Source organism: Coturnix japonica, chromosome 1 (assembly GCF_054131305.1).
Source record: "Coturnix japonica strain WE chromosome 1, WE-NBRP24, whole genome shotgun sequence".
NCBI classification, from domain to species: Eukaryota; Metazoa; Chordata; class Aves; order Galliformes; family Phasianidae; genus Coturnix; species Coturnix japonica.
In genome coordinates, this window is record NC_140663.1 from 140,124,697 (window position 1) to 140,196,785 (window position 72,089).

The 72,089-nt window shown below is 36.9% G+C and overlaps 1 protein-coding gene and 1 long non-coding RNA gene across 10 annotated transcripts; both read left to right on the forward strand.

Moving 5' to 3' along the window:
• The first annotated feature begins 4,400 nt into the window (after positions 1-4,400).
• RBM26 (RNA binding motif protein 26) lies at positions 4,401-49,842 on the forward strand. Of its 8 annotated transcripts, none has more exons than XM_085553240.1 (22): positions 4,401-4,500; positions 15,582-15,700; positions 16,239-16,375; positions 17,232-17,320; positions 17,881-18,119; positions 20,002-20,262; positions 21,385-21,624; positions 22,144-22,311; positions 22,658-22,798; positions 23,702-23,813; positions 24,788-24,947; positions 26,357-26,521; positions 28,457-28,588; positions 29,461-29,532; positions 32,397-32,525; positions 34,550-34,624; positions 36,253-36,423; positions 41,365-41,469; positions 42,797-43,006; positions 43,970-44,056; positions 47,787-47,900; positions 48,996-49,842. In XM_085553240.1, exons 1-22 carry the CDS (start codon positions 4,430-4,432, stop codon positions 49,083-49,085), a joined length of 3,087 nt encoding a protein of 1,028 aa, XP_085409366.1. In that variant the 5' UTR covers positions 4,401-4,429; the 3' UTR covers positions 49,086-49,842. The 8 variants fall into 8 exon arrangements, with proteins under 8 accessions (XP_085409366.1, XP_085409381.1, XP_085409371.1 ...); XM_085553255.1 differs by having other exon boundaries at positions 22,144-22,284; XM_085553245.1 differs by having other exon boundaries at positions 17,881-18,092.
• A 1,458-nt stretch (positions 49,843-51,300) lies between these two features.
• LOC146762750 (uncharacterized) lies at positions 51,301-56,318 on the forward strand. Of its 2 annotated transcripts, none has more exons than XR_014948303.1 (5): positions 51,301-51,434; positions 51,817-51,908; positions 54,666-54,757; positions 55,134-55,238; positions 56,183-56,318. It is a non-coding gene; the product is annotated as an uncharacterized LOC146762750 (long non-coding RNA). The 2 variants fall into 2 exon arrangements; XR_014948301.1 differs by having other exon boundaries at positions 55,134-55,192.
• The last annotated feature ends 15,771 nt before the right edge of the window (positions 56,319-72,089 follow it).

The following is a 72,089-nucleotide window of genomic DNA, read 5'->3' on the forward strand; positions in this document are numbered from 1 at the left end:
AAGTGAAACCTTCTACCTCCAGATCATCTGCTCAGATACTTGTAAGGCCCGTAGTGCTTACGTGCTTTCATTGGTTTGGATTGCAGGAAGATACTAGAAGCTTCATGTCTGGAGCTGGTGGGTCCAACATGCCAAACCAGAATCACATTAGTGGAAAACCTACAATATAGTTACATGTGATAGCAAATGCTACCTCACTTCCCTATTAAAAAGAAAACAAAGTGAAGCATTAGCTGGGTAGATTGAAGAATTTAGTAATGCTGTAGATCAGTCTGGTAGCTTAAAAAATAAACTCATATGAGAGAAAAACAAAACAAAAACCCCAAATTAATATTCTATTATGACAAAGACACATCTGGAAAAAGGGAGACAGGCCTAGCAAGAAGAAAAATGTTCTTCAACAATTATTCTGAACTATTAACTATTTTTTGTTTCAAAAAACTCTGAAGAATAAATGTAAGTTAAAAAAAGATTAATGAACATTCAAGAAAATGTCAACTTTCAGAAAAAGGTCTTTAATTCTTAAAAATCCAACCATTACACATTGACAAAGATTACGTATGATCAAAATACCCATAGCTTTGGAGAGAATCTGATTAAGAACTGGGGGGAACAAAGAAAAAAAAATCTCTGTCTTGGCTGGCAATATTCATCTCTAACATAAGTGGCCGAACCAGTGAAAATGTGCATTTTAATTTTAGTTGTAAAAAAAATGAAGGAGATGAGGCTACTGCAAACTAGGCACACAATAAAGTTATGAACCTGGGAGTTACATGAAAACATCTGTACTACTCTAAAGAACTTTAAATAATGTCTTTATAAACTAAAAGTGCTAGCAGGAATCAGAGATATAATAGAATAAGATTTGTACTTGTTCCAATTAAGTGCTTGGTCTCAATAGATCATATCCATGACACAGTAAATCACTATCATTTCGCATAAGGGTCTGTTTTTCTAAATGAAGTTGTTACAGTTGTTGAAACCTAAGGAGAGTACTTTAAATTTAAAAATATTAAAAATTTTTAAAAAGTCTTTAAAAAAATCCATTCTCTCTCTTGGTATCTTCTTTCTGACTTTTGTTTTTTTCCTCTCTTGGGCAGTTTATGAACTTTACACTGAACAGGTACAGAAGAAACAGCAGGTTATTTGTCTCACAGAAAGGTGACAAGTTAATAATTACTTTGACCCTCTGCATGGATTCTCTGTTATATTGCATTAAATGAAATATGATTTTCAATATGTTTTTAAATTAAAGTGCTGATTTCCTGTGCAACCACAGTTTAAGCCAAGACTACTTCTTACTTTGTGAACTATTAAGACTCTTACAATGTTGTGCCTTACATAGAAGCCATCTTATGTAAAGAACCCACCTTACATATCAGAGGAAATTTTATTCTCAGATCCAATGAATACTTCTTCACTTTGGTTTCCTCTAATTCCTGCCATGAAACTAAATGAAAATTGCTTTAAAAGCGCTACAGAACATTGTGGCAACTTCTGAAGATGTTGGTTCTAAAAGTATAAATCATAAAGTTTACTCCGCAAACACTGAAAGAAGAAACGGCAGCAGCTACAAATGCATTTATTATAGCTAATATTGTCACAGAAGGGTGACGGTGCATGCTTCTATCAGTATTGTAGTGTTCATAAATTACACGCAGACAAAGTACATAAAACATTCTTGTGAAATACATTTGCAGATCACCAATTTTATTTACTTACAGCCTCGAGCTTTTGAATAGTTTGATAGCAGTTTAGAAAATGAGGCGTCAGACACAGTAAAGTTGCTACCACCATTGTATCCAAACATTTTATGAGGGGAGGAAGCGGAGGCAATGTTTTTTTGCTGGCTTGTGTATTTAAGGATCAAAGGTAGTTATATAAGTAGATGATAGTGAAGCAGACCGACACAGTGTTTTCCTGAATTATTTCTACTAGACGCTGTTTTTTGCAAAGGATTAAGAGCCAGATTCTTATCACAATGCCTGATTTTTATGTGCCAGTCCCTTCAGAGATAGATCACACCCAAGCTTAATAACCCTTTTACACATCCAAGGGGAATTAACTTACATCTTGGTGACTGTACAGGCTGGGAGGAGTTGTCCTTGAGAGCAGCTCGGCAGAAAAAGACCTAGGGGTCCTGATAGATGAGAAACTTAACATGAGCCAGCAGTGCGCTCTGGCAGCCCGGAAAGCAAATGGGATCCTGGGCTCCATCAGGAGAGGGGTGGTCAGCAGGGATAGGGAGGTGATTGTCCCTCTCTACTCTGCTCTTGTGAGGCCCCATCTGGAGTACGGTGTCCAGGTGTGGAGCCCTCAGTACAAAAAAGATATGGAGATTTTGGAAAGGGTCCAGAGGAGGGCCACAAAGATGATCAGGGGGCTGGAGCACCTCCCCTATGAGGACAGGCTGAGGGAGTTGGGTTTGTTCAGCCTGGAGAAGAGAAGGTTGCGGGGTGACCTCATTGCAGCCTTTCAGTACCTGAAGGGAACTTACTCCCAGGAGGGGAGTAAACTCTTCGAAAGGGCTGATAATAGCAGGACTAGGAGAAATGGTTTTAAGTTGAAGGAGGGAAGATTTAGTTTGGATGTTAGGGGAAAGTTCTTTACTAGAAGGGTGGTTAGGTCCTGGAACAGGCTGCCCAGTGAGGTTGTGGATGCCCCGTCCTTGGAGGTGTTCAAGACCAGGTTGGATGGGGCCCTGGGCAACCTGATCTAGTAAATGTGTATGTTTGGTGGCCCTGCTAGGCAGGGGGGTTGGAACTACATGATCCTTGAGGTCCCTTCCAACCCGGGTAATTCTGTGATTCTGTGATTCTGTGTGACTGCAAGCCAAGGACTTTTTTTTTTTTTTTTTATGTGTACAAAATGGCCTCCAAAGAATTTCACATGCTGGTGACTTTTTGTCTACTGACTGGATCTGCTGCTCACTCTCCAGTATGCAGAGAAATCAAAATATATCCTGAAATTGAAAAGACCTCACAGTAGTTTTACGGGTTGGCTTATTTAGCTATGTTGGATACTTGACACCTTCTCTGTCAAATTCTACTCACAGTTCTATAGCTGTGAGAAACAGGAAGGCAACTCTGAGGCAACATCCGCCATTCCAAGGTTAGCAGAGGCGATATGGGCTCTTCCTGGGGTCTTAAATCTAAGGGCAACATTATCCCATGCTGGGACGGTGACTCTATGCATTACATGGTTCCTCTACTGCTGTTTTAACCCAGATTTACACACTGTTGGGTGTAAAATACCTCACTCCTCGCTGCAGGGCTACATTTAACAACAGTCTTCATGAACATGAGCTGGGATGAATTGATTGGGAGAATGCTGAAAACTTATATATATATATACACACATACACATACACACACATATGTATATACACACATACATATACATAACATAGAACCCATATATATGGGGTTGGAACTACATGATCCTTGAGGTCCCTTCCAACCTGGGTCATTTTGTGCTATAATATATATTATTATTATATATATGTATTTAATATAAATTATATATAATATATATTATATACATAAGTATATATATATATATATATATATATATATATATATATATATATATATATATATCTCACAGAATGTCCCGGGTTGGAAGAGAAATAATAATTTTATATATATATATATATATATATATATATATATATATATATATAATAATTATATATATATATACTATATATATATAACTTTTTTTTAGTGATTTTAAGCAACTTTCCAGCTGTTGACATTTATGATACTTCGCATCACAGAGGAAGGAGAAACGCTTTCTCACATTTCTGTTTCTCGGAGGCGGGTTTCGTTATGACAGCATCCCCTCCAATCCCCAGAAGACTCTCTTCCCTGCCAAGAGCCGCCTCCACCCGCTCTGGGCAGAACCAACTAGAACAGCCAACCCCACAGCCGCCATAGCTTCCATCACCTCCCCTATTACCGCCACACAGCGTGGCCTGGCTCCTCCTCTTCTCGCGAGACTCCTTATGCTCGCGACAGCGGCGCGCCGCCATCTTACCTGCTCGCTCGCTCGCTCGCCCGTTCGTTCTGCCTCGCTCTGCGGCTGAGGGGGGGGCGGTGCGTTTCGGGGCCGCGCTCGGTGCTCGCCGGCCGCTGCCGAGGAGCAGGAAGAGGGAAACCTCGGGGCGGCCGGGCCGCGTTACCCGGAGAAGGAGAAGCGAGAGCGGGGCCCGCGAGGAGCAGCCGCCGCTCGGTTGGTTCCGCCCCCTTCGTGGCGCTGGGCCTCCTGCCCCTGCCGAGCGGCCTCCGCCGAACCGAGAGGCGGCCTCGGGGGGCAGGGGGAGGCGCGGCGGGAGCCGAGGTGTGTGCCGGCGGGGCGGCACGGAGCCCGCCGCCGTCGTTGGTGGTGCTGCTGTTGCCGGGGAGGCGCGGGGTCCGGGCCGCTCTGGATGGTGGTTAAAATGATCATAGAAAACTTCGAGGCGCTGAAATCCTGGCTCAGCAAAACGTTGGAGCCCATGTGAGTAGCCGCGACCCCGCCTCTCTCCCTCCTGAATAACCTCTCCCTTGGAAAAGACGGGGCGGTTAGGGCAGGTGAGCGCTGCGAGGCAGAGCTCTGGCGTTACTACCCGGCAGGTGCCCTCGGCTCGCCCTTCTTCCCCGCCTCCGTCGGGCACCGCGGGGCTGTGCCGTGCCCCCGCTTCTCGGCACGGTCCTCAGCGGGGAGGTAGCGCCGTCCTTCTCGTGAGGATGCAGCTTCTCCCCCTAGCGACCGCGTTCACCGCTACCGCTCGTGTTCCCTCCCTTTGTAGTGAGCGGAGATAATGTCTGCGAGCGCGGCCCGCTCAGCTCGCCCCGTGGAGGCCGGGGAAGTGGGCTTCGGCTGCCAACCTGGTGTTCTCAGGGCTCCCGTGTGGGGGTGACGTGTTTCCTACATCGTTCGCAGTTGTTTGGCACACTGATGTTCCCCCCCCCCCCCGCCCCCCACAGCTAAAAATTGCATCAGTTACACAGAGCTCTGGGGAGTAGGAGCCCCAGAGAGTAATTTGCTTATTTGTGAATACCTGCTTGGCTTCTGAGCATAGCATTCATGCTAGTAGTAAGGACTAGTCAGCAAATAGTCAGCCCACATAGCACAGATCATCCCTCACTGGATAATATTCTGGTAGCATTAATATGGGAACTTGGTTTTAAATGTTTTGTGTTCTGGAAGTATGGTGCCTATTGACATTTCAGATCAGTGCAAGCTCTTGTCTTGGCATTATGAAATACCACTCTAACATGTCTGTATTAAGTTATTGGAGCATGATTTGAGTCAATATAACCAGAACTTATAAATGAACTTCGGTGTTAACTTTTCTTTTGAGTTACTTGTCCATGATGGGCTTTGACAGTGTTGAATTGAGCCAGAGAGGGGGATCAGCTCTATGTTTTCCACTGACGTTAGTTAAGTGTATGTAGATACACACACAGTTTGTATTGCCCACGTTGAAATAGCCTGAATAAGACTCAAGACCTGGGTAGTGGTTATTCTTTTTTATGTAAGACAATGCTGAAGTAAGTGACTCTTGAACTTCATTCCTGTGGGCTTTGAATTAGGCCTGCACCAAATTTCTCTGAGCGCACTTACACAAAAGGTTTAATCCTTAATGCCGTGACAGGATTTTATTTTAAGTTTTATTTGGAAAAAGAGAAGCCTTTCTTATGAAGGATGTGAAGTAATCTTCCTCTTGTGTAAATATAAGGTGTTACTGAAATAACAAAGCATACTCTGTTTTGTGCTAATACATCTAGCTGACCTATTACTAGCAATAGTCTTCTGACACAGAATGTTGATTTGAACGTTTTCTTCAGTGTTAGTGTTCAGTTTGATATGTCTTTAGAGAATGTTGAACAGGAGATTTGTAACAGGTAATGCTTTGGAAAGACTTGTAGCTTCCTACATAAATGCTGGTGATTTGAAATGATAGGTCACGCACAGTTATTCTCAGGCAGCTACTGGGGGTTGATACATTGGCTTCAAACAATTTAGGAGTATTGTCAGATTCTGGAAGTTCTCAGACTGGAATCCTGCTGGTGACAATTGCAGTAAAGCTTCAGTAGGCTTCAAAATGACTTTCGTTATTGAGTGTATATGCTGGATTATTTTGATTTTACAGGTCCGTATCCAAAGGCTGTTCTGCTTTTGAGTATTTATTCTGCTTCTCTGCATTTGATTATTGCACATCAGAAGTTTGTCTTCACTGGTTTACTTTAGATTTCTTATGAGTGATCTAAAAAGCATCAAAAAATTTGCCAGATAAGATTTAGCTTGAGGTCAATATGGTTCCTAAGGCTCTCCCCAGGCTTCATTCATCAGTGACAAATAGTGGTAACTTACCACAGAATCACAGAATTGTAGGGGTTGGAAGGGACCTCTAGAGGTCATCGAGTCCAACCCTCCTGCCAAAGCAGGTTCCCTACACCAGGTCACACAGGAAGGCATCCAGGTGGGTCTTGAATATCTCCAGAGAAGGAGACTCCACCACCTCCCTGGGCAGCCTGTTCCAGTGCTCCGTCACCCTCTCTGTAAAGAAGTTCTTGTGCACATTCGTGCGGAACCTCCTGCGCTGTAGTTTCATCCCGTTACCCCTTGTCCTGTCCCCACACACTACTGAAAAGAGACCAGCCTCGTCACTATGCCCCCCACACCTCGGGTATTTATAAACCTGGATCAAGTCCCCTCTCAGCCTTCTTTTTTCAAGGCTAAACAGACCCAGTTCCCTAAGTCTCTCCTCACAAGGGAGATGCTCCAGGCCCTTCACCATTTTACTGGCCCTCCGCTGGAGTCTTTCCAAGAGATCCCTGTCTTTTTTGTACTGGGGAGCCCAGAACTGGACACAGTTATCATCATAAGAAGCCTAGGATATCCAGTGTTCCTCTGTTTGTCTGCTGTCTGCTAGCGATACTCAACAGTTAAAGGCTGCAGTTGGAAATTTCAGGGTTTTGAGTATCAGTAATCACTTAAGGCACCACAGTGTTTTTATTAAGATAAATGAAACGTGTGAACAGTTCATATGTGCTTCTGGTGCTTGAAAAGTATGTTGTGGGGTAGTTAATTGCTAACCCGGAAGATGTTGAGGTTTTTGAATTGTTTGGGAGGAAAAAAGCCAGCAGGAACTCTTAAACTCAGTTATCACTGTGTTTTGTGTTGTGGCTGCCCAGGGAGGTGGTGGAGTCTCCTCTGGAGATATTTAAGACCTGCCTGGACGCCTGCCTGTGTGACATGGTGTAGGGGACCTGCTTTGGCAGGGGGGTTGGACTCGATGATCTCTAGAGGTCCCTTCCAACCCCTGTGATTCTGTGATTGTGTTCTATACAGATGTATCATCCCATTACACAGTTAGCGTAGAGGTGTTGTCATTTCCCACCAGTCAAGTACCTTGGAGATGCTTCTGATCTCAGGTACCTGAAATGCACGCCCATAGCCAGAGCTTCTGACTGTATGGAAATTTTAGTATACAGTTACTTCTTTAGGACTGCAGGTGTTATACTAGCACGTAAAGACAGTAAGTGCTGGTCACAGGTTACTTTAGGCTGAAAGTAACTTTTTACTTGTCTTTTGCTTTGCATTAAACAAAAGCATGTGGAGTCTGTGCATCTCAGGGCTTCTTCTAAATCTTTAGCTGCAAGATAGGCAGGTGAATTTCCCAATTAGATGAAGAAACATATAATCATATCCTTACGGTGCTGTTGTCTCGTAGTTGCAAAGTATGAAATGTTTTATAAGTAAAGAAATATCCTACACACCTCTATGGATCTGTATTTACCTAATAGATATCTGGAGCTTGGTAGTTAGCTGCTGTTTTCCAAGCTGTCCACTTCAAAGTATCCAGGGCTTTTTAATCTTGGTGTGTAATTTGTTGCAAAGGCTGTGGAGTGTATAATCCTGAAACATTTGTTTCAGAACTAGAAAGCAGTAATGTCTGTAAAGGTTGCTTCTTTTAACTAGAAAATTTTCTCTTTAAAATATTGTAAAGTGTAAGCAAGAATATGAACTTTATAATTTTCCTCAGCACAGGAAAGACATGGAGGTACTGGAGCAGGTCCAGAGAAGGGCAACGAGGCTCGTGAAGGGCTTGGAGAATCAACCCTCTGAGGAGAGGCTAAGGAAGCTGGGGCTGTTTAGTCTGGGGAAAATGAGGCTGAGGGGAGACCTTATCGCCTTCTTCCAGTACCTGGAAGGTTCTTACAAGTGAGAGCGGGGCAGGTCTCTTCTCGCTGGTGACAAGTGACAGGACGAGGGGAAATGGCCTCAAGTTGTGCCAGGGCAAGTTTAGGTTGGATATTAGGAAGAACTTCTTCACAGAAAGGGTAGTTAGGTACTGGAACAGGCTCCCCAGGGAGGTGGTTGAATCGCCATCCCTGGATGTGTTTAAGAGCCGTTTGGATGTGGTGCTCAGGGATATGATTTAGTGGAGGGTTTTTAGAGTTAGGGTACTGGTTAGGCTGTGGTTGGACTTGATGATCTTCAAGGTCTTTTCCAGCCTTGGTAATTCTATGATTCTATAATGAAACAAGTGTTGTGTATATGTTTGCATAGACTAGATGCGGTTGGGTTACATGCACATAGTGCCTCTCTCTGGGAAGTACTGTTCATAGATAAGAACCTTTGGAGAGGGTAGGAGGGGAGGGAGGGAGGGAATGTCAGCATATAAGTTTCAGAGTTTATTTATTCACTTCCTGGACTGTTCTAATGCCTTTGTCAAAGCCTTGGTGATTCTCCATGCAAATGCTTTATCTGAGATGGGTTGCGTTGTAGAAAGGCAGAAATGGCAAGTGCTGCTAAGCTGGAGCTTATGTACATTCCTACTCTGCTTGAAGGGTGGTACTTCTTCAGTGACTTTCTGCAGTCCTCCAAAGTATAGGCCTTTTATTCCTTTTTTAAAAAAAATATAAATATAAATATATATATATATATAAATTTGTGTGTGTGTGTGTGATTTTGGAAATAACCTTGGTTCACAGAGAATTACATAACATGCACACAACCATTAATGATACCTGTATGTGAATGTAGTAGCAGTGTAAACAAAGTACGAGTACTTTTCTGCTGCGGCTGCTTTGTATTTGACTAGAACTATCTTGTATGTTTAACTCAAGCTATCTCTGTGTTGAATATACATGTGTCAGTGGTTGTCTTCACTGCTTGCAGACTGCGGTGTGCTTACTTTCTAGTATTACATAACTTTTTCTCATCCATGCTGTGGCAACACTGAACTTGAAATATAACCTCGTGTCTATCACCTCTAAGTTTTGTACTAACAGAGACCTTGCTATGCCGTTTCTGTTGTGATGGATTTCTTTTCTGCAAGTCTGTTCTAGATCCCGTATAAACTGTGTCTATATGCTTGTTAGCATGGCAGGATCTGGCTTGGCAGATTGGTAAGGGGACAGGTCTTTTTCATTTTATTGCTAGCTGTGTTGTATAAATGCTGCACACAAACACTTCGCCTTTATAAGATGCTGTAATATTCCACCACATTGTCCTAATTCTTTGCAGTGGAAAATTATCTTGTCTTTAATTACTTTGTGTAAAATAAGTGTAATTAAACTCTTCTGCTGGCCTGCTGAATTTTTACTTACAAGTTGAGTAAGCTTCCTGTGTCTATTTTTTCTCTCTTTGCTGTATTTAGGTTTCAGAAAACATTTGTGCAGTCACAAAGTCAGACTTGCAAAGAGGAAAAAAGAAATATTGAAACAATGTTTGTTCAATATTTAGGCACCCCTCATTGAAAGTGAAAGGCTTTTTTGCATCATTTATTTCTGTAAATGATAACGGCATTCAAACTATTTTGACAGAATAAAGTCCATATTGAGGAATATTGTGTGTTATTGTATAAGAGTGTGTTTGTCATTGGAATGTTCTATGGGAAACAGAACGTGCGGGTGTTCACTTATTCCTTCACTCTTCTCCTGGTTGCTGTGCTTTTCAATCTTTCGTTGTTAAATCTCAATACGTTCCTTACGTGGATGAACGATCTTGCTTAATTATTTTGGATCTTGCTTAATTATTAATAGGATGCTGGTTAAGTTATCTTCTCCCACTAGCTTGTGAATAAAAGGTACTTAGGTACTGGAATAGGCTCCCCAGGGAGCTGGTTGAATCACCATCCCTGGTTGTGTTTAAGAGCCGCTTGGATGTGGTACTCAGGGATATGATTTAGTGGAGGGTTTTTAGAGTTAGGGTTCTGGTTAGGCTGTGGTTGGACTTGATGATCTTCAAGGTCTTTTCCAACCTGGGTAATTCTATGATTCTAAAGGAATTTTAACAGTGGTGTAAAGAATATGCTAGTGACACAAGATACTGAAAGAGTAGAAATTGAATGAAAATCTTTGTCATTTCTTTGTATGTTCATGGTGTCCGCTGTCCTCCCAGAAAGACTTAACATCCGACCTGGAGGCTTCACTTTAACTTCCCAGAAGCTTCCTAAGATGTTCTAAAGCATAACAAGAAAAAAAGGAGTTTATTTAATTTTCTGTTAACACTTTACATTAGAGTATGACCAATATAAATGAGGCATGGATGCATGTAATTGTATCACTTCTGATGTCACTCGTCTGCATCTATTAAACTTGGGAAGTCTGGAAAAGGTTCTGTGACAGAATTGCAGTATTGGGATTATAAGAAGGGATACATGAAATCAGGAAATAAAATATGAGAAAGTTTTTCTTATTTTGCTATACCTTCTTCATTCTTACTCTGAACACTGCCAGGGGTGAAATGAACTCCTTAGTTGCATCACAAGGTGCAGAGAAAACAGTGATTTTTGCTTTCTGCATTGAACGTGTGCTGAGCAGACAGCAAGCTAACAGCAATTCTGCCCCTTGGGAGCTCTTCTGAGTCTAGAAGGTGGCATTGTAAGCTGTTGGTTGTTGGTTGCAGCTGTATGAGCCTGTCAGATTGGGATATCATATCTTAGAACTACACTAATGACATCAGTATTTTGGATAAGAGCATTGGCGGCTGCTGCGTTCCTCAGCGGATGTCTGTGCTTATAAAGAGCCATCAAAAATGTCTCAAGATGGGTCAGACCTTGCTGAGTGAATCTGTCGCTCATTGAATTTCTGAGCGCTGGAGCTTTTTACAGATGTTTGAGTGCAGAATCTTGCAGCAACACAATCAAATACCTACTTTAGACCAAGTGCTCTGCTCAGTGAGCAACAAGCTTTTTCTGCACACAGTCACGCCTGCAAATGCAAAGCACTCAAAGATAGCCACATCCACTGTGGTTAATGTCCGGAAAGCAAATGGGATCCTGGGCTCCATCAGGAGAGGGGTGGTTAGCAGGGATAGGGAGGTGATTGTCCCTCTCTACTTGGCTCTTGTGAGGTCCCATCTGGAGTACTGTGTCCAGGTGTGGAGCCCTCAGTACAAAAAAGATATGGAGATTTTGGAAAGGGTCACAAAGATGATCAGGGGGCTGGAGCACCTCCCCTATGAGGACAGGCGGAGGGAGTTGGGTTTGTTCAGCCTAGAGAAGAGAAGGTTGCGGGGTGACCTCATTGCAGCCTTTCAATACCTGAAGGCAACTTAAACCCAGGAGGGGAGTAAGCTCTTCGAAAGGGCTGACAATAGCAGGACACGGGGAAATGGTTTTAAGTTAAAAGAGGGAAGATTTAGGTTGGATGTTAGGGGGAAGTTCTTTACTAGGAGAGTGGTTAGGCCCTGGAACAGGCTGCCCAGGGAGGCTGTGGATGCCCCGTCCTTGGAGGTGTTCAAGACCAGGTTGGACGGGGCCCTGGGCAACCTGATCTAGTAAAGGTGTATGTTTGGTAACCCTGCTAGGCAGGGGGGTTGGAACTATGTGATCCTTGAGGTCCCTTCCAACCCGGGTGATTCTGTGATTCTGTAATGTCAAGCACTGAGCAGCGTGCTAGAGAAGTATAAATATGAATCTGTAGGCAACAAAACCGGACTGTGAAAGTTAAAGTTGTGATTTCTGAGGATCAAGGTGAGACACATAACATGTACCTACACGTTACTTCCTTTACAGAATGATAGTTCCCTGCCTGGAGGTTTTCAGGCGTGCTTTTGTGGTTTCAGTCTATTGTGGTAGTTTAAATTTGTCAAGAAACTAGTTTCAGGACTTCCAGGTCATTTCCCACTCCCCTCCTCCCCCTTCCCTTTGTAACAGGTAACAGCTTTCAGATTATAGTTGGAGAGCTGCAGTTTGGGAGGTCGTTGTTTTTTCTCTTTTCTCAGTGGTTAAAATGGTTAGGTACCCTATAGTTAAACACCACTTAGGGATTGTTCCCTTTGGAATTTGAGTAGAAGAGCCAGCTGTTGTTACCAGAAAGTAGACTTTGCTTAAACACACTAACCTAGCAAAATACATCTTTAGTGTAGTCAACATTACTCAGTGAATTGAGGTGTGAGGGGCAAAGTGGCGAGGCCAGGCTCTTTTCAGCAGTGTGTGGAAACAGGACAAGGGAAACAGCCAGAAGCTGGAGCATAGGAAGTTCCACATGAATGCGCGCAAGAACTTCTTTACAGTGAGGGTGACGGAGCACTGGAACAGGCTGCCCAGGGTGGTTGTGGAGTCTCCTTCTCTGGAGATATTCAAGACCTGCCTGGATGCCTACCTGTGTGACGTGGTGTAGGGAGCCTGCTTTGGCAGGGGGGTTGGACTCGATCTCTAGAGGTCCCTTCCAACCCCTACAATTCTGTGATTCTGTAATTAGTACTGAAAACTGGTAGGTTGATTGTTGATTAAAGAACTGCAAAGAATTAAGTTTAATCATAATTTGGAGTTTATAGTTTTAAATTAAAACTAAATTAGAGGGGAAAAAAAGACTACAGAGAAAAGGAACTCCTTCAGCCAGAGTTACTCATGCATTTTCAAATATCCAGTGCTTGAATCTTTTTATGGCTTAGACTTGCTTTTACATGTTTAGTTTTCTTGAGCTGCTTTTTCTTTATTTCCAATGGTCATTTGGAATAACTTCAACAAAACTGAATGAGATTGGAAATAGTTTTTCCTTGAGTTTTGTTGTAGCTGTGAAGTCTTGCTTCTGCAATGGAGCAGAGTATTTGATTGGACATAACATTGCTTTTCCAGTGATTAGAGGTATCCAGACCATTCCTTGAAGAACACGTGGAATTCTAGCAAGGGTTTTTGTCCATATAAGCCTGTGTGCTGGGCAGTGCTTACTAAAGCAGGATTTCTAGAGCAGTCTCCCTTGTCTAGTGTAGAGTATTCGATACAGTGTGTTTGACTAACGCATGAGTCTCTGCTAAAAAGCATTGCCAGGGGTAAAAACATTTAGCGATTCCAAACATTATCATGAACCTAGAAAGTGGGGTGTAATAAAACGCTCTGCATTGTTTAATTGTAGCAGACACTGGGATATACATCCCTGCACTGGCAGTTGGCTCAGATTACTTGTACCAAATTCATTTTGCTTGCTCATTTTAGAAAAACAATAAGAGACAAGGAGAAAATGTATGTGATTATTGTTGTGTGCAGCATAGGCCTGTGAAAACTTGAGGGAACACGTGTAAAAGATTTGGGAAATGTTATTTTACTTGTTTAAATGCATGGGCATGTTTTTCGAGTAACCAAATAATAGCATAAGAATAAAGTTAAATCTAAACTTGTCAGAGTTTTACTGCATGTATTTGATTTTTGCTGAGGTCATGTTTTTTTGGGATGTTTTCTTGAGAGTGTCTTGGAGTCATTTCAGTGTATGAAATGATATTCTGAGGTTAATGTGCGGGATGACAAGAAAAAAGCGCTGAATGTATGTGTGCAGTATGTGTTAGTGTTCAACCTTTTGGAATCTAGATGGCTTTCCAGACAAGAGTTTGTGTTTTCTATCCTGCTTTTAGAAAAGGAATTATTTTAAGCTGAGTGTGAGGCTGTCTTACCATCGCTACTCTAGCAGCTGGAGGTTTAATAAACTGCAGGGGCTTTTTCCTTTTTTGACTAAGTCCTTTTTTCTGTTGTTGTTGTTCACTGAGTAGTTATGGAGGCACGCACGTGTCATGACATGTTAATGACTTCTGACTTTGTGTTACAAAAAAATGGTGGGAACTCAAATAAAAAGTGAGCTCTCTTGGCTGGGACCTCTCTCTGCCAGCTACCTCATTGCACAGACAGCCTTAAGGCGTGGGCTTCCAGATGGTCTGGGTGGGTGATGTGCAGTTCTGCTGTTCTTGATATATAGAGTCACGTTCCTGTTTCTGAGGTGACTTGATGTTTGAGCAGCAGTCTTGTTGTAGGTAGACAATTATTGAATCTGAACTGGAGTAAACCAGATGTGATGCTCAGAAGACAAATTTTCTGAAGAATTCTCAGTCATTGTGCAGCCTGTTACTCAATTGGCAGCATATATTTGTGTTTTGTTGGTTTTGTGTGTGCAGATTCTTTTGGGGTTGAAACTGGTTGTAAACTCCCATCTCCTATATCTATGAATAATGCAGGCTAACACAGAAGATTGTGCTCTGTCCCTTAGCAGCTCATGTTGCTTCTGCAGCATGAAATACTGCTGTTGCCTGTTTTCTTCAGGGTACTGGGTTATGTTTGAAGTTTTGACCTCTAACTTTAGAGAGCACAATTGTGAGCCCAAGGTATCCTCAGGGCCTGCTTAAGACAGATGCTGACAGATCTGCTTCCTTTGCTTAATGGATATGTTTGTGTGGAGAATGTGGTGCTGGAGATAGCTTCTTTGAGGAAAGGAATTATGTAGTGTGATATCTAGCATGATATTGTGAAGGATGTGCTTTCAGGGCCTGAAACACATTAGTTATCAACAGTTAGACTTTTCATTAAGCCTCAGTGCTGAAATTTCATATGTTTTAATATAGAAGAGATTGGGAGTAGCTGTTCTATTCTGTTCAGCTATCGTGGACGTATTCACTGGAAATGTATTTATATAACACCGAAATTCAGTGCAACAACCTGAGTATATTTTAATTTCCCTCATTTCACAGTTGTTTTTGATGCAGAGAATATACAGTTAGGATGCATCAGTGTGATCGTCTTTCCTCATTGGTTTCTTAAAACTATTGCTTAAGTAGTAGTATTAAGTAGTATTAACTTTGGTCATCACCCAGACAGCTGGCTGTCTCTAACACATCATCAATGTGCATATGGTAATGGAAATCTTCATTTCAGTAGCCTAGTTTCTGCTATATTATTGCTTTCATTTCTATTCACATAGGCTAACTTTACACTATTAAGAGTTACCCAGTACTACAGATCTATCTTCACTGATTTCATAACGGAGAAATTATGGAAGTACTTATTGTAGCTCTTATTATTCTTCAGGACTATTAGGCAGTTGAAGCCCTAAGTAGTTTGTTCTAGTTTGCTTTGAAGTGATGTGTGGAGTATTGTTTGGAAAATCTCACTTCTAAGAAATTACTTTTCTGAAGAAAAATGTGATGCTTAGTGATCTTTCATCTCTGGACTCACTCTTAGAAAATACCCCCAGATGTTTTTCGATTACTTTACAAGTAAAGATTTTGATCCTCTATATGGAATTGGTGATACTAGTTTTAGACATTCAGTTTTATAATTTAATCTCTTCTGTGTGTTTTTGTTAATCTGTTTGCAGATGTGATGCAGATCCATCTGCCCTAGCTAAATATGTTCTGGCTTTGGTAAAGAAGGATAAAAGTGAAAAGGAGCTGAAGGCATTGTGTGTTGATCAGCTGGATGTATTTCTTCAGAAAGGTATGTCGTGACTCTTAAGCTTGATTGAAAAGTTTAATTCAAACAGACTTTTAATGTAGACTTCTTTGTCCATTTCTTCATCAGCTTTATTACTTGGAAGTATGTATTTCAATTTGCATGAAGGAATAAAAAAGAAAAAAGGACAAAAGCCACAGGTTTTGCATAATTTATAGATTTAATTTCTTTGTTTTATTTCTTAAGTGTGTATTTTTTTTTGTCTGTTTTTATTCCGGGAAGAAAACTAAGAATGTTAGGAATTACTACCTGAATTAGAAGCCCTGAATCTTTCTGTATGTTAAAAAATGTTCTTCTAGGTGGTTGATAAGAAGATAGCAAAAATATGAATGCCTATATGAAACACTGTAATTATTGACATGTTTCTTGACCTTGTAAAAGTCCTTTTGAAATATGAAGTATAAAAGCAAAGTTGGGGGTGGGGGGGAAATGTGCAAATAATTGTTTGAATTTTTTTGAACTTTTTTAGTTTTTAAGAGCAAATATTAGGTTTGAAGACTGAATATTTATTCTTTATTTTTAGAAACTCAGATATTTGTGGAAAAACTGTTTGATGCTGTGAATACAAAAAGCTATCTACCTCCACCAGAACAGCCATCATCAGGAAGCCTAAAAGTAGAGTTCTTTCAACACCAGGAGAAGGAGACGAAAAAAGAAGAGGTAAACACTGACATCATTTTATCTGTGTACCTTTTTTTATTCCTTCCCATGGCTTACTTATTTGGTTCAACTGCATCATGTGTGTTTATTAATAGCCCCAAGTTTAGTATCAAAATTTGCACTGCAACTTTAAGATGTCTGGTGGTTTGTGTCTCATATGTTAAGCACAGCATTTCTGAACATAAGAACATAGGTAATAGAATTTCCTGAGTAAATCAAAATGGTTCTTACTGTGCAAATGGAAACAGAGTTCCTGGGTATTGCAGAATGTGTGGCACAATCCAATCTGCATTAGTTTTTTTGCTCAGGAGACTGCTCTAATTAATGCTGCCCTTTTAATTTGCCATTTCAAATGACAGTACTCATTCATTAAGCTGTTTGATCCTGGAAATGTTCTGGCACTGGTGTTTACATGGTTCTATGACCCAGAGAAGAGTAGGTTAGCCCTTTTTCAATAGCTGCTTAGGTTTGGTTGCATGAGTGTTTAACCATTATGTCAACAATGTAACCTGCTGAAAAGATGTTATTATGCCATTCATGGAACATTCCTGTGTACCCAGGTCTTTCACTGTAGCTCAATATGGATTTCTCCACCTGTATGAAAAGTAGTTGTATTTCCAGTGCAGCATAATAAACATTTCTTATACTACTTAATCTTCTCCCAAACAGTGCTCTGAGTATCCTCAGAAATGAGAAATTTAGTATCTTATTATATTAGAAGTAAAAATCTTATTCTGTTTCAATTGTTGCTGCAGATTCTGTTCAGTACTTGAGATTTTTGTTTTTATTTGGTTGTACAGAATTCTTTGGTATAGTGTACTGATGTGTTGATCTAATATATATAATTAAAATTCAGATAGTTAAAGAGGAAGAGCGAGAGAAGAAGTTCTCCAGAAGACTAAATCACAGCCCTCCTCAGTCAAGTTCACGCTATAGAGACACCAGGTAATAAACTTTTCTGAATCTCTTGTATTGTATCTTTAATCAGATAGATTTGGATTTTTATGACATTACAAATATTTCCTTTACATACTGTCACCTATTAAGTCTAAAATAAAACAGTTGCAACTCTTATGCAAATGTGTGCAAACTGAGAGTATGTGTTATAAGGAACTGTGTAAACTGTCTGTAAGTTTATAACTAATACTTTGGACTTTCTGGATTTTTAATATTAGATTTGTAATTTAAATTACAGCACATTACTCTGCTCACTGTTGAGTTTGACTAGCAGTAGTTTTATTTTAGAAGCTTTCCCTTCAGTTGATCTTTTTGATATTTTCTCTTTACAGGAGGTGCATTTTAGGGCAGAACCAATATTTTACATTTAAAAATGTTCAGGATGATGAAAATGAGATGCATAAACCAGATAAAAGTAACTTGATGAGAAAGGAAGGACCATGTTTTTTTGTCTTTTATGTTATTTACCATTGCCATGTTTTCGGATCTTTAATTCTTGTAAGTAATAATCAGCAAAATTACATGATATTACGTTTATTACCATTTAGAAGCCGCGATGAAAGGAAAAAAGATGAACGTTCTCGGAAGAGAGATTATGACCGAAATCCTCCCAGAAGAGATTCCTACAGGGATCGATACAACAGAAGAAGAGGGAGAAGTCGAAGCTATAGCAGGAGTCGAAGTAGGAGCTGGAGCAAAGAGAGACTGCGGGACAGAGATCGAGACCGGAGCAGAAGCCGAAGTAGAACACGAAGCAGAGGTACCAAGAGTTGGTCTCTAAAATACGGTGAATGCTGCTTACAAAATTTAGACACTAGACTAAAACACTGTGTTCAAGATGTACCAAAATTGCTATCGATGTTCTTGTTTTATTGTTAGCTTTTATCTTTGTTTATTGTGGATATAAATCTTAAGTGATTATGTTCTTAGTTCCTATTTTCCCTTCTTTCCCGCAGTTCTTCTCTGTTACCTCTGATTGTGTGGGCCAGTTCTGAATGTTGTGAGACAGGCAGAAGAGACAGAAAAACCCAAGTTAATTGCATTTTGTTAAGATCTAGGGAAACTCAGAATCTGATATCAGAATATGCAAAAATTAATGCTCACCTACAGAGGTAGGACTGGCAGAAACTACGAGTTTGCCAGCAGATTGTTAAACAGATCAGTACAGGTCTGTTGTTTTTGTGTTGTTCCCTCTTTGGTGCCTTCATAAGAGGCTGAAATTACTCGAAATTAATCATAAGTATGTGCATTAGCACACATAGCAGTAGGACTTAAGGCCTCTTTCAGTACAGTAGTTTTGCTCTTTAAATTAAGCTTCTTTTTAAAACTTATTCATCTGAAATGAATGCTTTTCCCTTATAGTTGTTACTGATTAATTAAAAAAAACCTCACTAGGAGTTGTATAATCTCTTTATCCTGACTTAAAGAATTAAAATTTAAAGAAGTTAAAATATTATAGCATAGATCTCCTATTCATTATTTTATGGGTTTTGTTAACATGGTTTTAGAAGCAAAATGTAGAGTTCCTGAAAATTAGCAAGTGTAAGTTTTTCAATCATCTTATTCATAAGTTCTATAGCTATATTGCAATGTGATTAAATCTTAATTTAAGGAATGTATTATTTTTACTAAAATTTTAATTTCTCAAAGATAGTATATTACAGTAAAACCTTTGTTCCTCTTTCTAAGAACATAAAGAAGTGCCTGTTTTACCCATATTTGTCTGTCAGTTTTAAGACATTTTTATTAATATTTCTTCAGTGTTCTGTCGTTTGAGTCTGCTAGCTTACATCATGACAGGATTCTACTGTCTTCATCTGTTTGCTTGTTGCTTAATTGATGGTAATGTTAGAAAATGAAGAATTTAGTATATATTTAGTGTAAAAAAGTCATGCTGCCACTATATATGTTCAGGAGTTTTCCACACCTGTCAAGTATTACTATTTTTCCTGTCATGATGAGGCTTTGTATTTGATTCAGTGCATGCAGTTGGGTGCAGACAAAATGAATATTAACAACGTGAAGCTACAGTAGTAATATAATGTTTCAAGGCACTAAAGATATATCACCTTTATGATGTTTTCAAGTAGTAATTACTGTTTATGGTTGTTTCCCTTTATTGAGGATAGCTTTTCAAATGAAGTTCTTAGAATATATGGATTGCTACAGATGATTTACTATGCTTGAAGTTAAAATATGCTTTGTTTTTATATGGGTATAGTGTACCCTGGTGGTTGACTATGTAATTTTAAGATTATTATTATTATTAATATTTTTCTGATTAAAAATTCTGCACATGGCAGAGAGGTTGGAAGTAGATGATCTTTGAGATCCTTTTCAACCCAGGCTATTCTGTGATTCTATGAAAACTTGGGAATGTAGAATCATGGTATAGTTGAGGTTGGAAGAGGCTTCTGAAAAACATCTAGTTCTGTACCTGTTTTCAAAGCAGACAAACTGGAATGTGTTGCTCAGGATTCCATTCAGTTAAGTTCTAAACAGCTCCAAGTATGGAGGCTCAGCTCTGGGCAATGAGTGAAACATTCCAGTTACTGTTTTTATGATTTGAGATAAATTGACTTTGAGTAAATAATCTTAATGGTTTCACTGTATCTGGTGAAAATGTACACAATCATCCAATTAACTTTTTTCCCCCTTCTTCTTTTCAGAAAGGGATTTGGGAAAGACAAAATATGATATGGATAGGACAGATCCATTAGAAAACAATTATACTCCAGTTTCTTCTGTAACAAATATTTCATCTGGCCACTATCCTGTACCTACACTGAGCAGCACTATTACTGTTATTGCTCCTGCTCATCATGGAAATAACACTACTGAAAGCTGGTCGGAATTCCATGAAGAGCAGCTGGACCACAACTCCTATGGAAGACCTCCACTGCCAAAGAAACGCTGTAGAGATTATGATGGTAAGTCTAGATTTTCTTAATTGCTTGCTGCAGCTGTGATAGGCTCCTTTCTCAAAATAGAGGTCATTATTTCTTTTCACGTTCTTCATTAATACAGTTGTTTGTTTGTTTTTCTGTAACAATTTTTGAATGCATATTTATCCCACTCTTTAAGGACATACATCGTAAATATTTTTATTAGTGCTTCTATGTTTGCTTTTTTTTTTTTTTTTTTTTTGTTACATTTATTTTATATGGATAACGGATATTGTTTTGATTTTTATATAAATACTAGTGGACTTTTACCCAGTTTTCATGTTTTATCTTATGTTTAAGCCAAATATTATACTTGATTGTTTGGGGGATAATTAGAAACTCACCGATGTCATCAATTTTTGATTTTACTCCATCCTGTCTAAGAGGGATTAATTTACTAGAAGACTCAGGAGTTGTAGCTTCTTAGACTTACATTAAACTGTTTTTTACAGATTAGATATTTCTTAAAATTGAGTATTTTTAATAAGATTTCCCAATAATGTATTTTTCTGAGGCTTTTTTTTTTTTTTTCTGTTGTATATCGCAAGTCTAAGGTCTAGGTGAGTTTGTATCAAGAACTCTGATTAGAATAATAACAGTTTTTAAAAAGAAAAATATGTGGCTAAACTCTCAGGTTTGCAGGTCTAACTGTTGGAAACACCTAGTTGTAAACTTAGTTGTTTTGAAGTTTTCTTCTAATTTAAGCTGAGCTGCAAAGTGTTGTGGTATAGTCTACAGCTCTACAGGATTCTGGGAAAGGGTCAGAATGTGCAGACAGATATACCTCTAAAGTAACACCTCCAAGCATGACTGAAACATTGTGTCTTTAAAAGATCATCTATATAGCAGCTTGATATTTCCAGTTTTTGTGTGTGAAGCAAATAATACTTTGTTGGGAAGCTGTGATATAGCCACCCTCTAATATTTACTGGCTAGCTAATTACAGTGTGCTTCTTCTCCTGTCTTCAGTTTTACGTTTTGCAGTTGGCCCTATGTGGGATGAATATTTTTCTTATAACTTCTCGATTTCTGTGTTCTGTTACTTTTTCTGAAGCTGAACATAAAGCTCTTAAATGCTAAAAATTATTTTTGTTTTTGATGTTTCAGAAAAGGGTTTCTGTATGAGAGGAGATATGTGCCCTTTTGATCATGGAAGCGATCCAGTAGTGGTAGAAGATGTGAATCTTCCTGGCATTCTGCCTTTTCCAGCACAACCCCCTGTTGTCGAAGGACCACCTCCTCCTGGACTTCCTCCCCCTCCACCAATTCTGAGTCCTCCTCCTGTTAACCTTAGACCTCCAGTACCACCACCAGGCCCTTTACCACCTAGCCTTCCACCTGTAACAGGTAGTTCAGGAAAAAAAAAATAAAATCAAAAGCATGCAGTGCTAAAAGTTGTTTTAAGAATGTTAGTTATGTTTTTAATAAACTGTACCGTGTTCCCAGTATTGCTTCTTTATGGCAGTCATTGCAGTGTCAGTTGTATAATTTGCATATAAAGTGTGAATCTTGAATAAGAAACAATATTTCAGTTGTGTCTAAGCAAAAGGATGGCATGGCATAGCAAAACTCAACTCCTTGAGTTTACTTGGTGGAATTGTATAAAAAAAACAGGTATTAGAGAAGAAGAGAAAATCCTGGAAACAAACAGCTGCTAGATTGGAAATATTTTGAGTGTTGAGATGCTTTTGTCTGTGATCTGAGTTACGAGCCTTCTGCCAGTGAAAATGGTTTCATAGGAATTAATGGTGTTTGTTTGTTTGTTTTAATAATCTAAAGAACATTTCAGATCAATTTCCATGTGAGTTTGAGTGTAAAATAAGTCTAGCGAATAATACACTAATACATTGTTTTTCTTTTCCTCAGGACCACCCCCTCCTCTTCCTCCTCTGCAGCCTGCTGGCATGGATGCTCCCCCAAATTCAGCAACTAGCTCAGTTCCTACTGTTGTTACAACGGGTATTCATCACCAGCCGCCTCCTGCTCCACCCTCTCTTTTTACAGCAGGTGTAGTACTGAGGCTTTGCCCACAAGGTTTGCTAAATAGAATAACATTGATTCATATTGTAGTGCGTTTAGAGATAATTTTATAGTTTGAGATCATTGTATCATTTTAAGACTGTGATGGTTATTTAACACTTTTTTTCCCCTACTTTAGTCCAAGACAGAAATGGAAAAAAAATGCATGTAAAATGTAAATCTTGTCTATGGAATAGTGTTTTCATTGTGATAACTTGGCATGGTATTTTTTTTAAGATAGTTGTTATACAACAGACTTTCCATTTTAACTGTTTCTTGTAATTAGTTGAAATATAATATTTGCAATCTTTTTTTTTTTAAACTGCAATTTATTTTAATTAGACAATTTATTTGTTACCAGAAACGTATGACACAGATGGCTATAATCCAGAAGCTCCAAGTATAACAAACACTTCCAGACCTATGTATAGACATAGAGTACATGCTCAAAGACCAAATTTGATAGGACTTACATCAGGTGATATGGATCTACCACCCAGAGGTATGCTCTCAAAGCTATAATTGTTTAGCTAGATTTCTTACATTAATGTAAATTGAAGAACTTTTCAGAGAATCTAGTACTGGAAAATGGTTCATTTTTAACTATCTTTTATAGGTAAGAGGAGTTTCATTAGACAAGGAATTTTGCTTATTGTTTTTTGGCAGATAAAATGAAATCTATTACTATAATATCCTACATATATACACTTAGGCATAATAACGAGTCTCTTCCCACATCTTTCATATAGAAAATGTTTTTGTAATAGAATCTTCCTTTTTTTTTCTGTGGAAGCAAGGTAGTCATTTTTATCTTGTAGAGGACAGTCAGTCATCTTAAACTAATAGTTCCCATGGCCCTGGGAAAGAAGTAGCAGCATACAAAATGAGAAAGGAAGATAATGAAAATGAAAACAGTTGTTTTGAATGTGGGTTTAATCACATCAGTATGTATTTGTATTTAATCTTCGTTTTTTATTGATACACTTTCAGTAAGGATCGCCTCTTTGTATGGTTCCTGTTCTTCAGAAAGAGACACATCCTTCCCTACCCCATGGTCTTGTTCCTAGTTGTCAGGGTTCTGGAGTGTCCTATGTTTTCTATCAAAAACATTTTTGTGCGTGCCATTTAATAGAAGAATGGAGATGTTAGCAAAAATGGTGCATACCTCAGGATCCTGTATGGGACATTGTGAATGGAGGCAGATGTCACCCTTCTTTTATTTTCTGTTTATATGATGTTAATGTGACAAAGTGAAAGCTGTTAGATGTTTTTAGCATCTATTAATAGTTAAGATTAAGAAGATTAGACTGCAGTCATGATTTTATGCAATTTTTGAACAAGGATCAGTTGTGTTTTTTCAATGCAAACAGAAAATAGAAAGATTAACGTTTTTATCTGTTTACAGAAAAACCTCCTAATAAAAGCAGTATGAGAATAGTGGTAGATGCTGAATCCAGGAAAAGAACAATTGGTGCAGGAGATGGTGGGGTTCCTACAAAGAAGACTTGGTTTGACAAGTAAGTGGTCATTAACACAAGGTTGGCTTAATAGTTGCAGTTCAGTGGAGATCCTTTCTGCATTCTGAAATGTTATATAGATTATACGTATATATAATTATATAGTTGTATTATGATATATATTATATATATATTATACATATAAATTACATAAATTGCAAGCAAGTTAAAGTGTGAGTAGGCTGGCTATATTAAAATAAATCATACAATAGAGGACAGTAATTGGCTGTCATCTCTCAGAGAAGCTACAGAGATAGCTAGGTTTGCTTTGAATTAAATTTGCTCTCTGAAAGCTGAATTGATGTAAGATATGGAGCCTTGCAGTGCTATACTTACTGGAGATGTCTGGATTTAGTTTTTAGTTTTATTTTTTGCTATTTTGGATTGAGTTGCCAGGTATGTTACTGACATAAAATGTGGAATGTGGTGCTCAGTGTCCAGATACACCTGGGATAAAATGTCTGAAGAGATTTTAAGACATTATTGTGTTTGAGGAGAGCCTGGAAATATTAGGAATTTGTGATGAGTTTCAGGGGGAATGACTTGAGAAGCAGCAGCATTTGGAGAGAGTTACCGTGGCATAGTTAATAGCTACTGGCTCAATCAAAATATAATGAATTATCTTAGAGATTTTTGTGGTGAGGTATGGTGAGAGTATGAGTGAGCAAAAATGCAAGTAGAATAGAATCACAAGGTTGGAAAGAACCTACAAGATCATCTAATCCAATCGTCCTCCCTTTACCATACCTACAGAAAACCACTAAACCATATCTCCTAGCTCCCTATCCAGATGCTTAGTATAGAGGCCTGTGTACTGTACCCTTCTACACTTTTCTAAAATTGTATGGGATTTGATTTTTATGCATCTGCCAAACTGTTTGTGTGACACATGCAATCCAGTGTAAGCATGTAACATTTTACATTGTATTCAGTAGCTTACTGTGAATTTCTGGCTTGTTTCTTATTTGTTGCAGGCAAAATTTTAACAGAACAAATAGCCCAGGTTTCCAGAAGAAGGTACAGTTTGGAAATGAAAACACAAAACTTGAATTGAGGAAAGTTCCTCCAGAACTTAACAATATCAGCAAACTTAATGAGCACTTCAGTAAATTTGGAAACTTGGTCAACTTGCAGGTAGGAGTCAACAAAGAGAAGACATGTCTGCTTTGGCTTAATGCTGGCAGTAATTACTAAAAGAAGAATGCCAAGTGTTTTGTAACTAATTTCCTGAAACTGCTCTTTTTATTTTCCTAACATGTTTCTTAAATCGAATCTCCCTGTTTTAATGAAATTATTATTGATGAGTTTGAAGTGAAATGTTCTAGTTCTTATTTAGGTTTTAACAAGGTTTCGTTCTCTCCTCACTGATGAGACTTCTAATATAATTTATATAAAACATTTAAAATTTTTGGAATGTTTTTTCCTTCATCCTTTTCCGTAAGTATGGATGTAGTGTAAACTTCATTTTTTGAGGTTAATTTTAACTATAGGGAACCTGTATTTCTCATCGAGATAACAATCCCCTTGTTACAATTGGTTTCTAGTCTCATAATTGTGGTGTTTTATCCGTGATGGTTACTTTCCAATGTATCTGAGTGACTCACATTTTGTTTCTTTTTTTAAGCTGACATTTATTAACATAAATAAGAAAAAATTAGAGAAGGATGCAGAGGAGATGGAAAGAACTTTGATGTTACATATTGTAGGCTGTGTGTAATGTCAGTATTTCATGCCTAATCTCTAAACTACTCAGCCTGATCTTTCATCATGTTTCTTTATCAACAAGAAGTTTCAGACACTAATGCTTTCATGTATGCTTCCCTGCTTGCAGTGAAAGATTAAATGAAGACCTGTAATGCAGTATTTTTGTGTACACTGATACAATAGAGGGTGAACTTCCTGTGCCCATCTGAACATGTAGGGAACTGAAATCTCTCTTAATTGCTCTTAAACTATTGAATGACTAAATAAATATTTATCAGCAAATAAGTGTGTAGTGGCAGGTATTACGGTTCTGTAAGGAAAGGAATGAGAGGAAAAGGGAGGGAAAGAGAATGTGAAAAAGCGGGGGTGGAGAGACAGGTATTGTGAGCTGTGCTTGTCTTCTGGAAGTTGTAATTTTGTTCTTTGAAGGTATCTGAGATAATATGTTCATTTCCAAAAGAGGAAAACTAAATTGAACTTTGTTTAGCTCTGATATTAACAATGACACTGTGTTTGTTCACATCAGTAATCTGGATTCCAGTGACTCTTCCTCATCTTTCAAACAGTTACATATATTTGCATTTAGAAATTCTGTTTGAGTGCTGAAATTTGTTACTTAACTGTATTAAAGTTTATTAGGGTAATCTAAAGGTTTCTTCTCAACACCAGAAGTTTCGAACAGAATCCTGAATGGAAAATGCTCATCTGGTGACCTTTATTAGGTTTAAATTGTAAACTTCTGTGGAGTTTCTGTAACTATGGATTTTGTAGTAATTGTGACAGCAACCAAAATTCTGTGTGCTGTAAGTTTTTTGTTCTTCTATTCTTTTAATGCTTAGGTTGCATATCAGGGTGATCCAGAAGGTGCCCTTATTCAGTTTGCCACACATGAGGAAGCCAAGAAAGCAATATCAAGTACAGAAGCAGTATTAAATAATCGTTTTATCAAAGTTTACTGGCATCGAGAAGGAAGTGCACCACAAATCCAAACTACTGCACAGAAGGTAGAGGATCTAAGTGTGTTCTGTCTAAAATTTTATCTAAAATAATTACTTCTAAACATTATTTTAAAATACTCTTAGAAAGAGTAAGGCAAATACTTTTAAAATACAGAATACTTGGTGTCTCATTCATTTCCAAAATCACTCTTTAATTATTTCTTTGAATTCAGACAGAATGTTCAGGGATATGACTGGAAAGTACTGAAAGAAAACCCTTGTCTTACTGAAGGAGAACACTGCTATGGTATCATCTTATGCAAATAAGGCTTGATGTCTGAATAATGTTTTGACTTTAGCTAATGTAGGCTTTTCTTTATTTTTTCTTCCGGTGAGTCTAAGACAGGTGGTAGAAGTTAGATTTTTAGATTCCTTCTTTTTTTCTTGATGGCATATGTCATCATCATCATCATCCAGTTTTCCAGAGCAGTCCCGCTATAGGGCATTGTACGTAACAGTTTCTTCTGTCCCCTTGTTTTGTAACAAATGTACTGCATACTAAAAGTACTTCTATGGGGTGAGGACCCACCTCACTGTCTCCCCAATGACATCTTTTATGTTTGAGCTTGGGTTCTCATTTATAAATATCTTTGTTACTTTATCTGTTGCTGTGTAACTCAAGATTATTTTCCAAGCTTTCCTTACATACGATCAGCCAGAAGAGGGCAGTGCAGTAACATCACTTATGTGAGTACGGCAAGCTCTCTCAAATAGGATAGCTTGAGAAATTACTGCCATCAGTTTATTTGCTGATAATGTCACCCAACTTACAGTGTTACATGTATTGAAAACCAAATATTTGGTTCTTTATGTTAAATAAAATATTTGTAACGTTTTTGTAAGATCACAAATATGCAGCTATAAGTATTGTTAGGATTTTTTAGTCAAGTAACTAGTTTCCCAGTGCATTGCCTTAGACATGTAAACCTTGATGGTTTGTCATAGTTCCTCCAGATATCTGGTCACATTCTGTGTCAAGAAACTACAATTCAAAGTCTAGCGAGGGAGATGGAGGCATGTGGTCAGTGACAAAAAATGGGGAAACAGGAAATTATAAATTTAAATGTAGAACTTTCATGTTCTTGTACACCAGAATAAAAAAAAAATCAAATCGTTGAATGAATAAACATACTATTATTATTATTATTATTATTATTATTTAATTCTTAAGATTTTTTGTGGGGTGAACATTAACTTGTTATTTAAATTTTTAATTTATCATAGCTACAGTTAGTTCAGGTTCTCTTTTCTTAAAGTACTTCAGTTATAGCTGACTTTGCCCTGTAGTGGAGGAATGGATTAAGTGATCTCTGGATGGTTGTTCTTTTAGGATCAGAAACTTTAGGTCAGAAGCACGAGGTTTTTTTTTTTGTTGTTGTTGTTATTTTTTGTCTTATGTATTCAACTTACATTTTTGTCAAATTAAAAGACGTTAGCTGTCAGGGTATGACCGTGGTATGTTCAAAGATCAGCTGCTCTGTTCTCTTTCTTCAGTCCTACTAGTCTTCTGGTCATCCTCTTAGAAGATAAGAATGATGTATCAATGTAAAAAGTGAGAATCTTTTTGACACAAGTTTGTGTTTTGCCTTTCCATAGGTAGCTGAGAAAATAGATTTGTGAAGAGAATCACATTAGGTCACTTTTTACCCAGTTCTAATGTGGACCTTAAGATAGTCAAAATAGATGTGATTAACAGAAATGCTATTGTGAGCTACTTGTGCCAAGTAAATGTTACAGCTGTGTATGCTTTAGTCAGTACAATGTGCCTAATCTGCTGATGTTTTTATGTTTGCTCTCAGGTGGAAAGCTGTTGATTGGTAGGAAAAACTGTAAATCTAAATGCTGTTGCAGGAATTCTATATGTTTGTTGGACTGCTTATGAAGCAGTGTTTTGTTACTAATATTACAATGTGTTCTTTTTGGGATGGGGGGGTGTTACAGGTAATACAACCCTTAGTTCAACAACCGAGTTTACCAGTAGTGAAACAATCAGTCAAGGAACGATTAGGTCCAGTACCTGCAAGTAATATTGAACCTGCTGAAGCACAGAGTGCCAATACAGAAGTCAGTCAGGTATGTAAGATCCATCCAAAAAAAAAAAATAAAATCAGGCGCATGCATTTCTGCATTTCTGTAATAGTTTCGTAGTGTAAAAATAAATGCAAGTAAATCTGTTAGCGGAAGTTACTCATACAGTGTAAATGGGCATTGAGTGCTTATAAGTGCACATATTTTGATTGAGCAATGTTTCCATATCTCAGTTTTTCCTCAGTGCACTGCTATTTGGCTTTCTTAACCAAGTTGTGTTAAAACAAAGTACCGTGGTTTAAAAAACAAGACTAAAAATATTTTATTAATATTATATTAAAGTTCAGTCTTCAGATTTCAAGTGGAAGTTAATTTCTATCTTAGAACTTAAAAGCTATCCTTTAATTTCTTATCTGTTAAACTAAAGCCATGATACAGTATCTGTACATCACCCTTAAGGATGAGGAAAGCTGTAGTACCAGTACGAATCGTGGCAGAATCTGATATGTTACTCATGTATGAAATAGCTTTTAAATTTTGATGGAAGTATCATAAATAGCACTATGCCAGTATGTCGGTTTTCCTTCTGAAAAGGAAGAATACTGCACTTTTTTTTCAGCAGGTTTGAATTTGTGAATTTAAATTCAAACCCCAGTTTCCTGCAAATGATGCCTGCAAATAGCAGCATAAAGACACAGAAACTGAAATGTACTTAGAAGGGCATCTGCAGGGAGTGCTCTGTTAGCAAATTCATTTTTCAAGAGCATGGTGGTATTAATTTGTTGTTGTTTAGACGTCTTACTTTAATTAGTAAATCTGTTTTTTCTAAATTCCTAACATTCAAGATTATACAGGAAATCACAAATTATTGTATTCATAAACATATTTGAAGGTTAACTTTTCTGTTGTTTTCTTAGAATATGACTAAATTGTCTGTGAAGGATAGACTGGGTTTTGTGTCAAAGCCAGTTACTCCAGCCACTGAAAAGGTAAGAGAATTTCTTGTGTTGCCTTCCTCTTGCATTCAACTCCAACATAATTATTTCCATAATGAAAACCTTTGTGATAATACTCAGTTTATTTCAGAAATGTGAGTAAAATTATTTGTTCAAGGTTAGTATTAAGCAATATAATATACAGAATCTCAGATTGCCTGAGGGTAAGTAAACATACTAGGACAGAAGCTGTCACAAAATTGTGTGTTCCCTAAAAGCTGATGCTGTAAACATTTTCTGTCTTACTTGATCTTACTATTTGCAGTACTTTTAAAAAATAATCATTGCAGAAAGGACTAAGAGAGGTAAGGTGTGAGAGCTGCACCTAAACAATAGTTATGAGTTACATATTTTGCCCAGTGGTAGCAATTTTCTGAACAGTTATTAATGTTGCTAGAGTTTGCTTCTGTCATAGTAAAGTTGATAATGCTGCTTTCTAGACCTATTTAGCACCTTAGGGCATGGGCTTCCCCATTATTGATAATGTTCATTTGAGACAGCATTTGGAGGCAAGCGAGTTCTACCCAGTAACAAGATTCCTGTGTCTAGTTATGTATCTTTTCTATTCCGAATTGGCTTGACCTGCAATGAGTGAAGCATCCACTGCATTTTTCCCTCTTTCAGTTTATCTGTTAATGCTGATAGAAAACTTAACTACAAAGATACAGTTCTATGTTTTGCACACAAATGTAACAACAGTCAATGTTTAGTTTTAAATACTGATGTCTTTTCAATTTGTGCCAAGTCAAGCTAAGCATTCCACCTAAATATTCCACCTAAAGCAAGATCGTTGCTTCTTGGCTGTACTCTGTTGCATTCTTGTTGACCTAAATTTGTTGCAAAGAACAACATTCTACACAGATGCTATATACATACTTTAGAAATGGGAAGTTTATTTCAGTTTGAGTGGGAGTACTTTTTTCCCTCTTCTAAGAGCCAAGTTACCCTGAAACACCTTTCTACAAAGAGCAAATTCATGCTAGAAAAGGGTTTTCCACTGTATCTTACAGTCTAGGCTCTTTTGGGTTAGCTGCTGAGCTGTTCAGTGGATTGATTGTGAAGTAACAGTTTCCTTCGCAGTTTTAGTGGAGTTCTAAAACTTGTTTTGACTTTGTTTTACTTACTGCTTTCCTTCTGCAAGAGAATGCCTTGCTTAGGTTACTCTAACAGTGCTCTGTGACCATTAGAAATTGACAGCTGTCAGAAACGTAGATATGTCCTAGATGCTTTTTCTGCTTCTGACTGAATGCAGGAAATCACAAGAACTTCACAGTAAGAAAGTAGGTATCTTTGCCTCTCAAGGAGGGAGGGGAAGGAGGGAGGTGTGATGAAACAGCTATAGTGAGGCCTTTTCAAATCTGAATAAGGGTTTGCAGTTCATGAACCTAGGTAGAGATTCACAGTGTTCTCCCTATTGAGTAACATTAGAAGATGTAAGATGTTAATGTGTCGCTTCTTGCTCTTCTTTATTAGTTAATGCAGGTACATCTGCTGTAGCATCTCTTCTTACTTTTGGAGATGGCTAAGTGTGGTTCATTCTGCCATGAAGAGAATTCAGGGTGAAAGGAATGTGTTCCTGTTTTTGTTCTTTACTTGGTCTGCTCTTTTTAATTTGACCTGTCTCAGAGCTACTTTGTAAGAGAACCAACGTGGTTGGGATGTGCATATGTTGATGTGCTTTAAGAAGTTTAAAAACAATTTCATCTCTCTTTTGGTTGCCTGCTTAGATCATTTTATATCAGCTTTTGTAACATGCTTTGATTTTTTTATTATTATTTTTATTTATTTTTTTCCTTTTTCTGTCTGCACTACCTACTCTAGAAGACTCTTATATGTGGGGAAGAAATAGTATCAATAGCACAATTATGTGAAAGTCTTTTACGTGAAGCATCCTTGTTATTCTTCTGATCTCTTGGTCTTTTCTGGCTTTCTAATATTGTCTGTCCTTTTTGTTTCATCTGTTCTTGGGCATGGTATCTGCTTTATGGATTGCATGGTGACCAATAGACTCTGCATGCATCTGTTAGTTGTCCACATATATAAGTTTAATTCATGAAAATGTTGTGATTTGCTATCAAGTAAGACAAGATTGTGCTGTTATCATCTCCAACACTTAATCATGGATTTTTTTTAATACTGACCAATGGCCAAAATGTACTTCAGGAGATGTTGCAAGAGATAGAACATTCCCAGTCCTCAGGTACTATAGAGAATTAAATAGTAAATGCTAGAGGGGTTGTAAAGCAGACAGCTGTGCTCTCAGTAAGTCATGGAGAACTATGCAAATGTCATACAGGAGTAAGTTAGGCATAGGAGTGTCTTCTTTGCTGTACAATGTACAAGACTTCTCTGTATGTCTTGCCCCATATTGATGGTGCAAGCTGTTCTTTGCAAAAACTGCCTATGAAAAGGAGCTATTTTATCTGCTTTGGACCATAGTTTTTACAATTGTTGAATTTTGCCAAGAAAATGAATGCAGCTATATAAAATGGTACTTTGAACTTAAAAATAATAAAAAGAAAATAAATTGTTTATTGATTGAGTAAATCTCGGTCTCCTGCTTCCTTAATTATGCTCAAGTACGTACAATTTTTTACATTTTAAAACGAAATCTCATTGGAAAGAATTTATAAACTGATACTCAGAATTCCTATATATTTGATGTGATGCTGCCTCTTTGAAAGTTGTTTAACTTCAGCAACTCCAAATAAAATTATTTCACCAATTTTTTATATTCCATACCATCAAAACAGACAAAAGAAAATACACTTATATCTTTCTATACAGTCATGTATTATTTTTTTTTTTAATTGAAATTCACTGGCAAAAAAGAAAAATAAAATGATTTCCTTCTGTAGGTTTTATCCACTTCTACTGGCTTGACAAAAACTGTGTACAACCCTGCTGCTTTGAAGGCAGCACAGAAATCTTTGCCTGTTGTTTCCACTTCCGTGCTAGACTCTAATGAAGCACAGAAGAAAAAACAGGTAAATTAAATATACTTCTTTATAAAATGGACCTAGATTGGGAACTTGTGACCACTAGAGGTAGTCCACTATATATGTATTCATCTCGAGAATAGATAATATTAGTTGCAAGATTAAATTTACTATAATGGTTTCTTTCCAGAGGTCAAGAAAATTCATTATTGTTTTATTACTTTTTCAGTGCATGTTCAGGCAGTACAAGCAGATTTAAAACTTTAATAGTTTGTAATGTGGAACACCTTTTTTCCAGAAACAGAATCTCCATGTTGAGGTGTGGATTGTCTACTGTGAGTGAGAAGGCAGTACAGTACAGTTATAGTATAGTCAGTGTTCTCTCTTAAGCCTTTCTAGAACTGACCTTTATTCTCATTAAACAGGCCATTTGTTCTTGTTATGTTTTGTACTTTTAGCAGTCACAATTGTGTATTCACCTGAGAACTGAGGACTATGTGACTCTGCATTTTATTGTCCAAATTATAGTTCTCCTGCATCTGTTTAATTCTGCATGATATTGAAGAGAAAGTGCAACAAAAATGCCTTAAATTTGATCCTAAGTGGATCACTCTAATTTAGTTAAGCTTGCTTTGGATTTTCAGAGCCCAGTAAAGCTCCTATTCTGACTTTATTCTTGCACTTTATTAAAACTGGACGTAGGACAGTATTTATCTGACTGGCTTTAAGTTGCATATTAAGAATTAAATATGAGGCTACATTCAAATATAAGCCTAATGTTTAATATAATTTGAAGTAGCAGTTTTTTGCTGCATGTCAGTTGTGACATTGGTCCAGACTTGAAAGAAATTAATTCTGATTTGGGGATTTCATTTCATACGTGTCCTCCAAAACATGTTTTTCGGTATCAGAGTCTATGTGCTGAGTGCTTGTAAAATGGCAAAAAACAACACATGAAAAACAAAACAAAAACACCTGGAATGGAATTATTGATTTAACATAACACCAGTAGTCTGGGTTTGTTTGTTTTTGTTTTTTTTCTTCTGAAAGAAAACATTGAAGGCATGCCAAATTATTGGTTCTTTTTGTGCTGTTCCCTGTCTTCAGAAATTTCCATTATAATATACTTACTAGCACTTGTAGAAAAACATGATTTTGTGGGACTCATTCCCTTCTTGCTTTCTGTCTCCCTAGTTTTTCTGAACATTTGTCCCCTTGTCTTATCTTCCCTTTCCTTGCAGAAAAATGATTGCACACTGTATTTCAAAACTAACATTTCACGCAGAAGGATTTGTCAGTATTCGAGAATACACATACAGACCTTGTTACTATTTCTTTTTTGTGCACTTACACTTTGTGTATGGTAATCAACTGCAGTTTGATAGTAGTTGATTGGTGATCTGGAAGTGCAAATTCATCTTCTGCCACTCCTCTTTTATCTTATTTGTCAAAACTCTTTACAGTTTCCTGCTACTTTCATTGTACCTAAGATATTTTACGTTCTGTATCCAAGAGCAAGAAGCAGTTGCTTTCTCCCAAGAAGCTTTAGTTAAGATCTGAACACAGCAGCTGTGGCAATCTCCTACTTTTCTTTCTGAGTGCAGTATGTCACAAACTAATCAGGTTCGATTCATTTTGATTTGCTCATTGCATCATCACTATTCTGTTTTTACCTGATGCAAATGAGATGTTTTTCTGAGGGTAACTTTTTGTGTCTGGAACTGTACTGAAGAGGTTGTTTGATTTATTGGCTAGAATCACAGTTTCTTTCAAGATACCATCCTTGCAAGTTTGAATTCTTGCATGTTGTACATCTTGTGGTAGTATATTATTTTACCTTTCAAGTTACGTTGTATACAGCTATGCAAATAAAGATCATTAGATTCTTCACTTATTTGGTGACACTTTGTTTTCCAAGGTAGAGTTTGAAATACTCCCTCTAGAGTTGAGTTTCTTGCTATTTTTTCCTGTTATTGTAAGCTACCACTTTACAATCGTGAGATAGTATATTATTCTTCTGAAATTATTTTGCAAAATTCAGAAACCTTCTGTATTTTTTTTAATGTTCTTAGGAAGCGCTGCGACTTCAACAAGATGTGAGAAAAAAGAAGCAAGAAATCTTAGAGAAGCACATTGAAACACAAAAGGTAAAGTGTTAGCATTGGTGAAGGCCAGCAGTTTAGGTGTGTAAAATTTATTCTCTTGAATTTAGAATAAGCCACAAAGCTGACATATTTGTAGGTTGCTCCAAAAGGAATGCCATCTGTTTATTTCTTTGGAAACTACAACTGCTATGCAGTCTTGCCAGCCATGAACTGCCTGTGTGCTGTGCTCATAAGAATCTGTACCAGTGGAGGTGACCCACTGTTTCACAGCTGCTATTACTGATCATTGCTGAAATGTGTCCACTGCTTCGCTGCACTCACACCCACTGTTTGGCCTCTGTAGATGTTCAGCAAGCATCAGTGAATGTCAGTGGGTTTTTCTACATGTAAGAATTCAGTAACACACCTTAGCTTCATCTGCACTCCCATATCAGATGCTATTTTGTCAGACTGCCCCTCTGCTGCCATTTGTAGCACAACAACAGTGTGTGGATGGATAGATAAGAATATTGGTGGGAAGGTTCAGCCTCTGCTGCTATGCCATCAGTGCTGACTCTGATGTCATAGGCCAACATAATGAAATAGGAGACATTATTTTCAGAGTAAAATAAGCATATTTTCAACTGAAATGATATTATCACATTAAGTTTAGAGTTTTAATCTGTCTTGCCATATTTTATTTCAACTCCAAGCATCTACAGTTAGATACAGTTTTAGTTTTACGTGTTTTGGGTGCGAAATGCATACTTTTTTGGAGAAGTGAGAGATAAATCTATACTTTGCAAGTGCATAAGTTGATGTAGAATAGTGTAAATGACTGTGCACAAGCTTGGGAGGGGAAAAAAGCAAAAACATCGTTTAGATTGAATATTTTTATTGAAATAATTTCAGTATCTTGAGCAAATAAAATGGAAAGCCAAGATGTTCATTAGCAAATCCATTAATCCAAGATTAAATTTCTAAATATAAAATGTTAAAAGCTTTCTTTACTGAATTCTGCAGATTATAGCGTGGCTAGCAGGTTGGGGGACATTATCTCCACCCTCTAATCTGCACTGGTGGGGGCACATCTGGAATACTGTGTCCAGTTCTGAGCTTCTCAGTTCAAAAATATAGGGATCATCTAGAAGGAGTTCGGCGGAGGTCCACAAAAAGAAATAAGGGCCTGGATATCTGCTGTATTAGGAAAGGCATAGAGACCTAGGTCTGTTGAGCCTGGAGAAGACTGGTGGTCTCGTCAGTGTTAATAAATGTCCTAAGCATGGGCGTTAAATGGCTGTGGCCAGGCTCTTTTCAGTGGTGCCTAGTGATATGACAAGGGGCAAGTGGCAAAAGCTAAAATGAGAAGTTCCATGCAAACATGCGAAAGAACTTAATTACTGTGAGATTGACAGAGCATTGGAACAGGTTGCCTGGAGAGGTTGTGGAATCATCTTCTTTGGAGATATTTAAGACCCATCTCAATGCTTTCCTGCTCAACCAGCTGTAGGGAACCAACCTGCTTTTAGTAGGGGGGTTGGACTCGATCTCCAAAGGTCCCTTCCAACTCTGTTGATTCTATGATAGCAGAAGAAATACAATACTCTGTTTTTCCATTAGTTGTAATGGTTACTTGAAAACAGTTCTGTAATGAAAATTCCCATGTTGTTTTCTTTGTTTAAATTGGACAGATGCTGATCTCAAAGCTCGAGAAAAATAAAGCCATGAAGTCAGAAGACAAAGCAGAAATCATGAAAACACTGGAGATTTTAACTAACAGCATTACCAAGTTAAAGGATGAATTAAAAGGTGTATCATCAGGAGGAGGGACTCCTCTAAAATGCATGAAAACTAAGACTCAGGTACTCATGTTTTGATCAGCTTTCTCATAAGATGAATTTACGTGCTTATGTCAGTATAATGGATATATATAACCATAGCAGAAATGTTTAGAAATATGCTATTGTATTCTTGAATACTTCTGTGAAGTGAGATTGATTTTTCCCTCTATTTAAAGGACTGCAGTTAATTTAGAAACTGTGCTGTTGTCTAGAAGTTTTAACCAGTGATACACAGATACAGTGTTATTTTGAAGATAGCAAAATAGAAATCTGATTGTCTTTTGCCTTATTCAGTCTTCTGCGTATGGTCTGTCGCTTTTGTAATAGAGAATTGCTGTTGTAATGGTTGTTAACAGAAATAATGAAAAGAGTATTTCTTGTGCAAAAAGGTGATTGTTACGCAATGCAGATATCCACTGGTCACATGTAGTACCAGAACTTAACTGCTTCAGTGAAGCCAGTTCACTGCTAAACTGGTGTATGTTTTGTTTGCTTGTTCTTTTTACGTTACTGAAATTGAAACAATTGCTGAATTTTTCAGAAAGAAGATTATACAGATAGGTTTCCTTTGTTTTGAGTATCAATATTTGAGTTGAATCTGTGAGAGGAAATTCTCTTACCTACTGTACTTTTTGCTCATGTATTACTGTAACCAGTTTCTTGTTTTTGCTTTAGAGTTCTATTTTGTTAGCTTTGAAAAATTCAGTTGTTCCTGAACAGATGTGTTAAAAGTTTCAGGCCCAGTTTGGCCTGGTTCTGTGACTAAGTGGGGTTAGGGGACCCACAGACCCATGGCCCAGGAGTGTGAAAAAAAAAGGGTGGAAACCAGACAGGGACAATGAGCTAAGGGAGAAAAATAATTACTAAATACAATGACAGAATTCTAGGTAACAGAGTTTAACACAATATAATTAGTAATGAAGCTATTAAATAAAATAAATGAGCGTCCAAAACCGAAGGCCTTATGCTGAAGGTGTGATGGCTGGAGAACCTACACCATAGAGACAAGCAGAGAAAGAACAAACAGTCTGATGAGTCCTGTGCAGTTTTATCTTTCCCTCTAAACAGAAAAGGAACAGTGAAGTCTTCTGGGATTTGTAGTTCTTCTCTTCAGAGAAGGGTCCCTGGAAACCATAGACAGCCCGTAGAACTGGAGCATCAACTGTTTAACTCCCAGTGGTTTACATGATGTTATGATGTTGAATACTGATAAAATGGCTTTATGATGAAACCATGACAAAGTACGTCTACACCAACTGAACCAATTTGAGCTTGAAATTACATTTTTAGGAGCAAATACTTCTGTAAAAAGCATGCAGTTGAATTTTTCAAAGCTAACAAAATGATGAATTACATAATAATAAAAGGCCAGATTTTTCTATAGTTTATTTTCCAGTAGAACAGAAAAACACTTAAACTTTCCTTGCTGCTTTCATTCAGTTCTTAAATTTTCAGAATGCTTAATCACCTTTTGTAAAGTTTGGGATTCTATTTTAAAAAGCTACTGCAATGTTACAACCCAGATGTAGTTTAAATGGTTTAAAAGTTTTCAGTTTGAAGCAGAAGAAATGGTGTTTCATTTTACATAAAAATAGGGGTATTAGAAGTATTTGCAGTGTAAATTACAGTGATGCGCAGATGTGGAAAAACAAATACCAAAAGAAATACTGCAATGACCTGTATGTACTAACTTCACTGTAGCTTCTAAGCTCATTAGTCAGTCAGGAAAAAATCGAAGTAGTGCATTTTTATGGGCCATACACTATGATTTCTTGAAGTTGGCTTTCTCTTAAAATAATTACAGCTTTAGTGGAGTAACTGTTTTACAGAGGGAACAAGAGGTAATAACTCCACAAACTTCCAAGTCTGCCATAATAAGATTAAATATGTGTTCTTTGAAGGTGACAGAAGGATTTTTCTGGCATTTGAGAGAGAATTAGCACCGTCTAGTGAGAGAATATTTTTCTGAGATCTTAGATAAAAGAAGCTAACTTCCTGTGGAGTGAATTTGAACTACAAAAGTTTTAGGAATTGGCAATATTTTCAGATCTGCTTTTGATTCTTTCACCAGTCTCCTTGTTCTTAGCGTGCTTGGAAGTGGGTTCCAAGAGCATTTGCTCCATTACCCTTTCAGGGTCTGAGATGAGGCTGACCGTCATGTATTTCCCCAGATCTTCTTTGCCCTTCTTGAAGGTCAAAGTGACATTTGGTTTTTCTCAGTTCTGAGGAATATCCCCAAATGCCATGACCTTTCAAAGTTAATTGAGATTGGCCTTGCAGAGACATCAGAAAGCTCCCTCAGTACTTATGGTTGCATCCTATCAGTTCCCAGGGACTTGAGTACGTCCAGTTTGCTTAAATGTTGCCTAACTTGAATCTCTACTAACAAAGGTAAGTCTTCCTTGCTCCAGACTTTTCTACTTGTCTCAGGACCTGGGATTGCTGAAGGCAAGTGTTGCCAGTAGAGGCCAAGTTGAAAAAGTCATTGAGTACCTTACCTTGGCTCTTTCCTTTGTTGCTAGGTCACTTTCCATTTGACCAGTAGGCCTGTGTTTTTCATGACAAAGTCACCATTTTGCTGCTGATACACCTGCATACACTTTTCTTGTTCCTTAGCACCTTGCTAGATTATTCCACTTCAGGAGGGCTTTGGCTTTCGAAACTAGGTAGCTGCATGCTCAGGCAGTCTGTATTGCTTCTGTGTGATCTTAGCCTGTTTCCACCTCTCCAACATTTTGTTTTTAGATTTGAATTTTGTTAGGAGCTCTTCATTCATTCATGCAGGCCTCCTGTTGATTATTTCCTACAGGTTTTGCAACTTGGGGGACATAGACTTTAAACTCATAAACTTGAGAATAGCTCATCATCTAGCCCTAGGCTTACACAGAGGGCAATTTCTCCTTCTCAGCATCCTGACTTGGCTTTCCTAAAGATACAGCATCTGTCCACTGCAGCACTCCAGTTATGTGAGTCACTGTACAGTGGGGAGTTGTAATGAGTTGATCTTTGATATCCCTCCCACCAAAGCCATTCTGCATAATCTCTGTGCAGTTGTAGCCCTAGAGTTGCACAGATTATCTAGTTCCTCCACTTTGCTTCCAATAATGTTTTATTAGTTTACAGGTTTTTCAGAGGCACTGATTTCCCTGAAAAGTAATAAGATCTTCCCCTTTGTTACTGTTCCATAGGTACTCCCTTGTTTATATTTGTATATTCATGCTTGGGGTTTTCTATTTTCAAATCTTTATGCTGATCCTGAGACCTCTGCTGTCCATATTTCTATTTTTTTGTTTGTTTGTTTGTTTTTGTCAACCTGGTCCTCATGTGATTGTAGTTTTCACTTATTTTGTTCCAGATCATGCAGATTACAAAACACTCTTCCCCATGAGTGTAGAAACCTTTGCTGCCTTCTGGTACATCTTGAAGGAGGCATTTTCTCATTGAGGTCAGACACTGCTCTGTAAAAAGGGAAATCTTCATTAAGAGCACTAGAAATAGACCTTAAAAGTCAAGAGACTTCCTGAAACCAAAGTCACAAGCTGCTTTGTGATTTCTAACTTCTGGTCACTTTTAAATTTCAGAAGTGCTTATTTTGTCAAGTCTTTAGTGCATTACAATACCATTACAACACTGTGGGATTTGAGAAACAGTTTGCAATTGTGAAAACTATGAAAATCATTATACAGGAGATGAATTTTTATGGTTGCTGTAGCGGGGCTGAAAGGGGTTCAGATTGAAGTTACCAGTTGAATAATCCAGCTTTTTTTCTTTTAAAGCTTCCAGGAAAAAAACTGAAACACACAAAAACAATCCCTCCTTTATCACTCATTGGTGATACTTGGTTTCCAGCTGTCACAACTGCGAAACCTTCATCTCTTGACAACCAGCCTTTGAATACATTACATGCTGTGGTTTTGAATCGACGGGGTGTAAATGTAAAACTACGTCATAGTTTGTAATTTTCTCCTTCATTTGTGGTGTCATTAAAACATTTGATTGCTGCTTTTTCCATTAAAAACAAAACAACTTTCCAATTCAGAACAAAACTTCAAATAAAACTTTCATAGTCACAGAAAGCTCTTTTCTGCACCTGTATCAACACCTGCACGTCTCTACTTACAGTGAAGGTGTCTCAATTTGGCTTCAGTCACCTTTGAGTTTGATACATGTTTTTGAACTTCCTCATCGTTTTTAAGGTACTCTGTGCTGAAGGGCAACTATAGGTGCACCGGGGACCAGGCTTTTGTTAGCAGAGATACTGTGGGATTTTTTCTTCTACTATGGTCTGAACAGAACTACCATTTGTGCTTTTTCATTATGGAATTGTGACAACCTTAAAAGCTTCTTCTCATTACTGAGTATGGATTGTGTATTCATTCATAACAATGCTATTTTTTTTTTTTTTTCCTGTAGAGTCCCTTTTTATCACTTCATTGCTATCATATAATTTTGCATTTTCTATCTTGTGTATCTCTAGCTTAGAACAAATTCTTTTGGCTTGACTTGGTGTACTAAAAGCTTTGACATCACCAAGCTCTAAAACATGCTGCTACACACTGAAGTTTTGTCTTTCCTCTTTAAGCCTCCTAAGCTTGCACTTGGTTTTGTTTTTTTTTTTATGTGGAAACCTAGGCTTGTTAGCAGTTTACCTCCAAATTTACAGCTGTGGTCTACATCAATAAGCTACAGCTTGGCTAAGTTTAGATTTTCACTACGCGCTCTGGTTTTAAAATTCCCTTTTCTTAGGAATTTCTAGGAATTTACCACCACAATTCTACATGGAAAACAGACTTTTTGTTTATCTGGAGGCCAACTCTGGCCAATCTTTAAGTCACTGTATATTTCTGAAATAGCCTGCTGATAGGAGCATAGCAGTAGATTCTTAGGTTTCATCAGAAAAATTGTTTCCTCACTAGAGAATGTAAACTGTGGAACTAATAATTTGCTGTGACGATTTCTTAGATGCAGAAGGAGTTACTAGATACTGAACTGGATTTATACAAGAAGATGCAAGCTGGGGAGGAAGTTACTGAATTAAGACGGAAATACACTGAGCTGCAGCTAGAAGTATGTTCCTCTCGTTTTTTGTTTCTATCTTTTAATGAAATATTTTCTTACAGTTTTTCTGACTTGTGAATTGTATCATTCAGTTCAATATTACGTTTCTTATTATAGATGGAGACAGTTAGCAATAATATTTTTTAAAAAAAAGTTTCTTGGCTCTGCTTCAGTAGAGAAAAAGCATCCGTGTTAATTTTGATCACTAATTTATTTAAATTCTTAAATTTCAGATTATGTGGTATTTTACAAATTTATGATACGTCCTTTGGACATTAGACTAAGGTCTTGTCTTGTTAAGGTATTGTCTATAGCTGGTAGTGTGTTTAATTACAAAGGAAAAAATACACACGGCCTGATCTATTTTTTTTCTTGTAGTGTCGGCATCCTCTCAATGTTATTAACCAAAAAGGCCAGAGTGCCAAAAAGTAATGTTAACAAAGCATTACTTTTGAGAGAAGGTAGAGTCTCCAAGTACAAATGCAATATGTCCTAAGCATTCAGTGTCCAGAAAGGTATTGTTTGTTGAAGGACTTGCTGCTAAAAAAAAAAAAATACAGAAGGCTGAACTGGACTCATTGTGTCTTACTTTAAAAAATTATGAATAGTATTGGATGGGTAATAGTATTGTTTTATATCCTACTATCTTGCCTGTATGTGTAGTAGCTACATAATTGGATAATACTCATGTTTTTTCTACTCTAAAGCAGAGTAGTGTGTTGCTTAAATAAATCCCTCTTAATGAAGATTGGTTGCATTTTATGTATAACTACGTGTGCACACAGTGCATGTACATGCAGCTAGTTTGCATTAAAATCTTAATCCAAATTGTGCGGCTTTGCTGATCATGAAAACGGGTTTGTGAATAAACCAAGCCTGTTGAACTGAGATGATTCAAAAACAAATATTTTAAATAATTATTCTGATGGTGAATAATATTTCGTAGGTGTCCTAAATGATTTTATTAGTGTAGCAGTCATGAATTGATTTCCTCGTGGATGGAGATCATTGGCATGCATTCAAGTAGTGTTAGCAGTGCTGACATTGTAAACTCAGTAGGATGCATTAAAAACACTGTTACAGTGATTTTGTTTAGCATTCTGATTCATAAATTTTGTTTTAATATGTTCTTTTCTGTTCCAGTACTATTTCTTAATCTGTTCATGTTATTAATGAAGATATTATTTTAACATATTATTTTAAGATCATAAAACTGCTCAAAGTCTTCTTTACAGATGCTTTTTTTTTTTTTAAGAAATGTCAGAAAATGTGTTTGTTAATGTTGTCTAAATATTGAGATTATTAATTTTAATAAATCAATGTGTGTATATCTTAGGCTGCCAAACGAGGAATTCTTTCTTCAGTTCGTGGTAGAGGGGTCCATGCAAGAGGTCGAGGTGCATCACGCAGCAGAGGTAGAGGAATACGTGGACGGGGTCGAGGCAGAGGAGTTCCTGTGCATGCTGTTGTGGATCATCGACCAAGGGCATTAGAAATTTCTGCTTTTACAGAAAGCGATAGAGAAGATCTTCTTCCTCATTTTGCGGTATGTTGTAATTCCTCTTTTTCTGTTCATGGGATGGCATTCTTCTATCTAATTCAGGAATGACTCTGACTTGATATAATGTTCATGATTTATAGGAAAAAAAAAACAGAGAAAGGTGAAACAGAAATTGCACTGTTATTTCATCTGCTTTTAACTGAAACATCAGACAGTTGTCAGGATTGGTGGCATTTTTTGAGGGGAGTTTCAAGGTGACCTACAGTTTTTCACTGCTTCTGCCATTCTGATTTGGACAATCAAGATGAGAACTATGTATCTACTCACAAATTTTGGCAGGGCATCCAAAGGTTTCTTATATTAATCTATTTTCGTTACTGTTGGTCAACATCAATCTACTTGGTCAACTATAAGACATTTGTAGTCCAGTCTCAGTGAAGATTTAAAAGAATAAACTTATTTTTAATCCACTGCCTTGTATTACCATTGTGTCTACCAGAAGACTGTTGCTTCAGTGTTTTCATGTCCTTTGTACTTCAGCGGTGCACTCCACCTGTACAAATATGTTGGGTATTGGAGCTTATGCTCTTGTCAGCATTAAAGTACCTCAGAAACTATTGGAAGAGTTTATTGGGCTAAAAGTTAAGATGCTGAAATCAAGCTGAGTTGGAAACTTTAGTCACCTGTCCAGTATCTCATCTTTTTGTTGAAGCGTTTCATAATAAATTAATAGAATAGTTTCAAGATCCCCTCTTGCTAATCATACTTGTATGTTTACAATTAAGAAATGTAAACTATGATACTTAGTGTGTTAAAAGTGCAAAGAAAAATACTTCCTTGCAAAAAACTGTGATTGGCATTAAGACTGTGAAAGGGTACGCAGTTCTAACTTGATATCCTTCTTAAGGCATTTCATTTCGGACAACATTTTTAGAAGGGGAGGGTAGAGGAGGAGAGCTGGTTTACTAAGCTTTTTCTTTTCTTTCCTTCTTTTTTTCATATTAAAAGCAATACGGTGAAATTGAAGATTGCCAGATAGATGACTCTTCGCTCCATGCGGTGATTACTTTTAAGACGAGAGCGGAAGCTGAAGCTGTGAGTATAGTTTCATTGAAAATATTTGTCAGCATTCAACTGCAATATATTCTAATATGTGATTTAATGTGATATAAATAATTATTCAGAAACGTTTTAAAGAATTCTGGTATAGAAGTCTAATTTGAGATTGAACAATTCTGCCAAAAGTGACACAGGCAGAGTGACCTTGCCCGTGGTCTGGGGAGGGCACTTTTCAGGCAGTGATGCCAGGGGGACGTAACATGGTGCAGCTTGGAGAGTCATGAGAGTTTCTGGTGGCCATTTCCAGGAATGGGCTATTGAGTCAACATCCCTGGGGATGTTCAAGAAATGCTTTGATGTTGTGCTAAGGGACATGGTTTACTGGGGAGACATTGGGTCATAGGTGGGTAGTTCAACTGGACGATGACCTCAGAGGTCTTTTCCAGCCATGCTGATTCTGTGATTCTATGATTACTGAATCTCATATGATATAAAGATATTTATAACAAAGCAGGGTTATACTTGACGTAAGAGGGAAATCAAGACCATCATATAGAGATTCGTAGGTGGATATCCTTATTTTAATTGCCAGTTATTTTCAGTTTAAGGACTCAGTCTTCTGTAGTTTAACTGGCAGCCTACCAAGTCTATATATTTGGTTGGTATCAGTTGGATTTAGCTTTGCCTTGATATTAATAATAATGTCAGTGTAATTTTAAGCAATGAAATTTTTTTTCCCCCCAAAGCATGTTTCATTATAAAGATATAGAAGTATGGAATTATAGAAATAATTCTTAGAGAGTTCTAAAATTCGACATTAAAGTATGTTGTAATTCATCATCCTTAAATGTAGATTATTCGGACTTTATACTTCTGGCTGAATAGGATTCTTGCCTTACTCAGTTAGTAGTGCAAGCAGTATATGAACCTGCACAAAATAATGAACATAGTTGTACTGCAGATTATTTTGTATACTTTAAAATCCTTGCATCGTTTTTGGGAAGGAGTATCCTGAAAGTAATAGGGTTTCCAGGAAAAAAAAAAAAAAAAGGAGATGATTAATGTATATAGTATGATTGTATGGAAAGATTCTGATTTGATTTCACAAATATAAACAAGTTATATTTTGAAGATGATATCTTTACACACAGTTCGTCTTTTGGAGGTTATTTGAACAGAATTTCCATATCTGAGCAGATTCTTTTGTTTCTGTATTCTTTGTCTTGAAAGAACAGAAATATTTACAATCAAAATGAAGCCAGTGAGAGCAGTAGTTCTGACCACTGACAATATCATAATAGTTAAATATTTTGAGAAATAATTTGATTCATGTGCCAAAGGTGTTTTAAAGAAAAAGAATTATTGGGCATGAGGCATTCAAATGCAACAGTTCTATGAGGAGTGGGCAATATGAGATCACAAGTAAAAGCTTTAATAAGTACTACACTTGAGTGGGTTGTGTTATGGTTGGAATTTATTACTTTGATGCTTCCTAATATTGGATATTTTATTTTGTGCCTTCATATTATTTAGTGTTACACTTGTAGTTTATATAAGAAATATTATGAGCGTTAACACTTCCTTCAATATAAAAATAGGTGACATAGAACAATCATCTGTTTTCTATAGACTGTGCACATAATATCTTAGATTCTCTACTCCCAGATCGAGTATGATTTACAACAAAAAGGTTAACAGATCACATTAGAGATAACCTGTTGTAGGGCAAATGAGGGCAATGATAGAGCCATTATTTGAGAAATAGGCGCTATAAGAAAATGTAGCAGAAGGAATTAACTCACCCCTCCTGGTAACAGCTTGGAGAAAAGGACTAGCTGAGGAATGTGACCCTCTCCTGTTGGTACAGTCGAGGGAGAAAAAGGAGGGCAGAAGGAGGGTGGAACCCATGCAGACTCAGATTGCATGGAAGTAGGGTGGCTCTAGACTCCCCCCTCCTGCCACTCCAGGCGCTCACATACCCCCCCAGCTCAGGCATTGGTTCAGACTGTGACCCTGGAATTCCATTACACTTGTTTAGCAGCAAAATATAGGTTTTACTTTTACGACTTTGAAAAAATTGGCTTGGAGAATCATTTCAGTCATAGCTAAATTTCTGTACCCAAAAGTCAAAGTTCAGGAGTACTTTGGAAGCAAACTAAGAAGTTGCTGTATATGAAATGAAGACAGAGAATAATGCAGAAAATGCAGAAAGGTATGGACAAGGGAGAAGGGAGACATGGTCAGTGGAAGGGAGGTATGGTCAGTGGAATAATTAAAGTTGACATTGTGTATGCGTATTGTTTTTTCACAATATATTTCACTGCTTTAGAAAAATAGTATATATTCAAGGTGAAGGTGCATTTGAGGTAAAGTTTGGAATGTTCTGTGAAAAGTAGAAAGATCTGGATTGGATTAGAATTCATTATCTGTGTGTGATATGTCCACTGTCCAGTTAGCAATAAAACTTTTCAGTTTTCATGTAAACATGTCTAATTGCATGTTTATTTTTAAATAAGATCTTATAAAAAAATGTGCTAAATCAAATGCAGCGAAGTTTCATTTTTTTTTTCCCTTATGATATTCTTATGTACTAAATATACTTCCACTGAAGTTTTTGTGTTTATTAGTACAGCAGACTCTAAGGCTGGAAATTGTAGAAATTGTAGATACAGAATGTATTCATTGAAAACCATCCGCTGAGGACAGTTTTGGAGTAAATGCTGCTAATATTTTACTTTCTTAAATGAAAAAAGGCTTCAGCTTTATGACTGTATCTCTTCTAGTCTTAAAGGAAGAGGAGGATTCCCTGTTGTAAAATGTAGAATTTTATGTAGTAGTAATTTCTCCCAAAGATTACAAGTTGTTTCTGGATCTAAATGTCACGTATAAGTGCTTTTAAAAATTCTAGTTACGTGATATTGTGATGAGACCATGGACAAGAAGCTCCACAGCTGCATTTTAATAGGCGTAGAATCTTTTAAATTTATCATAAATTTATATGTAAAGATTTAAAATTTATACCTGGGGACTTTAATATCACACAATTCATGTTCAGATGTCATCGAACATGTAATTGTTTCTACATTTCACATTATGCTGTGCTTTCAGATTGCACTATAAATCTTTTGTGACTATGACAGTTACTTCAGAATGTTGCTAACGCTGATTTATGCTACTTCATGTTACTTTAATTTGAACATACTATTTCCAAAGCAGCCACTTAATGGATCTGGTACTTAGAAAGGCATGAATATCCTATAAGTTAAAAATTTTTATATTTCAATTACAAGGGCTATGCAGGAAGTGAAACATTTCCAGTAGATTTAGTTGTAATCACAAAGGTTTCTTTTTTTCTTTAATATTGAATTATTTGTGTTTGTGGGATGGCTTGTTTCTTCTAGTAAGTAATGTGTTAAAAGCTTTGTGTCAGTCTTTGAAAGGTGAAGTACCCATCAGTGTAGTATTAAAAGCTGAGGAAGGTATTAAGTTCAGTATGTTGCATCACTAAATGATTGATGATTTTCCTGCGCTTATTTTGTTGAATACATTTTGATCATTTTCCTGAAAGGATGTGTGAATTCCATGAGTAGTTAATAAAGCTTTTTGTGTGAGATGATAAACAGTAATTCAATATTAACGTATTAAAACTTGTTTTTTCTTCAGAAAAAGCAGACTGTTGGCTTGTTTCTGGCATTTAAGTATTAGTGAAGTGTTTTTTTTTTTCCTGACAAAGACATATTTAACTAAATGACTAAACTTGTTTTAGGCTGCAATTCATGGGGCTCGGTTTAAAGGACAGGAGTTAAAGTTGGCATGGAACAAGCCTGTTGCTAGCATATCAGCTGTTGAAACAGAAGAAGCTGAGCCTGATGAAGAAGAAGTAAGCTTGCTTTTTTGTCTCGTATTTATTTCTTAAAATGAAATGGTTTTGTTGTTATTTTTAATGAAAATGATCTATTGATTCATACCTCTTAAATCTGACTTTTTAGTATCAGAAGTGGATTTATTTATTTAAAAAATATCATTTTCTAGGCTGTTGACAGTCTAAATACTCCACTTTTCATTGCGGGCATGTTTTATTTCTAGTGTATATATCTAGAAAATAAAATAGGTTGGAGAAATAATGGGGATTTTGTCCAAACCATGGGTGGGATTTTATTTAAATGATCTTCAGCTGAATGAATCCCCTTGCCTTTCACAAAATGCCTTTATGTAATCGATTTCCTTTCAACGATTCTTGGGAAATTATGTGTTTAAATATTGTATTCTTTGTGTGAGATTTGTGAGATACCTTTAGTAACCAGCCTGAATTTCAGTCTTAAATGTGTGCAATATCTCAGGTTTCTATATGCTTACAGTTGATTGTGCTGTTCATATGACTTTGTTTTATAGCTGATATTGTATAAACTTGAAGGCTTCCATCCTTTTTCCATGTGTAAATTCTGTAAATTCACCTAAAATCCTGAAGAGGCTTAGGACTGAAATGAAGAATTACCTTCATGGGGTGTTTTGTTGTTTTTCGCGCGTGTGTGTGTGTAGGGGGGTAAAAGGGGTGTCTTGTTTAATGAGTTAGTTTAAGCTCATACTGAAAGATGCATAGTTAACATAAACTTGGGAAAGCTAACCTAAGTTTTCAGTGTAGCATCTTAAATTTCATCAGAATGTTAAAAATTGGGCATGAGGACATGCTTGAAGAATCAGAAGATCTGTTGAACTATAAGATCATTAAAAGAACTATAATGAACTATAAAGCTCATTAAAAGGAAAAAAAAAAAAAAAAAAGCAGCTGCATTTACCAGTTATTAACTATATGTACATTTTGTACACACTGTATACTTTTTGAAAGCATTGCTGTTTACCTGTGAAAAATAACCTTGTATATTCTTTCTTAAAATTTTAAGGATCTGGATTGTATTTTGCCTTTCAATCTCTTACATTTTCTAACATAATTAAGCCTGTTGTTTATCTCTTGAAGTTTCAGGAAGAATCTTTGGTGGATGACTCTCTTCTTCAAGATGACGACGAGGAGGAGGAGGATAATGAATCTCGTTCATGGAGAAGATGATTCAACTGACCGACGACAGTGCTAGAACTGCACCTGTGTTGCATTAGTATTACCTAATGTACTTCTGCATCTTTGTATTAAAAGGGGTTTTGTGATGAAGTTGAATTCGGATATAGACTAAAAGGAAGCTGATCAGTTACACGTTTTGAGAGATTGATGTTTGAGTTACATTTCAGTAAATGATTGCTAAAGACATCATACTAGGAACATATGCAATGTTTTTATTACATAGTTCTACAGAAAGTTACAGAATTCTTTGGGTTCTTTGTAATTTACTGAATTGGTCAAGCACAAATGACCAGAAGTTGTTATAACATAGATAATTTTTGTTCTATTCCAGATACGGAATGAAAATTTGCATTTAAAATCTTTGTGAATGTTTTCAGAAATGAATAGATAACAATACTAAACTGAAGTCTCTAAAGTTATGTATTCATAATATTGCATAGTAGTATGCTTAGGCTTTACTATGTACTAGCCTTTTGTTGGATTTGTGTACGTATTTTACCTATGGGTTTTAATGATAAAGTGTATGACTGCTTTGCATATAAGTCCTTATGACTTTAAGATGTTAAAAAATAAATAAATGGAATGGTCTTCAAAAAAAAAGAAAAAAAAAAAAAAAAGAAAAAAGAAAAAAAAAAAGCAATAACCAAAAAAGAGAAGGCAATGGTCCTTCATAATGAAAAAAGAAAGAAAAGAAAAGAAAAAAAAAAAAAAAAAGAGAAAAGACCATTTCAAATGGCAATCCCACCCCCATACTCACAAAAAGAGCTCTAATCACTTTCACATTAAAATAGTATTTGAATATAAAAGAAATATCTTGAAATAATGAAGTTTCATTTAACTCACAGATGTACTCTGTTGCATAAAAGGTTTCAAATGTCTTCTGAATTTTAAAGCTGCTTTAAGTCAAACTTTAAGTAGAATAATGATTCAACGGTAAGGAATTTAATATTTATCCTGCACTGTAGAACTGAGGAAGAAAGCTTAATCTCACAAAAACACGTGCACTACTTGAATGTAGTTTAGGAAGACAAGAGTACGAGAAGTGGAATATTAGGTAGGTATGATTCTAAAAACTTTGATCACACACCCTAATACATTTTTTTAATCTCTATTTCTGTAGTTCCATCATGTGATTTTTTTTGTAAGTAGAATTTGGCAGGTAGCAAATTCACGCTATAGTGTACTTCAGTTATGTGAAAATTACATACAGGAATCGTACACTGTAGAAATACTTAATTGGCTGCAAGAGGGCATTGTGTTGTACAGGATCTGAAGCTTCTCCTTTAGGAGGGGGAGCTCACTAGCTCTTTGCAGTAACAGACTTTCTTTTCCTTTTGGCGGCATTCTGCTGCTGCGTTTGCGAAAGAAAAAGCAAGCATTTGTTTACACTAGTTCTTTTTTATTTTCATCAAATGAAATCTTACCTGACAAAACGATACAGTATTTCAATCTATTGTCTTTGGTTCTTGTGTTTCTCTGTTTTGGAGGGGAGATGTATGTATGCATATCTTCCTGCAGAAATATGCACTTAATTTTTTTTTTGTACAGACTAGTTTCACATTGAAATACCACACTTGACTGCCATGCTTGTTACAGTAAGTTCAAAAATCTTGCCTTAATGAACTGAATTTGAGGTTTCCTTTTACACTGAATTTAAGGCAAATAAAATAGTTCAAGAACTTTTTTTATAAACTGAGCTCTTCCAGTTCACTGAGTTAAATACAAGCTTTTTTACTTTTCCTTGTTAATAATTTAGTGCATTTGAAGCCTGCCAGATTGTCAGTCCAGAAGGTGGAATTCTTTAGTATGTTCTCATGTAGAACAGGTACAGCATGGGAAACAACTATGCGTGCTACCTTAAAGTTGTTGTGTAGTGTGCTTTTTCTACTGCTCAATCATGGCTTTTCAGTGGCAGTAAATCTCAGCACAAGCTAATGAAAAGCACTTGTGTATACTTGATATGGGTGGTTATTGTGAAGCATCTGAAAATTTTTTATCATCTAATTTAAAAGTTACTATTTCATATTTGCTTGCTTGTTTTGAATTCAGCATGCTAACAGATCCATGCTAGGTTCATTTCTTAATAATTGCCTGCAGCCTGGTCTACCTGTAGGGGGAATATGTTTTCAACACCTTCCTTACCCAAACTTTCATCAGGGGAAGGTGTCAGGGGAAATACTTGCTATCATTTCTTTTATCTTCTGCTGTTATTTTAGATCATTTTGAATGATCGAAAACCACTTGGATCAGAACAGTTCGGTTTGCTGTCACTTAAAAAAACAAATCAAAATGTTTGTTTCAGTTAAAACTAATCTGTAATTGGATGCCATTCAGCATAAGGTAATGATGTTCTGATTGCAATCTAAATTGATGTCCTCTGTATTTCTATCAAATTGTTTTATTGATTTATTTTCTATTTTATTGTTTGTTTGTCTTTTTTGTTTTAACTTTGTTCTGGTATTCCTTACCTAGCTTTGCTCTTTCCTTTACTGCTACCTTAAACAACTTTCGTAATTTCACTTCAGTCCAGTGAGATCTTTTATTAGGATAGCATTCAGTGAGATTCCTTGTCATGTCATCCGGAGCTACATCTTTTGACTGAACAAACCAAACATCCTACTGATTTTCATTTCTTTCTTTTCTTAGTTGATCCTTCTGAGTGCATTCTTAAGTATGCCTCCATTATGCTTAGCTTAAATAATTATGGTGTTTTTTTTAACAGTTCCTGCAAATGGATTTTCCTAGTCTGAAACACCAGGAACAGTCTACACTGGTTTTCCGAGAAAGCTTTTCCAAATTTCTTTGGATAATAAGGTAAACATTTAAGAAAGTATTTTCTTTTCCAGCTATGTGTTGAAGTACTTGATTAAGTTGTGTTCTGTTATGTAGTTAAATGGCAATATAGTAGTAAGCCACATTTGTTTAAATTACAGAAAATGTTAAGTAATGGGAGTCAGTAATTCAGAGTTACTGTCTATAAAGCAGTAAAACAGCAAGAATGCCTCTTTCAAGCATTATTTATTACCAGTGTTGTAGTTATTTTTCTCTTTTAACTCACTTATTTCAAATAGGAAAACCCATATGTTATTTCTTACCAAAACATGAAGGCAAATGACTGACTTGACAATGAAGTAATAGAGAGTCTGTTTCTTAAACAGAAAAAGAACTCATTTGAAAGCATTAGTACTACTTTAGACATTTTAAATAGCCTTATTTTCCAAGCAGCTCTCTGAAAAGAGTCTCCCTTAACTATACAAGGACTCCAAAAATGCTATCCAGGTAACTCAGGTGTCTGATAGCAGTGCAGCACCGTTTACAATGACTGTTTTTCTTAGTTGTTGGATAGCTTTTAATACGTTTGTCTGATTTATTTACTTATTCAGATGCAGTGGACACAGTTCTGATTGTCAGATATCTCATAAACATTAAAAAAATGACCAAAAGTTGTGCAAGAAATTTGTTTCAAAGTAATTGTTTTGAATGGAAGCTTCTCATGTCCCCTATATTTTTTGTTAAATATGGAATTCTGAACAAGGAGGTCTCATTAAATACAAATGTGCGCAAAGACACTGACTTGGAACAGTGTTGTACCAATACACAAAGTAACATAAAGAAATCTAGACATTGAGTGACACATCACATTTTTTCGTAACTTGGCAGTGTTCTAATGTTGCAACAGGAAGATGTTGTGATCAGATTTAATCTTGTACTGCCCAGATTTTATTTCAGTTTATAAGTTTCAGTTAACAAAAGCAGAAAAACTGAAACAAATAGCAGAAATCTAAGATTTATTGGGGAAAAAAAAAAGAGAAAACGGGTTAATTATGGAAGTGAATAGTATTGATGGTTCTTTATCATTTTTTCCAAAGATAAAGAGCAATTTCTTACTGCTCTAGAGTACAACACTCAGTTCCTTTCCAATAAATATATGAAAAACTTGTCATTCGTGATCAGCATTTCCCAAAATAAAAAATAAGTCTGTTTTTCTATTGAGGCAGTATAGTTGTAAATTAATTCTTGGTGAAAATGAACTGCTGGTTTCTGTGGACTCGTGTAGACCTTTACAAATCCCCCAGTGTCTTTGTCGCACAGTTGTCTAAATACTGTTTTATAAATAATGATTTTCATTTTTTTATATTAAACTATTTGCATGTGTCATTCCGAACTTCTTTGAATCTGTAGGCATCAGAAATAGATGCAACAGAAATAGACTCTACTGATTTTAGTCTTTATTGGAATTCTATTTAGATCTACGTGGACTGCTAATTTCTCCACAGGGAGGTGGTAGAGTTGCCATCCCTGGATGTGTTTAAGAGCCGTTTGGATGTGGTGCTCAGGGATATGATTTAGCAGAGGGTTGTTTGAGTTTAGGGTACTATGGTTAGGCTGTGGTTGGACTTGATGATCTTCAAGGTCTTTTCCAACCTGAGTAATTCTATGATTTTATGATTCTAATGATTGGGATTTCAAGAACATACTATTACACAAGGACTTATTCTTTTAATTTTTTTTTAATAGATCATTACTTGAAAATTCCTTCTATATGTGTTATTGCTAAAGTTTACCTGGTTGTTGCTTTTCTTTACTCACTTGAGTAAAGATTAATTTCCTTCTCATTTTAAGCTTGAAATGCTGAGACCAATTCTGTATTTGAAAATGAACTAATCTGACTCTTCTTAATAGTGTTTTTGAGATTGAAAACTTGAATCCTAGGATCACCCTTGGAATCTCTGTTAATTCAGATTCTTGCCCTTCTCTGGTAATGACTGTAATATTCCATTCAAGAAATCTGTCTATGCTAGTCAGTGAACAGGATTTTAGTATTTCTCAGAAAATGGCAGAGAAATTGTGGGGCACGTACACTTCAAAAGTCAGTTTTCTGATAAATGTCTACAGTAGTTGTACTTTTTGTTTGTTTGTTTCTATTTATTTGTTAGCTTTTATTTTGACCTTTTGGATGCAGAGAGAGTAATACCATCTGGAAGTTTAGCAACACCCAATCATTTAATACCTGTATTTTTTTTAGCTGTTTTTCTAATTTAATGGTTATTTTCTATGTAGTGGTTTCACTTAAGATTTTGGGTAATAATTTGGGTGAATACTTAAAAAGCAGATCTTTTTTATATCTTTTAGCATAAACCTTTCATAAAAAAAGGAAGGAAGGAAGGAAGCAAACTATTATTTGCAATTCCTCCTGACAAGCTATGGAGATTATTTGAAATAAAAAACATATATATCTATGGGCCTCCAAACTTGAACTGTGCAGATGACCATTTCGTAATGAAATAAATTTCATTAAGATTTATGACTGCTGATTAGGCTTCCTTGCTCTTTTAAATGCGAGGGAACGAAAACGAACCGCTAACTTCTCTAAAATGTTTTCCTAATGATCTGCAGCTATGCGGAAGATTTTTCTGCTCTTAGGCATACTAAGTCTTTTCTCCATACAATAATTTGCTCTCTAGGGAATGAAAAAAGTTTCTTGGATTTTAAAGGTCATAATTTATTCTTCATCTCACACAGAATGTTGTGCAGTGAAGATGTTTACATGAAAATGTTTCCTCTTTGTAGGGAAAACAAAGACTTCACAAATACGTACGTTCGTCTATGTGTGTAAAAATCCCTGTCCTTCTGTCAAAATCACATGCGTGTTGCTAATGCAGGTACGTAAGTGAGATCTATAGAGTAAACAAATGCCTTTAGGGTGCAAGAAATTGCATTTTACAGAGCTTCTCAATGCTGTAGATCTGGTGAATAAAAGCTGAGAGGATTGTCCATTCCCTCAAAGTACTTTGCTTTTAACATGAAGAAATATTCTTGATCACAATTGCAGACTGTCCTTTCGCTGCTTAAACAAGGACAGTTCTCACTGTTTTCATTTCATTGATATAGGGCTGCATTTTCTCTTCTGAATGCTAGAGGGCACTATGACTACACCAGTGAAACTGACAGTAACTGGAAGTAATTTGCTCCCATTTCAGTATTTCAGTAATATTTTTCTTGTTTCACTTCTCATGCTAATATTTGCATTTCTTGCAGAAACCTGTGTACATCCTTACCATGTCAGCAGAAATTCTGTTTGTGTGAACTGAAACAAGGTATCTCTCCTCGGATTTTGGTATCAATGATAAAACATGACTCCAGGTGCTTAAATCTTCATAAAACAAAGGCATGTTTCTGTGTTACAAGAGGGATATATCCACCTGCTTTTCTGCTCTGGGAGTTGAATTAGCGTTTCATAGATTGCAGGTGAAGTTATAGAAAACTTTATGTAGCTCCATCTTGCTTGTCAAAGCATTACATAAAAATCTTTTGTGTTTATACTCTGGAGTAAGGCATATAAAGTAAACAGCATTTAATTGTTGGAAAGGAGCAAGGTGGGGCAGATGTTGTTATCTTTTGTGTAAAATTCAAAAGAAATTATCAGTTTAACACAATGTGAAGTAATTTCACCAGTGCAGCCAGTTATCTTTGTTTCATAGCAGCCTTATACTAAATACATCAAGGAATTACTATGGTAACTTCACCAATTGGTGGATTATAACTACACAAAGCAATTTTTAATGACAATTTGAAATTCTTGTTCATTCTGATGGTTATTTATCTTGTATTGTCATGCATGTGTGAATTGGGAAGCTACATGTTGCCTATGCATCTCTACACCTGGAATTCTTAATGTGCATCGTTAGTGTACATAGATCTTGTTTAGACCGACAACATGTAAGGGTGTACATTTGAATTCTTGTGTGGTGTTTCCTATCCCTTGCAGTTATGCATGCAATATCAGAGAGAAGAGTTTCCAACTAAAGTTATTGCCATCTCTCAAATGATTACAGTGATGAGAAATGTCTGTGCTTCAAAACTTTGCTTCCGTTCTCTATTCCACTGATTGAATGGGATAGATATAGAAACAATAACTACTTGTCTATTGGAACACCTTTAAAATCAGTTAATCCTTTAACAGATAAAGTAGAAAACTACTTTTACTGCAATACCCAGGAGTAGTTTATTCAGTAACTTTCAGAAGAAAAAAAAATCTATTTATGTATTTAATTCCAAGTCAATAATTGGTGAATATTTGTTTACAGCATTCAAGCATCTGATCCCTGGCAGTTCTACAGGCTACTTTGTGGTCAGTGTTCAAAACTCTTGGAAGCTGAAGGAGGCACATTCTCTGGTTTTAGAGATCGGATTTTTTCATTCCCATAGCCAACATCCTGCTTGTACGTTGTGTACTTATATTTGCCACTGTGATGCAGCCAGATTTGGTGTATTGATGAAAAATATGAGATTAAGTAGGAAAGAGCTTTTATACTAGAAGAAGCTGAGAGCTGGTTAACACATGATCTGCTGATCAGAAGACTTTGTTCCTGGCCTGAATGATAAAAATATTTTTCTATGAGAAATTATGTAAGGATGTAAGTGTAACAGTGAAACTGAATTTTTTGTTGGTGATGTTCTTATACAGTGGAAAATCACAGTGCGTAACTCGCCATTACATTTTGTTAATGTGTAATAGGTCAGTGCTGTTCTATTTTTCTTTGCTAAAATTATGTTTTGGTAACATTTATATTAAAATCACTAAGAAATATTAGATTGTTTCTGGATTGAATCTCTCTAAGCACCCTTTCAAATGGTTTTCAGGTAAGTGCTGTTTCTTTTCTCATCCTCATTTACTTTAATGCTACTTTAATGTAGGGAAAATATCGGTATGTTTACTCTTGTATTGGCCTTTCGTTTCAGGTTTACTAATTCCTTCATGTTTACTAAACACTGAATAGTTTGAAGATTGCTTATGAGGAAAATACCAAAGTAACAACTTTGTATTAGTGGAATAAATCCTAGAAACTAGAACCTAAAATAATAAAAGATTAACCAGTAGCATTTGCTACGTGGCCATTTTTAAGACGATAGTATATCATGCTACAGTACTATCTGTAGATAAGCTTTTGTTAAACTTTTAAAATAATTTGAGTAGATAATTACTAGTGTTTTAGTAGTCTAAGGCAGGATTGATGGTATCTTGAGTGGCTATAGCAGTTACTAAATTTCACATTTTATGACCTCCTTAAAAGTATTAATTTAGAAGCTTATGAATTACTCTCTGGAGTCACCCTGAATTAACAAATACTGAGCTATCTTTTACCTTTCGAATCTTTTTGTTAAGTAATTTCTACCCACTACCGGTTTTTATAGTGTTTTTCAAAAGCTCATTTTCTAGGTAGAGCAGGAATAACTCTTTCATGGTCAGAACTAAGTTGCACAGAACATTCTCTTTAATACTAATGTAAATCAAGAAGGGAGTGGCTGGCCACTCCTGCCTGTCCTTTGTGCCTGACGGGTATCTGTGTGATAATACAGTGATTGAGAAGCTGAGCTGTGCTTTCAAAAATAAGGCAGTCTAACTGAATTATCTTCCTAATTTACTTAACCATGTGACTGAAAAGACAGTGATGGTGAGGAATGCTGGGTCAGGGGTGAGCTGCTGGGATACATAGAGCTCTTCTTCCCGCATTTTTGGTTCACCTTGAGTTACTTCCATTGCAAAAAAAATGGCACCACAGTGCTGCCTGCTTTTGTATGTGTTTTGGTTCAATTCTTTTATCTCTTCCCCCTTATCCAGGATAAAATATTTAATAAAGCTTTTAACAACATGTGGAATTGAAGATCAGAAGAGTAATTGCTGAGAAGGGCAATTGAGAACATCACACTCGCACAGGCTCCTTAAAAATGTGAAACAATGCTGTGATTCAACAATGACCTCCTAAATTGAAAGCTGCATGGCCCTGCATAAGAGCTGACCTTCTTCACCCAGCTGGAAGTCAGTAAAAAGTAACCTTCATAGCCTTATGAGCAGAGATATTGAGGTGGTAGCTCTGCTTCCTTTCTGTGGTGGGGAAGGTGTTTACTTAAATGGATTAAGGATTGCTTCCAGAGGTGATGTGAGAAAACTTGGAAGAGTTTTGTCGGATGTTTTATATTTTGTAGTAATTTTGTGTTAATGGCTCTGTGACTTGTGTCATTACTGTGCTAATGCAATAGCAGTACCTACTTATGAGCTGCTTCCTCCTTCCAGACACCGCTGTGCTATGGAAAGCCGAGCTGAAGGAATGAGCAGCAGTGCCTGCACTTTTCTTCCTAGGAGAACTCAGGTTTGCCAGCTGGGTAAAACTGCCCTGAGGCTAAGCTGCAGCAGGAAGACATCATTTCCACTAATGGATCTGTGTAGACAGGCTAAGCCATTGGAAGGGAACTTAGGCAATTCTGATGGCATTTAGAGATTTGAGCCAGGCAGGGAGTCAAGCCAGGTGGGAAGATCTGAGTAAGTATAAGGAGGTAGCATGATGTGTAGGACTTGTGATTAGGTTAGACAGCATCAGGGCTGATTTTGTCAAAGTTTATTGGGTCTGAGTGAAATAAACTACCGATGTTAAATAGCTAGATGGAGGTACTGAGATGGAAGCTGAGATTTCAAGTTCCAAAGCAGGCCAAACAACTGGTTATGAACATGTTTCCATTCCTGTTGTTCACCTGCTGTCTTGTCATGTGCGTGAGGCAGCCCTATTTGTTGCAGAAGAAAACTCTTGAGATAAAACATTTGGAAAATACTACGAAACCCGCAAAATGGCACAAAGAAATACTGTTTTTCTGTGCTGTGATTTCACAGAAGCTTCCAGCTGTAGCTTTAATAGAGCATTCAAGGTACCTTTCCTCTTGAGTATCTCAGGAGTCTCTAAATTTGTTGTTTGTTATGAACCCCTCTGCAGTATGTTGTATAGTCAGTCAGTTGCTGTTTTGAAAGATTAGCAAACCCATTTGTCCAAGTTAGATCAGTTAGCCTTAATAAGCCAAGAAATAGATCTCTGCTGTTATTTAAACTGTTTAATCCAGTTGTCTTTGACAAATTTGGGAAACAGTTACACGAGCAGCTTAACAGGCAGATCGTAATTTCAGGTGAGGAATTGAATGATGATGTAGTATAGGAGTACAGGGTCCTGTTTGGTCACAGTTACTGCAGAATGAGCTCGAAGGTATGAGTCTCACCTTTTAAAATTTCATTAATAGGAGCGTGTGTCAATTGAACTTTAAGAATTGAACACTTTTGCTGTGCAGAGCATTTCTTTGGCTGACACCTTTTAGATATCTGTCCAGATGTCCAAAGAATCAATGGTTCTGTCTTGCCCTTCCTCTCTGAAAGATTGGCAAGTGATCTGAACACTCTGATGGTTTAGGAGCCCTATCAAGTATTGTCTTATCTGCAAAAAGCTGTGTGTTCTTCAATAGCTGCTTTCTAAAAACAGGTAAACTAAAAGCATTCAAAATGAAAAAACAATGAAAATAGTATTATGAAAGGTAGACTAATCTTTTTTGGAATTCAAAAATACAGTGAAAAGTAGTTGCCTATTTCTATCTTCATGAATTCACTGATTAGCTTACAGATCTCAAGTCTTGCAGCAACGCAAGCACAAATCTATACAGTGTACTAAAATGTCGTATATAGTGTTTTTTGCTAAAGTATGTGTTGCCTTTTGAAGAACTCGACAGTTTATTTCCCCCCAATTTTGAATATAATGGACTGTTTGTATTTCAACTTTAAGATTTTTGTGGATTTTCTTTCATAAGAATATAAGATTTCTACCAATTCTTAATCTCATGAGACTATCATGTGTTTTACATTTTCATTAAATCCAGGAGCTACCACAGTCTATAAATTTCTGATAACTATTTGCTGCTCATTTGTATGCTAGGACCAGAAAAATGAATCTTCTTTAAAACAACTCTCTTTTCTTTTAAATCCACAAAAATCTTAAAGTTGAAATACAAATAGGCCATTGTATACAAAATTTCCTATTATTTGTAAGGATTGGATGTCTCTAGAACTATCAAGTATTGTCAGTAATCTATCTTAAAAATTAACCCAGCACAAATGCAAATTGCCTCATATGATGCGAGAGTGAAATTTTGACTGTTTGACATGTTAAATGGTTCTTAGGGCAACCTGGTCTAGTGGAAGTTACCTCTGGCAGGAAGGTAGGAACTGGCCGATCTTTAAGGTCCCTTCCAACCTAAACTATTCCACAATTCTGTGCTTAAAGGAGCAAGCTGCGAAATTTCTCTGGCAAACCTATCTAGTGAACTGGAGTTTCTGACAAAGGAGAAGGTATACACAAATAAGTCGTCCTGTGCAAGTATGCTTTTGAGTACAGTTTACCATCTTAATTACTATACCTTCTGCAGCAGGATAGTGTGACTGGATATTGCACATATATCTAGAAAGTATTTTCCATGTTTATACGTGTATTTCATGAGCTAATGCTTTAATTGCTTTATCAACTTTTTGGGTTTCCCACACAGGCAGTAAGCTGCTGTAGTGAGTTTTGTAGTCAGGTGGCAGTGCATAAGCAATCATGAGAGGTAGATTTTGTAACTTTTGTATTCTACTAGGCAACAAGCATCTTAGATTTAGTGAGATTGTAAGTGTGCTTATTTACTGGTAGAAGCTGGTGGTTTCTTCCCCCTCTCTTTTTAAATTTGAGGATAAAGTATAATTTATGTTCTGGGTATCGTCTTCAAGAAGTTCTAAATCACTTCATGAGGCTTTCAGCGGGGCTTATGTCATTTATCCATCAGCACTCAGTCCATTTAATCCAGGCCTCTCAGCTGTACAGACCTAGCTCCTGTTGTGAGTGATCGGCCTGCTTGAGTGCTCCCAGCTTCTCCTGTCACATCACATTTGCATAAAAGAGGACAGATAACCAAATTTGAGCACACAAATGAAAATGCTAAGCGCCAAACCTGTCACAGTTGTTGTTCAACTAATTGTGAAAAATTTGATTTGCTGGCTTTTCACCGTTTATCATGTGGACCCCCTTCTCAAATTTGCGTTGGCTTCTGCTTCTGTACATGTAGCTTTTAAACTCTCTTCACAAGCAGCCCGCCCTGGGGATTACTTACCTCTCCTACCAGCTTTTAATGTTGGCTCATCTACTTGACTAAATTAGGCCACCATGGCAAACAAACACATAATTAAAAACCTGGGAAAGACAACTGCAGTTGCACTTCTTAAATTGATTTTGCAGTCTATAACTGGTATATGCCTCTGCCTTTCGCCATTTTATCCTGTCCTCCTCTAAACCCTGAAAATGCCTTTGCTTTTGATTACATGCAGGAGGAATTTGTTATTTCAAGATGAAGACTTTAAGATTTCCTTCTCCAGAGGTGAATAATAAATAAAAACGCATTCTTATTTCTTTTGTGGCAGCCTGTTACAGAGGTTCTCTATTCATTTGGATTTAATACCTGTTTTTGAACTGCATGAAAGCTCACAGTTGAGGTACTGTGCAAATTACTGTGATTTTTTAAAACTTTGGTTTTTTGAGTTAGCTTTCAAAATGTGCTTGTAACTGCTATCAAGCTTCTATTTCTAATCACCTTTTCTTAATTCACCTGTAATTTACATTCTTATAGTGTATATCAAAAGTTCACCAATTAAAACAGTTGAATGTCTTGTTGCTTTTGCTGAGAGGAGGTTCGGCCTCACCATTATCTACGCAAAAAAGCTATTAAAAATAAAAAATACAATAAAAAATAAGTCCACTTACATATTAAAATCTTTCATTCCTTTGGTATTTGTGTTGGTCAACGTTTAAAAAGCCGGATGTTGCATACAGTTCTTTAGTGACCACTGAAAGCCTTTGAAAAGTGCCTGGTAAGAAAAGCTGACATTAAGAAATGTACAAATATTTGATGTTTTTCTAGCTGCCCTAAAATATATTTAAAAATATATATGTTTTGGAATGAAGAAAATAAGTATTAATCAAATTAACCATGTACCTAAAATATTGTTTGAAAAGAAATCATTTTGCTTACAATGCATTTAAATTTAATTTCATCATTTGAAAGGGGAGAAGTCCTTACACTGACCTTCCTGTCAGGTGCAGTTCACTGGTAGCAGCAATAGTCACAAGGCATAATCCCTTTCAGAAACTGACAGAGGCCTCTCTTAAAATGCAAGACATTTTCGTCTGTCTCTCTCGTACAATTGTGCGAACAATACATGTGTGTTTTCTGATGATCAGGAACTATGTTTTTTGTAGGCTAACCTGATTTACAACCCAGTAAACTAAAATTAACTACCCAATGTTTTAAATAGCTTTTCTCCATTCAGTATGTGAATCCTTGATAGGTTAAAAAACAGCTGTCATATATCACTACAGGCTTCATTTTACTAGACTAAGCAGGCTAAACTGTTAAAGGTCTTTGATGGACAGAGTCTGATGTATTTAACAGCAGTGATTTAAGTTCACAGCTCAGTGTTTTGGAGATCAGTGCCCTTCTTCACTGTTCTGTTCTTTTTTTTTTTTCCCCCTCATTTTTTACTGCCAAATTCTAATGTCCTTAAAAATGCAGCTGGAGAAATAATTCACACAATACTGTATGCTCAATACATTTTGCTTGTACACTACCTCATGTCCTTTCTGCTTAACAGCTTTCAAATGTTGAGTTCTGCCCTTTTCCTTGAATTTACCAATGAATTACATTATATATATTTGTGTGTATATATATATATATGTGTGTGTGTGTGTGTGTGTGTGTATGTATGTATAAAATATATAATATCTGCAAAATAAGGTTTTTGGAAGAGATTAAGACAAAGGTGTTTGAATGAGATGTGCTTAATATGTCAGGCTCTCAACATCAAAATGAAAAGCAACAGAAATTCAAGAAATTACTTTCAGCCAACAAAGGAACTTCGTTCTCAGCTTGACAAATTTATAACCACATTGCTAGCAGATTTGATTCTGAACATCAGTGAGGTGGCAGCTCTTGGAACCTCTGTAGGAATCTCAGACCAAAGAGCTGGCTTTCAGATTTCCAGGACATTGTCACAACTTGGAGAGTATCAAAATACTCTTTTAACTAGTCTCCAATTAACTAACACCCAAATTGTCCCAGTTTCAAAATACAGCCTTATAGTTGAAGTATCCTGAGATATGTTGGTGATCAAAGAGGCTGAAGGTTTATCTATGTATTAAAGAAAGTGCTTGTTTCGAAACCTATTCATATTAAAAGAATTATAATAATTCCATAGTTACCACATTATCAAACTGTGGGATTAATACTGATTGATGAACTGTTGTTTCTGCTTTCTCCATAATGATTTGATCTGGAAATCTCATAGATATGTTAAAGCCCATATTGCTGAATTAAATGTTTAGACTGATGTACCATATTGGTCTTAGGAAGATCTGTGCATACAGATAAAAGAAGTTACCATTCTACCTATTTTTTTTCCCCTCTGATTCCACAAGAATAGATGATGAAAATTTGTTTTGTTTCTAATTTAATGATACTGAAACATGGAAACTCTGTTATTAAGTTCTAGAATCTGACAATTCATTGGTGTAAATGCCTGATTTATATAAAGGCGTGATTTATAAATTCAGAAAATACATCGCTGAATTTCTTAAAGTTCTGTATCCTTCAATATCCTTACCCATAAAATGTTTTGCTAGGCAAGTCAGAGAAACACAACAGAGCAAGGGCAGGAAATCTGTTTAAAATGTTCAACAACTATTAATAGAAAATGTTCTGTCATATTCCCTCAGCTCTCATAAAATGTACACTTTCCATTTATCTTTCAACTAGATATCTATTGATGTTTGATTAAAAACAATCTCCCCTGCTTCTGTAAGTACCTTCATGTAATTCACGGGGATTTTCTCATTTTCCCAGGTCTGCTTGAGTAAATAAAGATTTCTCCTTGGCTCAGTCTCTTAGGTTTGATGTTAGAATAAACAAACTCCTATTAAGGTGCTTTTTGTTTTGCTTTAGATTGCAACTAACTTCATCAGCTTGTAACAGAGACAACTGTTCCATCCATCCCTACATATTCTATTACACAAAGCTGACAGTGCTTTTCACAAGTTTAGATCTCGGTTACAGCTAAATGCAAATGACTATGCACACACACAGAAAGGATTAGCAGGTTCCACATATCTCCACGGCCTGTGGGTATGTTAAGTGGCCCGTTATTTATTTTTTTTCTACAAAGAAAAATGATTTACTTTTTAGGGGTAAAATGTGTGGTGTTACCCACTGTCTGTACATACAGGCGCACATAAGGTTACTTTCCTCCCTCTCTGCTGTTTAATATGGAAACTCGTGCTGAGAATATTCTTAAACTATACATATAACCTCTGGAAATTCACAGATCGTAAGATCAAATGGGACTGTTACCATCGTCCTTCCTGACCTCCTCTGTAGTGCAAGCTATAGGGTTTTATAGCAGTATTTGTCATTTCATACGCATTAGATTCCTATTCACAGAATATACATTATATTATGATGGCAGAGTACACTGCTCTGAAATTGTGCTAGGTAACTTTACTACCGTAATTACTGCAGTGGCACTTCCAGCACCATCTGTTGATGCATATTGGTGTTAACGGAATTCTAACAATTTCAAATAATTAGCTAAAAAAATTCTGCAATTTCTAGTGTATCAGAGAACCAGAAAATGATCTCATCTTTTTCTATGAGTTACTAATAAGACACACTACTTCAAGCAGCCCTAAAGGTCCCAGTCAAACCCAACCATTTGTTTTTTGCTGCTCAGAATGTAGAAAAAGATAACATGCCTGATTTTTAAAAAGGAAATTCTAAATATTGCCCATGTTTGTATTTGCTGCTGGGAGGGGAGCAAATAAAAGGATAATTAGCATTTCTGATATTTGCTGATCATTGGTTAAAATGATTTAACCCACCTTTTAGCGAAGAAATATAGATCTTTGAAGTAATTACATCATTTTGTTAAATGCAAAGAATGGTGTGATAAAACAGCATGGATATTTTTTGATCAAAGATGTTTATCTGTTCATTTTAAGAGGTTTTAAATGCAATCTTGTTAGAATCGCCAATGTCATTTGGATCAGTTTGTTCTTCACTCAGTCTTCTCTAAATTATACACATTTAAATATGTACTTGCTTGAACAGATATGCCTGGAGAAAAGCAGACAGGAAGCTGAATGTGCCACTCAATGGAAACTTTCAGGAATTCATTGTCAGTAAAACAGCTTGATTGTGTCAAATCTGAAATGCTTTGCTCAAAAAATCTTCCTGACGTTCAGGAGCTTTGACAAACTTGTGCAATGAGTGAAGGAGGAGGCTTGCGCCTCAACATTCATTCATATTTTGATCCGCTCACTGGTAAATTTTCTCAAAGCCTGGACAATGACAGAAATCAGATTTTAAGAAAAAAAAGGTCAGTTTCAAAGCAGTTTTTAATGATATTTTGATGGGGGTAGAGAGAACAAGGATGAAGAGACCAATTACCCAGTTTTTCTTGGCCTTTCTCTCACATGCAGATGTATTCCGTACAAACCCCTGTTTTGATGTATTATTTTAATTAATCCCAGTCTTTTGATTTCTGCAAAAAGAAGGTTAGCAAATGTAACAGTGTTCGAGAGTTTCTTTATTGTAAAAGACACATAATTTCAAGCATTTAATAAGGTAGATTTATTCTGGGTAGTTTAGTTTCCACATTCACTCAAACAGCCCTCCCCAAAGACAACATTAAAAATGTGATTAGTTAGCTGCCATCAATAACACAAAATAGGAAAACACTCTCTGAAGGGACAGCTTTGTGGAGGGCACTGCACAGTGTGTAGTAAAAATATATGGCCTAATAAGTTTACATTTGCAGGCTCATTTGTTAAAACTCTTGAATTTCTAATTTGTGTCGGAAAGATAAATGGATGGGGCCTCAGTAAAGTGTGAGATTAATACTGATGGATGGGGATTCAGATTTTTGCTAGCCTCTTACTTCTGTATAACCCAGTAGGCAGTTTATGGGGAAAACCAAATGTAAATAAAAAAAAGAGGACATTATTTACCTTGATCAAGGCCAATTACTTGCTATATTGATATTTTCAACTTTATAGTTTAGATGGAAATTAACCTTATCTAATTATTGTTTAATGTATTTTGGTAATCAAGCCCTTACAAAGTGTAATTAGATACTAAAAGGACAGGCACCCAATGATTACTTTGAAACGCTGCTAATAGCCAAAAGTAGAAATGGAGGCTGCTGGGACCTCTAGGGCTATAGGATGGTAGAATATTAAGAAAACATTATATAATTAAAAAATGCCTTTATACCTGAGTCAACATACTCTCATACAAGGAAAATAAGCTGAGGTTCATACAAATACTAAAGTAAATTGGATTTACACATGCATGTTGTACAGGAGTAGGCAGTATAGGTGACAGTGAAAGTTCTTACTTGCTTGAAGGTGCCTTTGAACTTGGTTGAATACCGACTTAGAGAAAGCAGTTCTTATGTTCCTGTGTTCTAAGAAAGTTGCCAGATATATTTTCAAACTAAGATGTGAATGTAGACATGTCAGAAGGAAAGGCATTAGTGAAGGAATACAAGAAAAGAGACACTTCAACATAAAAACAAAACAAAACAAAGGTCGCTATTTCTACTCTTCTGTATGTATCATACTTTAGATGGAATTTAATCCAGAAGTCTTCAAGGCACGTAAAACACACACAGCTTTCTTTTTTCCATTACTTTTATTAGGAACAAAAAGAGAAAAGCCTTTACTGGATCTTGCTGGGAGGGAGTTAATTTTCTTCGTAGCAGCCCATGTGTTGCTGTGTTTTGTGTTGGTGACCAAAACAGCATTGACAACACACTGTTGTTTTGCTGAAGAGCTCTTGCACAGCATCAAGGTCTTTTCTGCTACTCACTCTGCCATTCTAGTTGTAGGGTGGGGTTGGGCAAGAGACTGGGAGGAGACATAGCTGGGCCAGCTGACCCAAACTGACCAAAGAGATATTCCAAACCTTGTCAAGTCATGGTCAGCACTAGCAATGGTGGGGAGCTGCCCTAAGACTGACTTGGTATGAGTTTGCTTGTTGCGTTTTTGTTTTATCTTCTTTTCCCCTTTCACTTATTAAACAGGCTTTATATAAACTGTCCTTAACTCTTCCAGTTCTTTCCCCAACCCCGCCATATGAGGAGTGAATAAAAACCCCACAGGCACTTAGTTTTTGACCAGTCAACTCACCGCAACAGGTTGGCAGTATGTAACCAAAAGAAAAATAGAACTGAAATACATGGAAAAAAGTGGACAGACGTAAGTAGTTGTTATTTTAGGAAAGGAAAAGAAGGTGTAGGAGTAGCTTAACACCTTCGGCATAAAAGAGAAACATCTTTGAACTCAATGAGTGAATTTTAACGGGGGTAATTTAGACGATGATTCATGCTGTTGTGTGACATTCCTAAATTAAGATTGGACGTCTTCTTAAAAAACAATGCCCAGACAATTCTGTGTTGCGTGAATCTCTATGAGCCTGGAGTTTTGGGTTACCCTGCATTTCTGTGCGTCTTTCTTACACAGAGGACCTAAAAGAGCAGGATGCATCTCCTTCCTGCAACTCTGCTAAATTCTGTAACCGGTATTATTATAGAGGTGAGAATACATGTGCTCACGTGACTCTTGCCACCTTTGGAAACACTGAACGTTAAAGTATTGTGACTCTCATAAACTCCGATTATAATTGAACAAAGCTAACTGTTTAGCTCTGCTGTCTGTACCACTCATGCATTGGTATTTAGGGCATGTTTAAATATATGTTTACTTGAAAAGGTCACAGAACAATCACGATGCTAATGTCGGAGCAGCCCTTTTATTGTGAGTGAAGCTATTACCTTATTTTTAACTGACTGCAGCTCTCCATTCTGGCTAAATAAAGGATCCATTTGTATTACAGAAGCTCACGGCTTGAAATTTGAATTTCATCACTGGAAGCAATTACACTATCACTGCACTCTCTGCACGTAATCCCTCATTTAGTAATTTAATTAAAAACAAGTACTACCATGAACACCAGAACTAATGAAGCCTAATTTCCAATAGAACTGTGTCACATGGTTGATTGACTTTGAACTACAAGAAAGCTGCAATGCGAGTTGCTCCCATTTCCATCATTTCATAGAGTCTGTCATCTAGTTCAAAAATGCTGTGTTTTCTATCTCCACCACTCCTGACATGATTCAGAGTTGCAAGTAGGAACTGAGAAGGTCAGGGTAGGCAAGGCACAAAAGGCTTTTCAGAAGGAGCCTGGAAATTTGGGGGCTAATTGAGCAAAATGTGGAGCATGGCTGACAGAGGATAAAGGTATGGTGGCAGAGAAATTCACAGAGCAAAACAAACTAGTATGCTTAAGTTTCTATGAAACTAAATGAAAAATCCAGTGTATTTTTTCTGGTTTTCCCCCAATTTTTGTGGGGCTCATTCCTTTTGTATCATATAGAGTAAGTACAAGTAAAGTGTTCAACAAGCTGGAAACAAGGCAAAACTGAAAAGTGTTCTAAAAGTTTGAGTCAATAGTCCACTGATGATTGTGCGCTATGCCTGATTCCTGACTTCATCAAGTGAAAATAATGCACACATCAACATACTATCTTATGAACGAAATTACGTGCTTTCATTGGAAATGAAAATCATCTATGTATCTGTTCATGTGAGCGCATTCTCATATACCTAGATAAGAAATTTAGCTAATGCCATCTCCTGGATGTCATCTCATCCAACCACCCTGCTCAGGCAAGGAGACCTGTGGTCACATGTCCATGACTTTGTCCAAGAAGTTTTTGAAGATCTCCAAGGAAAAGACTCCACAACCTCTCCAGGCAATGTGTACCAGTGGTCAGTTGCCTGCACAGCACTGAAGTGCTTCCTGCTGTTCAGACAGAACTTCCCGTATTCCACTGAAGTGCTTCCTGCTGTTCAGACAGAACTTCCCATATTCCAGTTAACAGCCCACTGCCCATTGTCAGGTCACTGGGCGCAATGAAAAGAGCCTGACTTCATTCCCTTTCCACCCTCCCTTCACTGTTTACATATATTGATGATTCCCCCTGAGCCTTCTCTTCTCCAAGCTGGACAGTTGCAGTTCTCTCTGCCTTTCCTCAAAGGAAAAGTTCTCCAAACCCGTTATCATGTTGGTTGCCCTCCATTTGACTCTTTCCAGTATTTCCAGGTCCTTGCACTGGAGAGCACACACCTCAGCAAAGTGCTCCTGATGTGGCCTCACCAATGCTGAGTAGAGGGGAAGAATAATCTCTCTTGACCTGCTGACCGCACTGCCCAATGTAAAAAAGAATACTATTAGCTTATTTTGTTGCAAGAGAATGCTGCATGCTCATGTTCAACCTGGTTCACCATGTTCACCAAAACCCCCAGATCTTTTTCTGTCAGGATGCTTTCCATGCAGTACACACTGGTGCCAGGTGTTGTTCCTGTGCAGGGACATGACTTTGTATTTCCTGTTGAACTTTATGAGGTTCTTGTCAGCTCATTTCTCTTGAGGTCTCTGTAGGTGAAAGCATGACCCTCTGGCACATCAACCAAACTTCCCAGTTTTGTGCCGTGTGGAAACTTGCTGGGGTACATTCTGCCCCATCATCTAGATCATTAATGATGATGTTAAGTAGAATTGGACCCAGTATTGACCCCTGGGGTAGTTACTGGACTCCAAGTAGATTTTGCAGTACTGATCACCAACTGCTTGGAGTGACCTTTCCATCAGTTCTCAATCTACCTCACTGTCTGCTCATCCATTCCATAAGTTAGCAGCTTGTCAATGAGGATCTTATGCAGGGATGTGAAAGGCCTTACTGAAATTCAAGTAGACAGTCTGAACCGTGATGGAGAAACTGTTGTCAGTTGCCAGAATAATATGTTGTTAATATTTACTCCTGTGAAACTGTACAAACACTAGATCATAAACACAGCAAAGACAACAGCTCAAACTTAAGTATAGAATAGTTTATCATTTTAAACCTTACATTTTAGGATGATTTTATTTGTTTCTTTGTTTTGTTTCATTTAAACCTAGTGCATATAACACGTGTATTCTAGGCACTTGATAAAATGGCTACTAATTACAGTGTTCCACTTGGAGATGCCTCCAAAAATGCTTAATTCTGCTGCTTCTGATAAACTCTTACTGATGATAGCACACTGAGGTCAAGATTACACATCCATTAAGTCTGTAGTTATGTACTGTAATTACAAGACCTGAAAAAATAACTGAAGTTCACACGAATACCCAAAGTCAGAAGGACATATATTGTTTATAATGTTCAGCAAAGGCACGTCTTTAGTGTTGTGCGTGGATTTTGACACCTGTTAATTTCACCTGGATTTTAACAGATACTCAAATATAGAACTTAATATAAGCTTTCCGTTGAGCATTAATAGTATCACCAATGTTTTATTTTTAAATTATATATTTACCAAGACATTGAACTCTAGAAAAAAATTTCAACTTAGACTTGCAATTTGGGTGCAGCCATATATACACATGTATCACGTATCAGGCTATGTCAAGTATGAGTTTGTAACTGTTTCTGCCCAAGTTAACAGAAAACCATTAGAAAAACAGACAGAAAATAATTCATAAATAATCTTGTTTTATATTATCTTATTTTTGTTTTCTTTGGTACCCTTTGTCAGCACTTTGACAACCTTCTGCAGAGATTGTCCATACTCAAAGTTTCAGCTCTGGAAGGGCATTTAAGTACTACACTCTTCCACTCTTATACTTGTGTATGAATCTGGTTCCATTTCTTCCCAGTTTTAGGCACCTTCATCCTTTACAGCATGAGTTTCTGCAGTAGAGCCAGTAATGAGCAGAGCCTTTCAAGAAATTCCTCACAAATCAATGGAAAGTCTCATGTAACATCATTACAATTCACAATAATTGTTTCTACTGAGCTGCACGTTCCCAGCATTCATCACATTCCCAGACACCTCTGTTCACAGATTTGGTGGGTATGTGTACTTGATTTACAGATACCTGTGTCTGCAGAAACTCAACTCTTTTATGAAGCCTGAATGTGGCTTCATGGTGCTTGCTTGAGATGCTTGTTTTAAAAGCATATCACCATGTGTAGCTTTGGTTTTGCATCAGCAATGTGTGAGCAGGCTCTGTAGCAGCAGATTGATGAATTTCAGTAGCGGAAGGGGCAGGAACGGGCAGATACAAAGGCCCTCCCTGGCTTTCCTGCATGCTTGAATAGCACGTTAGCTACAAGGTAGATATCCTTCTCAAAAGTTAAACCAGTTAAGTAACAGCACTGATGCTGACTAGTTACATTGTTCTTTATGAATTTTATGCAGAGCAGGTATAAGTCCTGTAATGAATCCATGAGCGGTTGCTTTCAACTCTTCCCCAAGCGGATGACATTCTTGTATATGTTCATCCACATTTGCAGCTCAGATAGATCACTGCACTTGACATTTCAAAGACTAAAAATGATCTAAAAAATAAACATGCTGCAATAATTTTGAAGGCTGATCAGCCTTTTAATGCAGTGTCAGTTGACTGCTAGTTTGTAAATTAGGCAGTGATTTGATTCTTTATCAATTTTTAGTGGTGTTTAACATCGTCTAACTCATGAAGAAGGCAGCACCGATAGCCTGAAATGCAATGAAGCTTTTATCTACTTGAGAAACAATGACAAGTCTTTTAAAAAATTTGGGATGATTTAAGTACTCATGAAAGAGTTGCTGATGGCATTAGCTAACATAGATAGCGTGCCAGCATGCCTTGTGAGCTTCCAGGCACAGCTTTGATGAGCCCCCTCCATCTGACGGGCTCTCCAGCAGCAGTTTTATTAGGGGGCATCTGCTTGAGTAATGTTGTGAAAAAGGGGGAGTACAAATCGAGAAAAAAAAAAAAAAAAAAAAAAAGTGATAATGATACCAATTACCCTTGGATCTGGGTCTTTTTTTTTTTTCCTTCATGTCTCTGATAAAGCCAAGTGCAGTGCTCTTCCTACACATTAAACAGGCAACTACTTGTGCTGATTTCTGTAGGAAAGAACTCCTTCAGCCCCAGTTTTGAGGACTAATTTTATTAGCGTGACGCGGCCACTTTTACTGGTAGTCAGAATTGAAAGTGATATTTTCCATC

Bases quoted from the DNA above. Each gene is read 5' to 3' on its own strand.
- RBM26 (XM_085553240.1), top strand. From the start codon at position 4,430: ATGGTGGTTAAAATGATCATAGAAAACTTCGAGGCGCTGAAATCCTGG. The intron at 34,625-36,252 runs GTAAAGTGTTAG...TAAATTGGACAG, and splicing joins AGCACATTGAAACACAAAAG to ATGCTGATCTCAAAGCTCGA. The intron at 41,470-42,796 runs GTATGTTCCTCT...TGTATATCTTAG, and splicing joins ACACTGAGCTGCAGCTAGAA to GCTGCCAAACGAGGAATTCT.